General features: G+C 36.3%; 2 protein-coding genes across 2 annotated transcripts; both read left to right on the top strand.

The window, feature by feature from the left end:
* The first annotated feature begins 36255 nt into the window (after nt 1–36255).
* On the top strand, nt 36256–42546 carry LOC145662257 (uncharacterized). The gene is made up of 4 exons (XM_081727638.1): nt 36256–36831; nt 39931–40191; nt 40651–40847; nt 42423–42546. The coding sequence occupies exons 1-3, from the start codon at nt 36618–36620 to the stop codon at nt 40767–40769; spliced, it is 594 nt and encodes a 197-aa protein (XP_081583764.1). The 5' UTR covers nt 36256–36617; the 3' UTR covers nt 40770–40847; nt 42423–42546.
* On the top strand, nt 40894–47831 carry LOC145662889 (uncharacterized). The gene is made up of 4 exons (XM_081728859.1): nt 40894–41023; nt 42423–42634; nt 44802–44946; nt 47692–47831. The coding sequence occupies exons 1-4, from the start codon at nt 40894–40896 to the stop codon at nt 47811–47813; spliced, it is 609 nt and encodes a 202-aa protein (XP_081584985.1). The 3' UTR covers nt 47814–47831.
* Nucleotides 47832–72089: the final 24258 nt, after the last annotated feature.

Raw genomic sequence — 72089 nt, 5'->3', positions numbered from 1 at the left:
ACGCCACACGAATTCTTACATTTAACATTTTATCAATAAATAGTGGGAAATTTTAATATTATGTACAGGGTGGTCCGGAAGTGGGCGTACCTCTAATTGGTGTTTTCTGACAATTTTAGGTTTTACCCATATTTGTTTGGTAACATTGCTTGACATTGTCTGGTAATATTGCTTGGCACTGTTGTGATACAGCAGGATGGAGCACCAGTGCACTTCGCGATTCACGTGCGCAATTACCTGAAGGCGTTTCCTGGCCCCTGGATTGGAAGAGGTTGTGCATCTTCATCAACTCCTTTTGCCTGGCCTCCAAGAAGTCTCGATCTGACAACACCAGACAATGTTCTCTGGGGTTGTATAAAGCAACAAGTAAGAAACATTCAATATAACACAACAAAAGGAATTACGAGCAGCTGTGGAACAGGCCTTCGCCCTCGTGACCCCGGAGTATCTCCTCAAAACATCTGTGAGAACTTGGCGCAGAATTCAGCTGTGTTACGGCATGGATGGTGATTATACCGATGTTTATGACTCTTAAGACTTCAAGCTGTGTACAGACATTCTAGCATAACTAACACTATACTGTTGAAACTAAAGGTGGGTACGCCCACTTCCGGACCACCCTGTAAATTGCCCTTTTTTTTTAGCCCATTGGGTGCGGAGCTTTAAAAAATCGCTAAAATATGTGTTCCTTTATATTTTTAAAGGGTTGTTTATATGGAAAAAAATATATAAAATGAAATCTGTAAGTCTTACGTCCCACGATTATGCCGAATAGACTAAAGGAGACGGTGATGATCCGAAATGAATGAAATGGTGGAATGAAGAAAGTGGGAGGAAATGGAAGAACCCTGAGAAAATCCATGCACATGATTTATATTGCAAGTTTCATGGTACTAATTCAGAGGTTCCTGAGATTTCCTATTTTTGGCAAAAAGTTTAAACTACTTTTTACTCCCCATATTATAATACTACTACTACTACTACTACTAATAATAATAATAATAAATCTTATTAGTATGATTTTGGCTATGAGTGACTTACTTCTACACTTGCATGTAAGATTATACAATAGAGGGTGAACATCCTGTTTTATTGGATATAATGTATCTGTTTCCATTGATTTTTAGCTCCTTAGTTATACATACACGGTGTATTGTTTGTATTAACTAACGTGGTTCACGTTCGAGCTCTGTACGGGCTCGGGCTTACAAAGCATATGTAACTTTGAGTCCGGGCCGGGCTCAGGCCGTAAATTTTTAAATATATAATCATATTTCTCGGGAATTTTCGGGCCTAACTTTGTAAATACACTGTAAACGATATATATTGCACCATTTTTTCTGGAGAACTTTTAAAGCACAACTGCAAAATTAAACCTCTAATTGTTGTAAATAAAAGTACAATTTTGTGTCAATTATTAAGTTTTTATAATTCGGGCTTATTTCGGACTCATTTGATAATCACACGAGCTTGGGCCTAAATGTTAAAACAAATTTCGGACTAGGGTCAGGCATTATATTCGGACCGTGCTCGGACTAAAAATTCCGGCCCATGCAGATCTTTAGTTCACGTTATCATATAGGTGTTTTTTTTAAAAAAAATCATGTTGCTATTTGAAAAAAAAAACAAAAAAAAAAAAAAAAAAAACAGGATGTAGCATTTTGCTGGCCAGACTTGGACAATGTTCAATGTAGAAAGTAAAGGAGAGGGGAGCAAAAATACTTTAATTAATGAATTATATTAAAGTGATATCAAAATGAACATGATCAAATTCGAAACTTTTTCCTAAGACATAAGAGTTGTTTACAGATAAATTGTCGGCAGGAACAGTAGAACTCAATGACCAGGTTCAATATTAACGATGACTTTCTGAAACCACGTAATATATCGATCTTCAATTCAAATAACATTGATTTACACACATGCTGTTTTTAAAGTTACTTTTCTTACAGAAAGACCAAAAGGTCACAATGAAGTCTGAAACTCAAGTCGAAGACACTGTAAATGCACCATAAAGAAAAGTGAAGAAAATGAAAGAGAAATGGGATTGGAACGAAGAGAGTATAAATTGATGACAGAGAAAATGTGGGATGAAAGAAGGTGAGATTTTATCGCCATTTTTTTTATAAGCAATACACACGACACCTACACACACACACACACTCATCGTCGAAAGAAAAGTCAAAGGAGTCAACTGGAGTTAGCGTATTACGAGGTCACATATTTCCTCATTCAATTCCGGAGAATCCATTCCGAGCCTCATGAAAGGATAAAATGGTAGCGTTTTGGAAGGAGCGAAAGAGTCACCAAAGAAAAAAAAAAGAAAAAAGGGGACACAAAATGAATTCAGTCACCGCATTTGAAAAATCCTCCCATCAAGAAAGTCTTCGAACTAAATCAGAAATCGGTTCACCAGAAAATATGAATTTTTTATTCTCTAAAGACTACATTTGTATGTTGAAAGGTAGTTCTGTACGTTTTGTTATGTGCGCGTGTGTGCGGTTCGCTTTACTTAAACATTTCGTCTTAGTGTAGAACAGTAACCTATGAATTCTATTTTTTAAAAAAATATATTGTATTTCTTTATGTAAACGTAATAAAAAGAAGGATTGTCAATTTTATTAAAGTCATAATAAACTTTAGATTATATAAAAATGAAAATGAATGTTGCAATCTTTGATAGATAACTCCTCATTGACCTCTGCCTCGATGTTGATGATCTTTGGTGCATGAGGACCTAGACGTAACAGATTTCCAGGACATTAGCACAAGAATAACAGGCCGCGGTGGTTTAGTGGTCTGATGTCTGGGGTCCCTGCCATCGCACCAAGTGGACTTTTGTGTTGACAACACTTTGTCTGCGTTTTCTCGGGTTTATCCCGTTCCCTCCCACCACCATTTCACTCATTTCTCATCACTACCGTCTTCTTTAGGGCAGCCGGCATAACTGTGGGACGTAAAACCAAAAGATATCATTTAATTTAATTTCGGCAAGAACGAAAAATATGCTGAGAGGTGACATGCAAAACTAATGCAAAACGACCAACATTAGTATCCAGACTATAGTTTCGCAGTCGCTGAGATGAATAGTGACACTCTCGATGTCTTGTAAATCCAAATTCACCCTCTATTAACATGGTAGTGAGGGATTCGATGAGAAGGTGTTTATATATAAAATAATCAAAAATGTCCGATATTATAATCCAATTCACATTTTTCGGGGTCCTGAGATGAATAGTGATACTCCGAATGACTTTTAGGTTCAAATTTAACCTTCAGCCTGTACTTAACTGACGGTATTCGTATACTTTTGATAAATCTGTTCCTCCCGTGCGAAAAATGGGCTTCTCAACTAATCTTACTTTTACTTACAATGAAAAGTTTCCTTAAAACTTTCATCATATTATTTGAATTATTGCAAGGAAGCTTATTCACAACCAAAGTTCTAAATCAACTCATTGAAGATAATCAGAATGTAAGAGAAACCTCTTTAAATATCAATTAAAGGCCAGTCGTAAACAGGAAAAAATGAGAGCCGAATAAAAGACGATTTTTCTTCCGACTATGCCTATTTTACTTCTTAAGATAAAAAAAAATGTTTCCAGAAAATAATGAAATCAAATACGACCTTAATATTTCAAAATAGTTACTTGAAATATTTCCCACAAAACAAAACACTCCACATAACAAATGCATCCTAGTCATCTATCCATGCTTCAATTAAATTTCGACACGAATTCACAACACAACAAAAATTGTAGGAAAATCAAATGAATCAATAATGGATCAAAAGATTGCGAATTTGGCCAATAATTGGGTTTTGGATCAAGGGCCACAAAATTTTTGAACGGCCACTAAATGAAGTTTTCGTATTTTTTACGGAATAATCACATCATACTGAGTTAAGTGAGAGTTTTTTTTTAAGTTTTACATCCCACGATTATGCCAGTTAGGCTAAAGGAGACGGTGATGATGAACAATGAATGAAATGGTGGAATGAAGAAAGTGGGAGGAAACGGGAGACACCCCGAGAAAACCTACGCACACGGTGTTTGTCCACCACAAAGTTTACTTGACGGGAGCACGGACCCCATGCACCAAAGGTGAACGCTCTACCACTGAGCCACCGCGGCCCCAAAAGTGATAGTTTGTGTTTGGCTACACTATATGTAGTTCTTCAGATATAAGGCCTACAAGAAAATTTTTGATTAAAATAAATTGGATCCTTTGAACCAAAAATGGAGGTATGGAAATAATAATAATAATAATAATAATAATAATAATAATAATAATAATAATAATAATAATAATAATAATAATAATAATAATAATAATAATAATAATAAAATCACTATTTTTGAGAGATTCAGGGAAAAAATAAATCTAAATAAACGACACATACAAAAAGAAAAAAAATCACAATTTTTTGCAATCCAATTTAATCTCGTATAAAACCAAACCCCAGAGATAATCGTACCAAATAAAAGAAATGAATAATTTTGAAATGAATAGTAAATGAAGTAGGAAAGTGGAAATCCAATATTTCATATATATGAATGGCCGCCAATAAATAAGACAACCAAATTCCGTAATTAGCAAATTGATTTTCAGTATTGCGATACAGACAGGAAATGATTAATAAAAAAGCTAGTTTACCTTCCTATGTCGTTTTCACCAATTAATACGTAATCTCTTTTTTAAATCTTTTATTCGTTTTTCTGATTTGTACGATTGGTTTATATCAACTAGTAATATTCATTATCCGTCGTGTTCAGAGATTTATGGAACCAAAATAAAAACAAATATTTCGAAATCTAATTATATTGTGCTACAGATATGTAAATGGAATGTCTGAGTTAGGTTTAGGTATAAATTGTTGCTGGAGACTTACTCTATTTTCTGTGTCAAAAGTGTGCTGCAGAAATAGAAGTAATAATATCTTGAAATATAATCTCTAGTAATAGTTTAATCAGGGCGCAAAATTTCCGGTCGTCAGTGGCGACTAGAAATTTAGAGTTGGCGACTAGTATTGAGTAGAAATGTTTTTTGTCTAAACTCACCGGGCTGGGCAGTTTCTATTTTCGCACGAAAATAATCACCACACTGAGAAAAAAATGTAGGTGCGTACTTAAAAAGGTAGGTTACATGTGTAATTCCTGTAGTTTTTGGACTTAACGTACAGCAGACGTATAACTATAAACGCGTTTTATAATATTTTCCATATAAGTGTTCCATATATGCGTACTTTCTGTATGAAACAATATAGGCAGTCAGGATCTCACATACAAATGGACGTATATAACATATAACTTACGACTGTAACATAAGTATATGCATGTGATATACGGAAAACTGTTAGATGTCAGACATCCTGCAACGGCATGATGCAACATCTAAGAGCAGTACGTATGTAGCATATGAATAACGTATGCTCCATACTGATTTCTGTAGTAAGCAAGATGATTCCGTATATTTGTACAATATACCCCAGTCCAGAGAACGGATTTTTCTCAGTGCACTGAGTGAGAGAAAACACGGAATGTGAAGTCTTCATAACGTTGTTATTCGCTCCTCCTTTCCCACCTTCGATCGAAATGATTTGCCTGACTGGATGATTTGCTGACAATATCCATCAATGGCCCTTCACTTAAGAAACTTGATCCGAAAACTGCAATCGACAATTGATACTTCAGTTCAGAGAGAGAGAGCATTACACAAACGTGAAGTCTTAATGTAGGATATTTTGTAACATGTATATGCATTGTCCAATTCAAAGTTGATAATCCTGAATATAATTGTCTGATTTTGAAATGTTATGGCCCTGATGTAATCTCATTCTTTCTCAAACCAAAGACCGATAGGGGGGGAGACCTCATAATTTGTACGTGAGAGATACTGGTGACCATTATTTTTGAATTGGCGAGTGTGTCTGCCTTTGAAATTTTGGGCCCTGGTTTAATAGAAGGTGTCTCAAAAAGAACGCCGGATTTGAAGCTACTATAAATCAAATTTATTTGCTTGAAAGAAGCAAACGAAACATGTCATTCTCTTCAGGATACGCATTGAGAAAACAATCGTATGTGGCGTACGTAAAAACGTAGGTTACATGTGTAAATCCTGTACTTTTTTGAATTTAACGTATAGCAGACGTATAACTGAGAAAAGTATATTTTATACATAGTTTCAGTATAAATGTTCCGAATAAACGTACTTTCCGTACGAACGAAAGGATTATATATAGGCGATCAGGATCTCACATACAGATGGACGCATGTAATATATAGCTGACGTATGTAACACATATATGTATGTAATATACGGAAGACTGTTAGATGTCATATATCCTGCAACGGCATGATGTAACATCTAAGTGGGAAAAATATGTAGCATAAGGATAACATATGCTCCGTGCTGATTTCCATAGTGAACTTAAGGGTTCCATATATTTGTATATACAATATACCGCTGTCCGTATAACGGATTTTTCTTAATGTGTTGAGGTTTAAACGTGAGACACAATATCGGGCATATGAGCCCCCCAACTAACCTTACATGCGATCGCTCGGTCAATGAAATTAACTATCACCTAATCACTGTAACTGAATCACTCACCAAAACAACAATTGCCTCACTCCGGCCACTTCGCGGACGCACAGAACTTTCGATGTCTATTGTTGAAGCGGTTTGTTCAAATTTCTTGATCAACTTAGTTACAGTGGGTGCATTTGGTGCATTGAGCTCCGTCTTTACTAAGCGGTTAGAGTACGCGCCTTAGGCGTGCCCGGGTTCGATTCCCGACGGGAGTTCATGTAATTCAGATTTCACCTTAATCAGTAATTCCCGTCTCATATAACCTCGCTGCTGAGAGTTACGTTAAACTCAAAATCAACTCAACTCATTTGATGTATTATTGTGTAGATGAATCGTACTTAGTTTCCGTACAGTTTCCGTGAATTTTTCACCATTCTTGTAGTGAGTTTTTACAATCAACATTCGCTCTTCCGTACTGTATCTTTCCATGACGATACTCCACAGACACTGACCTAGAACACAAAAGCACAATATCGAAACAACCTCAATGATCACTGATAACTAGAGAAACCCAAAAATATAAAAAGCATAATAGCCATTTAGACATATGGTTAGCACCTTGAACATAGTTGTGGTTGTCTAAGGGTCGAGAAGAAACTAATTTTAAAAGCATAATAAAGCATAATTTGAGAAAATAAAGCATAATTTAAAATATATAGCACGATTCTTGGAAAATTCTGTATAACTGCAAGTTTAACATACTATATTAATATTTTTTAAAAACCAATATTTACAAAGCAAAATCATTGAAAACATAACAATGTAACAATGAAAAGGTAATTTTTATTTCTGTAAACTTTTTGGTGTAATCCTTTGATGTGGAGAAAAAAGAAGGAAATGACGAAAACTTTCCGCCAACAATGAATAATACACAACAACTCCACACTATATTGTTATGTGTACCTCTTGAACTTGAGCACTTTCTGTATTTTTTGGTAATATATTTTACTTTGCCTTTCTGTATATATGCACCTCTAAGGCGCACACAAGTGAAACAAAAACTGACTCGAGTAAAGCATATCGCTTTACAATGCATTAAGTAGAAATTTCATTAAATATGGAAGAAACTAGTTGCATAAAATATTAATAAATCGATCAAGATATTTAGAATATTTAATGTATAGTAAATATTTTACATTATACACAATTAATATAAAAACAATGACTGAAGTTAATAATAAAGCATAATTTGGAAAACGATAAAGCATAATTACACAAAAAATAAAGCATAATGTGGGTTGCTCTACTGATAACAAAACATGGAAAAAGATGTTTCCAACAACAATAGATAAAAAAATAACGGGTTTTTCAAATTTGGCGTTTTTTGAGATACTCTTCAGTATTTGAAATACAGTATGTCACTAAAGTAAGTAAACATTTTTATAAAAATGTTGAAATAATTAACTCGTCTTGTATATTGTTTGATAGTGTGTTGCCTACCATACCATATAAGCCTTTACTCTAACGTAAGAGGGCCCACTAGCTTGGTGCTAGATTATTCAGCTCTGGTGCGGGAGGAACCTGGTTCGAATCCAGCTCGCACCGAATGGGCTTTATGATGGAGAATCATATGAGTGGGTTTTCTCGACATTCTCCCGTTTCCTCTTATTTTGTTAATTACACCATTTCATCCATCTTTCATCATCCCCGTTTCCTTTAGCTACCCGGCATGATCGTGGGACGTAAAACTAAAATATTTCATTTCATTTTCTACGCAATATAATGGGTGTAAATGCGTTGACCATTCTGTCCAGAGTTTAGCATTTTCGCGTCCTGTCCACTGGTGAGAGAAACAACAGTCAAAGAAGCTATCGGCAATTGATGTTATATTTTCCTAACTGAATAATTGCGTTTTTGATTCGGGATTGTCACCAGGTTTGCGTACCACTCCTGGAGTTGAAAATTACCTAACTCATTTTGCTTAAAGTTGATTATCAGTCAGAAGGTTATTCGTTGTATTTTTAACAGGTCTTCCTCAATAGATCATGGTAGCTCGGTCATCTGAACTTACTCCACTATATATATATATATATATATATATATATATATATATATATATATATGTGTGTGTGTGTGTGTGTGTGTGTGTGTGTATGCCTCAGGATTTGTTAAAGGGTATATCTATAACAGTTTTTACACTGTTATCATGGAGAATTTCAAAATTCGAATTCATCATTGAGTTTGTCAAATTGCACCCACCTTCTGCAAAATATATTTCATATAACTGCGGATAGGTGAGAATTGTGCTGAGATATTGATGGAGCACATTTCGAATAAAACACGTGACGTCATTAGGCATGACAAAACTATCTAAATTATCTATATCTATCTAAAGATATCTATATCTAAATGTTTTTAATTATCATTAATTACTTTCAAATGTCATATGAAGGGTAAGGGGAAAAAACAAGGAATGTCCATACATGTGCTTTACCGGGTGCTTTGTCCTATCTGTTGGTGACTCTTGGTACTATTTGATTGTATATGCCATGCACGCGTAGATGTAGAAATATCCATGTAAAAAGGGACGAAAGATTTAATAACCCTATTCTTTGTACGTGATTTCCAATATTAAAATGCCGATTTCTCAAAAATGTAATTTTGTGACATTCCTTCTTTTTTCCCCTTACCCTTCATATTCATACGAGTAGATCAGTTATTTCAACATTTTTCTAAAAGTAGTATCTTGTTTTTTAACGTTTTCTAACATATACAGCTAACAACCTTCAACCATATTAGTCACATAACTTTAAGTTTTTGCAAATAGTAAAATACGTTTCTCGTGCATACTCAAGGAAAATATTATAGAATATTATGTATCTTCAACCAAAGGAATGAGGCAATATATGTACAAAAAGAAAAGTGTGAAGTAAATAAGTGGAAAATAAAGTTAGGTCTAATAAGAACTCTAGTTTAACGTCGCAGACACAAAACTATGTATCGATAAGTAGAGTAATAATCAACCGCTTAAAAAGAGTTTGTAAACAAAAAGATATATAATATATTGTAGGAAAAGAGGGATCACTTTTCAAAAAAACAAAATTTTGAATCAGTTTATGTCGAGTTGCGTTTTCCTATTTTAGAAGTTCTATTTTTCTTTTTCTTTTTTTTTGTATACACATGCTTTTGTATGTTAAACTGATATACAGGGTGTTACAAAAATGTGTTACAATATTTTAAGAACAGATTCCTCACACCAAAATAAGAAAAAAAGTTTATATGGACTTGTGCTCAAAAATGGATAGTTTCGGAGTTATAGGGTGCCGAAAACGTGAAATAAGGGAACTTTAAAACTTTATAGCTCCACTACTATGGGAACTATCGTAGTCGGATCTAGACACCACTGAGGAACTGGTATGTGAACTATAAAAATATTCATGTTTTGAGAATGCTCCAGTACTTGCACACCAAATTTTAGAGAGGTACACTCATGTCTAAAATTATTGTCGCACGTCTATAAATATGTTGTTGTAGGAATATAATTTGATGACGAATTCGCCTACTATTTCTTATTATGTTAGTATGTGTATAAACTGACGGAGACATGTATATGGTAAATTTCATGTCAAAAGAGCAGTAAATAAGAACAATAAAACGAAAATAAAACTTTCTTGTCCATTTAGCAATACTTTGTTTTACTCATTCTAATTTTCGTATTTATAATTCTTTTCCTATGACATTTACCACAAATATACATTTCCCGATTATACACATAGTATCAGCATTAAAATACCCTGCAAAATCATTATCAAATTATATTCTTACAAGAAGACAGTTATAAATATGCGACAATCATTTTGGACATGAGTGTACATGGAAAGTAATCAAGCGCTCCCAAACAGCCTCTCTAAAAATGATTGTACAAGTACCGGAGGTTCTCAAAGATGAATATTTGGATAGTTCACATACTAGTTCCTCAGTGATCCGACTACAATTGGTCCTATAATAGTGGAACTATAGACCTTCACGTTTTCGGCATCCTATAACTACTAAACTATGCACTTCCGACTACAGGTCCATATGAAGTTTCTTCTTATTTTGATTTGAGGAAATTATTCTCAAAATATTTTGACAGTCTACAGTGGGAGGGAATTACGTGTTAAGTAGTCTTTTGGAAACGAAAAAAGACTACTGGGTGTGGAACTTCATTAAAATTGTTTGAGATGATTTGATTTTGAGTTTAGCGTCCCTTTCAGCAGCGAGGCTATATGAGACGTGATCCAATGCTTACAGTGGGATTCGGACGACACGAGCTTTTGCCATGAATAGAGCCCGGATCTCCAACGCCAAAGGCCTGTATTCTTAACCGCCTAGTCACGAAGGAGCCCTTTGTTTTAAATAAGACACTATCATCTGAGTACTGTTTCCAAAGATAGTTTAATACCAAAAATAATATATTTGCTACTGCTTTCAGGCTGTTATTTTATTTTCTGCCTCCATTGGCGTTTGTCTTCCTTCAGCACTCTCTCCGGAACAAATTAATAGTCTTATAGCTGCCTTGTTTTCTGTCAGCTTCCTCTAGTAGAGTCCAATTTATAAAATATCAAGAGAAAGAGACAGGAGTGTTTAACAAATTTTAGAAAAAAATCTTCGACTAATATGCTAATTCAGAAAAAAAAAGAGTGAAAGGAATTTCAGAATTTTAGAAGAAATCTGAAAATATGGTGTAAACAGAAGTTTCTTATTTCTCCGTAAGAGGTTTTCTTCAAATGCTTACTTCGCCTGAATTAACAAAAACAAGACATTACACAGTAAAAACTTAAAGTAAACGATCCAACCTTATAAGTCATGGGAGAAGAAACGAGAAATAGAATACAGATTCTACTTTCATTTTACTATGTATATTACGGAAACTTCATAACGATGAACTACACAATTTACCAAGGTATATCGTTCACCAAACATTGTTAGGGTCATCAAGCCTAGGGGGCTCAGATGGGCAGGTCATGTAGCCAGAATGGAAGAAAGCAGAAAAGTTTTCAAAATTCTAATTGGAAATCGAATAGGAAAACGACCATAAAAAGGACCAAGGTGCAGATGGGAGGACAATATTAATATGGATCTAGCAGGAATAAGAATACAAAGTAGAAACTGGATCCAGTTGGCTAAGGATAGAGATCAATGGAAAGCTTTTGTGAACGCGGCATTGAACCTCCGGGTTCCATAGGTCATAGAGTTAGTTAGTTAGTTATGAACATTAGCAAGAATGATGAAAAACTATTGAAAGCTTTCGAAATGTGGGTGTGGATAAGAATGAAGAAAATTGACTAGGTTGAGCAGAAAACGAATGAGAGGGTCTTAGAAATGGTGGGGGAGAAAAGATTAATTTTAGATATTATTGAGAACAGACGCTGTTTCGAACATTGGCTAAGAAGGAACTGTATTAGGAGATCGTGCTAGAAAGTATGGTGGCAGGAAAGAGAGGGAGACGGCGAAGAAGCCTACAATTAATGAACGATATCAAAACAGAAAAATCATACGTAAAAACGAAGAGGTTAGCAGAAGACCGTGGAGTATGGAAGCTTCTCGGTTGCTTCAAGTGACTTGCCAATAATGGCAAAAAGCCTATAATAATAATAATAATAATAATAATAATAATAATAATAATAATAATAATAATAATAATAATAATAATAATAATAATAATAATAATAATAATACTTCTCAGTTGCTTGAAGTGACTTGCCAATAATGGCAAAAAGCCTATAATAATAATAATAGTTATATTTTAACTAACTGCCTATATTCCCTCAACAATTGTAAATATTTCAACCAATGGGAAGAAATAAAAACTGGAAGTATCTTATATAAGACAATTAAGATATTTGGCAAACTTTTAAATTCCCTTATTTACATTTTAAAAATAAACAAAAAATGTTTATATTGCTGTTTCGATTTCTTATTATGGAATAAGTTCAGGAAAGAGTTTTAAAATTTATGTTCGAAACAAAGATAAAAGAAACATACATTGAACGGATAAGTATTGTAAAACATGCATTATTACCCAATGTGTATCTTTATAATTTTAGAAGTGAAGAAACAATATAAAAAATTAAATAAAGAGTAGCTAAAAAGTCACATTAAGTACTGAGAATTTTTGGGGTTTAATTTTGGTTTTGTGAACAGAATCGAAATAATAAACCTATCTCTTAAGAACGAGTGCTTTCTGCCTGCTACTTGTAATGTTTTCCCCGCCCCAGGCTGTAGTGTTGGACAACACGGCTCCCGCATTAACTAGCAAAGGCCTTTTCTCTCGGATGATGACGACAGCGCGTAGCAAGCAATTGGCTTCAATCCAATTGGACTTTCTTTTGGTTTCCTCTTTTTTTGTAAAAGAAATACGCACGGATGGTCGAATAGGAGACGCGATGGAATAAAAAAAAATGTTACTTTAAATACAGAGAAATATGTATTCTTGCTGACATTGGAGTTTTTCTGTCTTCAGAGCTTTATTTGGTTTTCTAAAAGCAAAGACAAGAACTCAAGAAAAGTTACCAGAGTGAGAAACAGAAAAGAGAAATGAAGGCCAACTTTCTGTCAATTAAAAAAAAAGAATAAATGTTTCATTGTCAGAGAAATTTGCCAACAGTTGTTGAGCTTTCTTTTAAGGTTTGGTGACATTCCTTTTACGTATATACATTTAGAAACTAGCGAACTACATAATTCAGTAAATGTTCATTTGCATCAGAGTTTAATACTAGTAACCCAAAACTATAATTATATTATACAAATAAGTTTCGTTTAATGTAATTGTAAAATTACAGAAGATTTTTAAACAACTAAGGAAATTGAATACAGCAAACCAAATGTGATAGATTTACCATTTTCACTTTCCATAGAACGATAGGAGCAAAGTTGACAGATATTCTTGAGTTGGGGGTATGGTGGTACGATGGTCCAGCATTTACCTCTGGCGCGTAAAGACCCTGGTTCGATCCCCGACCAAGTAATTTTTTGGTAAACAACATCGTGTTCATGAGTTTTCTCGATGTTCTCCCGTTTTCTCGCACTTTCTCATTCCACCAAGTCTTTCATCATCATTCATTTGTTTTGAGAGGCCCCATCCCTGCGAAATTAAAATATCGCTAATTTTACAGTAATTATGTGATATCTTCAAATAGATAAAAAGATAATCGAAAACTGGAACAAGACCTCCCTAGACAATAATATTTTGCGTGAGATACCGTTATCATGACATTTATCTGCTTTCGATTTCCAGCCATTTAGGAAATCGGCATTTATTTTCGCGTTTCTAAATAACTGCAAACGGAAAGCTACTAGGTGACTCGTGATAATATACCTCATGCAAAATAACATCGTTTAGGGAGATCTTGATCCACTTTTCGATTATGTTTTATCTATTTGAAGATATCACATAATTACTGTAAATTTAGCGGTATTTTAATTTTGCAGTGATAGGGACTCTTAATCATGTCTCTCTTTGCCTAAACAGCATAATCGTGGGACGTTAAACTGAAAGATTCCATTTTTCATTTCATATTCTTAGGTTATAGAATCTAAATCACAAAATAATATTCTACCATCTATTACAGTTTCTTTTTACTCTGTTGAGATAAATATTAAAACTGAAACTGGTAGATTTGTACCACTTCCGGCTTCAACTACAGCTGGCAAGCTCCTTTGTGGCTAAGTGGTTAGCATACCCGCCTTTGGCGTGGGACACCCGCGTTCGATTCCCGGCGGGAGCTTTTGTGGTTAAGATTCCACGTTAATCAATAGGTCCCGTCTCACACAGCCTTGCTGCTGAAAGGGACGTTAAACTCAAAATCAACTCATTAAACTCAGTTACAGCTGGCAACTAGACGAGCAAAATGTGAAAAAAAATATGGCCTTTTCTTTTTAAAATTCACCTAAAAGTTACCAAAATATTTCTATGTCACGAGATGTCCCCCAAGGGTGTGATATAAGAACATTTATTATTAGACTGTATTATGTAATGACTTATGTATCTGTAAACGTTAATAAATGCTCTTCATGGTGTTCGTACGATCACTTCATCAATTTATAGTTTTTTCTTTTACTATGAATAATCTAAATTTAAACAGAGTTTGGGATTTTAAAACTTGGGTGAACTAGTGTTGCCCACAAGATTCGACAAAGGGTCTTTCCTAGTAACATAGTGAAATCGGCCGTTGATCCAAATTGGGTCATTATTGACTCAACATTGTTAGTTTTGACCTAAAACCACCCCAAAAATATATTTCGACCTCTTACCGACTTACCGTATCATAATGCTCAAAATTTAATGTTTTAAAATTTTGGTCGGCGTGGTCCAAGTAATTTGTAAATCTCACAGATTGTAGATAGACTACTATGTAGGTGTAAATGTGAATATTTCTTCAAAAAAAATCGATGCGTATTTTCTTGGTTTTTAGGTTGTCGAAAATTTCAAAAAATCGAAAAGATTTTTTCACGGGAACACATCACTGATTTTTTGTTCAAAATGTTGTCATACCCTTAGGTGCAGCATATATTTTTTGCGGGTCTGAAAGTGATAGCAACATTGTCAAAAAAAACTGACAAGAACGTGTTTCTTCACAGTTTCTTGACCATTTTAGAACCCTCAAATTCAAAACGTCAAATATTTCTTTGCCAGAGTTCACGATTTTCCTTTCTCTTTCGTCACTAATGTATTTAAAACTGGCTCTAATGTTGAAAATATTCAAATCAACGAAGATCATTATCATATTAGAAAATTTTTATGTGTATCTTATTGTTTTGTATGTAAAAATAAATGAATATGTATAATAAATAAATTTACTAAAACATATACAGGGGCAAGCCAAAAAAAATGTAAAAACACCATACAGGACACGTAAGTTTAGCCCTCCACTGTACAACACGTGTTCCGAATGCCGATCGTTTTTTGTTTTCATGTGGATATTTCTCTTCCGTCAGCAGTAACCAGTTCACCTGTGAGTGTCGTAAAATGGGCGACCTGACAAACTTCGAAAAAGGCATGGTCGTTGGTGCTCGTCTGGTTGGAGCTTCAGTGGCAACAGTGGCGAACATGTGGGGATATCGAAAGGCACTGTGTTCAATGTTACGAGGGCATACACAATTCATGGGCAAACGACGTCTGCAAAGCACAACAGTGGTCGATAGACAATCATGTCATAATAGGGACCGGAGGGCATTAAAACGGATTGTAGCAGCTAAAAAGAAGACCACTGCAATGAAAATTACGTCTGAACTCAATTCCGGCCTACAAAACCCGGTTTCATCGAAAACAGTGCGACGGGAATTTCATAAAATGAAAATTCATGGCATGGCCGCTACCGCCAAACCCCTGGTCAGAGCAGTAAATGCGAAGAGGAGTATCCAGTGATGCAAGGACCACAAGGCGTGGACTCATGAGCAGTGGAAACACGTAATGTGGTCCGATGAATCGACCTTCACCTTGTTTCCAACAACCGGTCTTGTTTACGTTTGGAGGACACCATCGCAGGCCTATGATATAGACAGTCTGCTCCCAACTGTAAAGCATGGGAGTGGTTCTGTTACAGTATGGGCAGTGATATCGTGGTTTTCTGCAGGTCCCATCATAGTCTTGCATGGAATGATGAATGCTAGGGCGTATGAGGCCATTTTGGGTACCAGGTTCTACCCATGTCCCAAATATTGTACTCTGATGATGATGGCATCTACCAAGATGATTTGGCACCCTGTCACGCTGCAAAAACGGTTAAATCATGGTTTGAGTAACATGACCAGGAGCTACCACACCTCCCCTGGGTTCCACAATCACCAGATCTGAACATCATTGAGCCATTGTGGTCTGAGTTAGAAAGGGGTGTTCGATCTCATTATCCTCCACCAGCATCCCTTAAGGAACTGGAGCATTTGTTGGAGAAACAATGGTACAACATTCCACACACCACGATTCAGGAGCTGTATACGTCCATTCGACGTCGGATCCAAGCTGGTTTGGACGCAAAATGAGGTCCCACACCATACTAGGTATGATTTTCACACTTTTGCAAACGTTTTAGATTTTTTTTGTCCAACTCCTGTATATGTAAAATAAAAACACATTGATATAGCTATAATCCAAATATTATTTTCTCTTAAATTATATGTGTTTTTGTTTTTGTTCTTAACTCTTAAACTTTATTTCCTTACATTAAAGCTTTAATTTCGTGATTCTTGAAGTTATAACATTCAATTGCATTCAAAATTGCGAATTGGAGAAACGCAACTGCAATTGTCTATAAAATAGATTTCAAATTGTTGTTTTGTAAAAGAAGCATTATAATGAAAAAAAAAAAAAAACAAGCAAACTTGGAACATTGCAAAATATAGTACCAAAAAATATGCTGCAAGGAGCATTTCAAAGTATTCTTTTTAAATGTTAAGTTGGATTCAAAGCTTTTACTTTAAGGGTTCTAAAATGATAAAAAAAAACTGTGAAAAATACGCTTTTTTAGTTTTAATATATTGACATAGTGCCATCACTTTCAAACCCTGAAAAAATATGTGCTGACCTAAGAGTATTACATTTTGAACAAAAACTTAGCGATGCGTTCCCCTAAATTTTTTTTACGATTTTTTTTTGAAATTTTCGAAAATAAAAAAAACTAAGGAAATACGCATCGATTTTTTTGAAGAAATGTTCACATGTACACCTACATAGTATGTACAATCTGTGAGATTTACAAATTATTTGGACCACTTTCACCATAACTTAAAAAAATATAAAATTTTGAGCATGTATGATACGATAATTCGGTAAGGGAATCGAAATTTTTAAGGTCAAAACTAACATATTGGGTGAATAACGACCCAATTTGGATCAACGGCCGATTTGACTGTCTTACTACACTGTAAATCAAAAAGGTGTAACTTTACACCAAAAAGGTGGCAGCATTTAAGTTCCACCTCAAGGTGTAAGTGAAGGGTGTAAAGTTTCCACCGGCTGATTTGTTACACCACAAAGGTGTACAGTATCGAGTTCGCACAACTACACCCACGAGGTGTAAGGTTGCACCCAAAAGTGTTAACTGACACTTATAAGGTGCTACCTAACACTTTATAAGTGTAACGAACCTGCAAATTTTGCCGCCAAACTATCACCCCTTGGGTGTAAACAAACACCTTTGAGGAGTAACTTCACTGCCTTCACTTACACCCTTAGGTGGAACCTAAATGCTGCCACCTTTGAGGTGTAATTGACAAGTTGGAAGGTGTAACTGAAAAGGAAGGTGTAACATTACACCTTAGGGTGAAACAATTTTTTCTTGTTTAACCCTAGTTACACCTTAGGGTTAGGGTGTAACATTTGAGTTACACCTTAGGGTATAAATGCTTCCACGCAAAGGGTGTAATGGAATATGCTCCCACCGAAGGTGTAAGAAATCACCTTTCAGGTGCTCCCTCTTCCTACAGGTGAATGCTGGTTGCATAACGTTACCTGCAATGTATTGTGTTGATCTGTATATTGCTTTACATGCAGTGCACATGATAAGGCGTGGAGGCCTGTAGTCTCTAAAAATTGGGTGCAATTGGCGGATTTAATCAAAAGTAGCATACGTGAAAGGTTATGCAACTTTTCAGGTGTAACTACTGACTACATCATTTCTCATGATGGGCTGTTCTCACTTTGTCTTTACTTGTTGGTGTGTTTTTCCTCAAACACGATGAAGAAAACAAAATTTGAAGCACTAGTCTATCATGCGAAATCATGTAGTCAGCAGGTACATATGAAAAGTTGCATAACCTTTCACGTATACTACTCTTGATTAAATCCGCCAATTGCACTCAATTTTTTAGAGACTACAGGCCTCCACGCCTTATCGTGTGCACTGCATGTAAAGCAATATACAAATCAACACAATACACTGCAGGTAACGTTATGCAAATAGCACATACCTGCGGAAAGGGGAAGCACCTGAAAGGTGATATCTTACACCTTCGGTGGGAGCATATTCCATTACACTTTGACAAAGTCTTGATTACATGTGAAAATACATACAATGGACGTACAACATTTACTATTCTACAAGTTGTACACTTTTAACAAAATCAAGAAAAAAAATTGTTATACGTAAAGTTATTTCGTTTATTTCACTTAAGTAAACATTACATTTACAAACATGGAATACAAACTATAGAAGAAATATATTAGTAATCTACCAGGAAATATGACAGGATTCCCACTGTGGCGACCGAAAATTTTCTACCTTTTTCTTGTCACAATTTACAAGTTTTGAGGTATATACAGGGTGTTAGATTAATACGTATACAAAAATTGAATGTTAGATACTGGATGTGAAAACAAGAAAAAAACTGTTCTTGAACTTTGAACAAAATCTACGTTTCAGAGATATATGCTTATAAAAGGGTGGAAAATGAATTTCAGAGGCCTATATTTCAAATATTATCCAACGTAGAAGGAAGTGCAGCTTAACAAATCACTTCGAAATCATAAATGTTTTATTTTAAAAATGCGTTTCAAAATTGTGCGATGCGTGCGCAAGGGATTCCCCAGAGCTATGATGAACCAATGAAATTTACTGTTGGTCCGTCAAGCTCTTTCCTTGGGCACGTACCGCACAATTTCGAAACATCCATTTCTTAAACAGAACAGGTTAAAATTCAGGTAAAATAGTACTTGCATTGCAAACAAATTGCCGAAGATATCGAGAAATTCTTTGAACTTTATAAATATAGACGGTGCACACAGAACGGAAAACAAAATGATGGTCATGGCGATCCCCCCCCCCCCAAAAAAGAACAGATATATATGCCTTCTTAAGTGATTTAATAAGCCACATTTTCTACGCTGGATAAATAGTACTTCAAATAAATAGTACTACTTCTCCGTGACCTTCCTGACATTTGGTAGAAAAGTCCCTAACTTTCATGACAAATGTTGGATGACGATAAATAAATAAAGAATAAGTAACGGTGAATATTTATATATGAAAACATTTAGAGACAAACAGTAATCAATTGCTCATACTTACATTCCACTTACCACCCATATAAATATGAGTAACGTTCCATACTGTGATCATTAATGGTTGCTAAGCTGAAATTGGCGTTAGCAACAATTAATGTTAGAAAAAATATGTTTTATATAATTTCCCTGACTTTCCCTGATTTTAAGTCATTTTCCCTGACTTCCCTGGCCACTAGGAACCCTGCATAAATATTAACTTATGGAGGTTTTTAACATTTTTATTATCTCTGACAATTTTAGATTTAGCATTTGTCGTTTTATTAACTACACAGGTTTAAATATATGCTGGAAAATCTTTGCTGAACCAGCTTAACACAGTAAAATTTTCCAGCATGTCTGTCGGCTTTGAAACCTGTTGCTGCATCAAGCATATTCAGCAAAACCCAGCAAGCTTCCATAATAATTCCAGCTTGAATTCTTGATGAAACCAGCAAGGTATTTTAACCTGGTATAGCTTCTATTTTTCCCCGAGGTTACGGAAAGCCGACACGGCTTCTTTTATTTCCAAAGAAAGCCTTACACCGCTGCAAATAGTTTGTTCAACCACCGCAATCAAAAGTGATTCCCTTATTTATTTGATGAACTAAATAAAAAAGACACTAAAAACTCAAACAGGGCTGCGGCCTTCGAGATTCGAAATATGCACCTCGTGGCCTCGTAGTCCTGAGAAGTTAGCCATCACAGGTTTAAACTGTTTTTAAATAGTTTATACCAAAAACTAGGGCAACAAATAGTGTAAACTTCAGGCTCACATTTCTCTATATCTGAAAGTCAATCCATCTACGTTGATTGTATCTAATTTTCGAATTTTAGTCAGAAGATTTTGGATTCGAAACCCTATGGGCTACAAAATTTCTAAGGTGAAAACCGGGATCAGATGGTATTTAAGCAGTAAGTTCCCTTTCCCCAACCCGCGGTCAAATAAGGGTGTTAAGCGTAAACAAACCAATCGATATCAAACTATATATATCTGCTTGCCTAAATGCTTATTATTTCAGAGAGAAGCCAAAGCTAACTGTGCTTAAATATACAGGGTGGGCATGAAGTCCGCTGCCATCCCGTAAAAGAGATGCCAAAATGAGAATATACGCATTTCTTCATTTCTATACCGTAAAACGTATCGAGGTAAGAAACTTTGTCCCAGAGTTCCGCGGATTGTCCCAGGCAAGGTTCAACTAAAGAATTTTCAAATGACAAGAGGAGCCATCGTTTGCAAGGTATTGTTAAAAGAAAGAAGATGGAACAATTCCCGGAATCTAAAATCAAACTTAATGCAATGTTATAGATTTTGAGGAAAAGCTGCGAAGACTACAGGATGAAAGAAAAAGCTACGGCGAAGGTAACTGCGGCTATTTTAAAATCAGAGGGAAAATCTCAGAACAACTAACTTGTTTTCAGTATCTAAATACCGCCTTGAGTCTCTACGCTAATGCTGTAGCCAACTGGTGGAAGATCAAAATCTCAACACAGTTTTCGTTAAAGTCTATGGCCAATCATCTAAATGCGAAACAGTGAAACGGATAGAAAAATAGAAACAAAGTGTATCATCATTAAAAAGGAAAATACAACGTATGGAGGTAAGAAGTTTTGCCCCAGCGTCCCCCGTAGGTTTCGAAACCATTTCAGATTTCTTGGAGTAGCCATATATTTTTTGAATTAAAACAGTGGTGATAGTTTTACCTAACTCCATTTTGCATAGAAATGAAATCTTTCAGTTTTACGTACCACGCTTATACCGGTTAGGCTAAAGGAGACGGTGATTATGAGAAATGAATGAAATGGTGGAGTAAAGAAAGTGGGAGGAAACGGGACAACTCCGAGAAAACCCACGAGCATGGTGTTTGTTCACCACAAAGTCTACATGGCGCGACCTGGGATCGAACCAGGGACTCCAAGTACCGGAAGTGAACGCATTACCACTGAGCCACCGCGAACTCATATATTTTGCATAAAGGATAACGTTGAGACTCGACTCTTATTTCTTCATTCTATTAGAGTATTTCAATAATAAAACCGCTTGCATAAGTATTTTAAAGTATCAAGCTTGAGAAGAACGAAGTTTGTCTTCCACTCTTACCTCAGTGCTCAAAGATACCGGTGATGAAAGAATTTGCCAAAAATCACGCGGACTCTTCTTACATCAATTCATGAAGAAGATGAGTGCCAATATTAGGTACCTAAATTCAAGATTAACAAAAAAAAAAAAAAAAAAAAAAAAAAAAAAGCCACCCAACCTTTTACAACCATACGAAGCACAGTTTAATACTTAGACTTAAAAAAATACAAGTCATTGATGACGATTACCTTTGTCTTTGAATTTCATATGTGGATAACAATACAGGAATTTTCAGGTAGAGGAGGGAGAGGGTCAGATTTCATTAGAGACGATCGTACATCTGATATGTTTGAACTATAGCCAAATTGTGCTTATGGGTTACACTCAATCCTCTGAAGTCAATCGACAAATTAATACGTATTACACACACAAAGATAACATTAGGTTCCCAAGTTTAAAAATTATATTGTATGTTAAAACAATAAAATTAATTCTTTCCATTGAGACACAGAATCTGAAAGAAATTGTAAATTTATAATGTTTTGAAGCAACTACACTTACCCTTACACTATCCACACTCTGATGTTTTATCAATACTTTTATTCCATATTTACCAAAATGCTGGATTTCAATAATAATCCTAAAAGAAAGATTACTATAATCAAGTTTCACTACTCAATCCCGAAAGACAAGCTATCCAATCCCATAGCCTTTTTTTAAAAAATAAAGGAAAATTTCTTCTTCACCTCCTTTTACCCCAAAGAATTCACATTCATAGAAAAAAATGAAATGAAAATTCGTTAGTTTAACTTCCCATGCTTATGCTCTTTATAATGGAGAAGACAGCTGTTTAGCAGGTAAAGGATTCTAAAATTAATTTTTGGTTCTCACTTGGAATTCAACCCAGAACCACGTACAGCAAAGGCACATGCGCTAGCCGATAGACCAACGGCGAGGACTTCCACAGTTCTCGAGTGGAAACGTATCTGAATTCTTCCCTGGCTAAAACAAGAGAAAATAATTTGTCAACCGATAAATGTATACTTAAAACAAACTCAAGCATAGTGAGCCTTAAATTGATTTAAACTTACAGTTACAAGATATTGTGTAAGTCTCTAAGTTATCCAACACTAAAGCAATCTTTTAGTCATTGATATCTTCAGTGCTGTGCTTTACGGGTTGCTCCTGTTTTATAATGAACTCGAATAAAACGAAATATTTTTTTACCCAATCTGCTTTAGATAATGGTGTAGTTTTGGCGCACCACATTTTGAGAGATTTACAGGTAAAATTTAATACTTTGTATGAAAAGATATATTTATAATGAACGTATTTCTGCAGGCGACAAAATCTTATGCAAAGTAATACAGCTGTATTTTAGGTTTACAAATGTAGGGGTAGTAGTGTACAATCATTACGAGGGCCTTAAGGTGGATAAAATAAGTGAGTGCATATGAAAGATTACTCCATTAAATGTTATTTTCCACTGGCGTTGTATTCTGCACAATGTACAGAAGCAGTATTTTATGTTTGCAAGTGGAACGTTATTAGTATGAAACCATAATAATTGCTGTTGAAATTCATATATTTGCCAAAATTCATTTCTTCTTGCCAAAATACACACCAGCACTGACGCGCCTGCTCCCTTCGTACACACCCGGGCAGGCTCACCAGCTTCGCCCTACCCTGACTCGGTTACATAGCATTCGTGCTTTTTAGTGACCGCCTATCACAGGTTGGTTTATGCTTTTGCACTGTAGTTCTTGTGCCATACATCCGGAAACTGTATTTATAAGCAAATCGAAAAAGAATTGTAATCTTTCAACAATTATTTATGGTGGCCTCCTTGAATTTTATCTGCGCAAATTGAGATATTTTCATGTCGCCCAGCACAAATCTTTTAGGAAACAATAGGAAGGAAATTGGTGAAAGAATCATAATTTTTCAACAATTATTTCGATTGGTGCGTCAAACGTAAACCCGCAAGGTGCTTAATACAAGGTAGTATCTCACTTACGTAAGTTTTACGTTGTTCTTAAACTGGTAATTTCCACGCATATGTCATCATACACAATAGTTCTGCATTACTACAGGAATGATGAACCATTCCTCCATTTAATAACAACTATATAATTTATGGCGTTCTTTATTAAAAGCAAACAGATTGTTCTACTTATAACACGTAGACCTAAACTGCAACCTTTAAAAATAGTTAGATACACTACAGAGTGAAACTCTTCCCTCCCGGTATTTAGTTTCGTCACCACTGTTTTTATCGACGCAGAAATTCACAGAAAATGATAGAAAAATACGCATTTCTTGCTATACACTAACATACAACTGGTTGCCGAGCGAGCGTCAGCGAGTGAAGGCGGGTTAGAGCCCCGCAGGATACGTTATTTTCTGTCTTTATTACAACTCAGTGGAAAGGGGGACCTGTGTTCTAGAACCTTGGCTACTAAATTTGCATTCTGAAATAATAAGCCTACCTGTGGCAATGTTCTACCCAGTGTTACGGAGGGGGCCGCGGTGGCTCAGTGGTAGAGCGTTCACCTCTGGTGCTAGGGGTCCCGGGTTCGATCCCAGCCCCCGCCAAGTGAACTTTGTGGTGGACAAACACCGTGTGCGTGGGTTTTCTCGGGGTTCTCCCGTTTCCTCCCACTTTCTTCATTCCACCATTTCATTCATTACTCATCATCACCGTCTCCTTTAGCCTAACCGGCATAACCGTGGGACGTAAAACTCAAAGATTTCATTTTTTTCATTTCCAGTGTTACGGATATGTTATTTGGCAGTAATGCCAAGCGAAGTCATGTATGGAAGATGTTGGTTTAACAGCAATATAGAACCATCCCATTGTAGTCGTTGTGCTCAAGGTTCAAAGTTGTAGCAGAGAAAAGTGCATCTCGTGTTCCAAACTTTGCAAATTAAATATAACAACGTCTATTCCAGCTTTGAATGCACCATGCAAGAGTTGTTTCAATATAACGTTCTTAAACATTTCTTAACTGGTTACAATCTTAAATAATAAAAATGTTAATCACAATGGTACTAACATTATGAAATGCTATACTTTACCTGTAATGTTGTATTTCTTTCCCAAAAGCGCGTATGATACACGCAAAAAATATGTAATTCAAGTCAGTTTCCGGCACTACGTGAGTCAACCTGTCATACTAATTTCTTACACCACACCCTATTATTTACACTTGTCGTATATTTCGTTTGAAGACCAACGTTAAAAATATTTATATTTGAAAATAATACTATATTTGCATACCTGACTATAATATATACTTACCAGAGTAATAAAACGACTAATGTGAACTTCCTGATTGAGCAGTTTACACCTCTGCGTAATCGTTTACACCCTAGCCTACTAACTTTACACCCTTTTCAAAGGGTGTAAAGTAAAACCTTATGGTTGCCTTACACCTGTATGTGGAACTTGAACACCGAAAGGGTGTATACGTGACACCTAAGGGAGTTTTATTCACAAAAACACCTCATAGGTGCTACATCACACCTAAAAAGGGTACTTTGGGGTGTTTCATTACACCATACGATTTACAGTGTAGGAAATACTTTCTCGCCTCGTCGTGAATTTTAAAATGTACTCCAGACAAGAAATTTTTTGTCTTGTGGGTAATACTAACGTGAAAAGAAAGGCGAAAGCGGCGATGGGATGTGCTTGGGGGGCTGAAGGGCATATTCATGGGACGATTAACTGAACGATTTTATTTTATTTTATTTTATTTTATTTTATTTTATTTTATTTAATTAATTTATTTATTTATTTATTTATTTTTGCTTTATGGGTGCTGATAACAATGGAACTATTTTCTAATATACAACGTATATTGGTAATCCATTGAATTCACCATCCTCAAGTTAGTATAAAAAACACAATTAGAATTTTATCTAGATATAAGTGTGGGTACATTTTACTAGCGGCATGATCACTAGTTGTTTAACAAAGATTGAATTAACTAGTAATACTAAGTTTTCTAGATTGGCAACACTGAAATTAATTCCTTTTTTGCCTTCACCACGCAAAAGGGTAACAGAAGCGTCTCCATCGAAATCGGTATGAAGAGTATGGTTCTAAGTGATAACCGTTAATAGCTTACAATCTTATGTCCTAACATCTTAATATTATTATTTTTCTTATGACAGTAGATTGCAAAGATGAACTTGAACAAATACACTTAAATATTGAGTGGATACAAATAAACAACTTTAAAAGATTAAACTCCTTTCAGAGCATATTTTGTAAATAACCATCACAAACTACGACCACATATCAGCTATATTTCTGCGACGAACAAAACAGTTTACTTGCATGGCTTCTGTTTTGGTATTCTCAGAATTTTTATTTGCACGAGAAAGGAAGGAAATGAAAGTTTCAATACAGCAGAAAGTTTATATAAACCTAAGCTGTTATGTATTTCTCAGAATCACTTTTCTCTTCACAATTTCCTGCTAAACCTTGTGGTAAACAGCTTTTTGATCGTTTTTCCAATGAAGCCGCACAAATTACGTTTTGATCAAACTCAATTTACAAGAAGTGTTTCACTGAAATACTTGACAGCGACTACAATTTCGGACTGCTAGCTATGGTGTATTAGGGCAAACTTCGTGCTACGTCCTGGAATAGCAGAAATTCAGTGTGTAATAAACTAGGCGATGATAGTATTAAAAAAATAGGAGAACTTTCTGATTTCCAAGAATACATCTTCGCTTAAGTGACCCTATCACGGTGAAATTAAAGTACCGCTAATTTTACAGTAATTGCGTGATATCTTCAAATAGATAAAATATAAACGAAAAGTGGAACAACAGCTCGCTAGATAATATTATTTTACATGAGATACCGTTATCATGACTCACTTATCTGCTTTCGATTTCCAGCCATTTTAAAAATCGGCATTTATTTTCGCGTTTCTAAATGGCTACAAACAGAAAGCTACTAGGTGACTCGTGATAACGGTATCTCATGCAAAATAATATTGTCTAGGGCGCTCTTGTTTCATATTTCGACTATGTTTTATCTATTTGATGATATCACATAATTACTGAAAAATTAGCGGTATTTTAATTTCGCAGTGTAGCTCAGCAATACACTTTAAAACGTTTACTGTATGCTTTTTCACTGTTATTCCTCTCTTTTTTAATTCATTTACTAAATTCTTTGTCTGGCAGCCATGAATCCTGCAAATTTTTATTTTAACTCTACTAACTCGTTTTGTTAATATGAACAACACAGTTACACATTAAACTTGCGATATTCACGTTTACACAGCTCCGTATAGTTATTAAAACTAGCCATTAACTGAGCCCATTATTATTTTTAACGCGCTACCCTAGCCCACTCTTTTAAGGTGGTGGGGGCGCGTTGGCTCAGTGGTAGAGCGTTCACCTCCGGTGCGTGGGGACTCTGGTTCGATCCCAGCTCGCGCTGTGTGGACTTTTTGGTTGACAAACACCGTGCTCGTGGGTTTTCTCGGGGCTCTCCCGTTTCCTCCCACTTTCTTCATTCTACCATTTCACCTATCTCTCATCATCACCGTCTCCTGTAGCCTCACCGGCATAATCATGGGACGTAAAACTTAAAGATTTCATTTCATTTTTTTCTTTTAAGTTGGTCACAAGGTAGCGAGAGAGGATAGATTTACATCAAAGTTGCACCAGCCAAGTGTGACGTAAAATGAAATGAAATGAAATCTTTAAGTTTTACGTCCCACGGTTATGCCGGTTAGGCTAAAGGAGACGGTGATGATGAGTGATGAATGAAATGGTGGAATGAAGAAAGTGGGAGGAAACGGGAGAACCCCGAGAAAACCCACGCACACGGTGTTTGTCCACTACAAAGTTCACTTGGCGGGGGCTGGGATCGAACCCGGGACCCCAAGCACCAGAGGTGAAGTGTGACGTAATGCCACGTGATGTTATTATCACTGTCAAGGTGAAACAAAACGAGTCCTGCGGGGCTTCTAACCCCTTCGCTCGCTAATACTCTTTTAGCTCTTTCATAACATAAATAAATCACTATTTATACATTATATGTTACGTACAAGAGCAAATGATTATTATTTTTATTTTATTTTAATGATAAAAGTTTTATTAAAATTAAAAAGCTTTCCTGCGGCTAGGTTTGAGTCCATGCCTAAAGCGATTTTCATTACAAGCTCGTGCGTTGGCATGCACGGTCACGAGGACTAACAGTAGCTGGCGTTTGATTTGTGCTACGTATTGTACGTGGCGACAAATGGCTAACTTCAACCAATCAGAACGGTGGAGTTCCGGAACCGAAATTGGGTAGCAGCTTTCAGAACCAAGAATTAGCTGCTCGGCTCTAGAACCAAGAACCAGTTACCCGAATTCATGTCCGAGAATGGGATACCCGAAACCCAGAAATAGAAAAATCGAACGGTGTCCAAACTTTAAAGAAGCAAAGAAATTTTCATTTTACTATTATTTTACAACAGGGGCGTCTGAAGAAAATTTTCTAGGGGGACATCTCCATGGTTGCTGTATTACGTCTGGTATATCTGGTATTTAATTTACGTGGTTTGCTACATTACGTATACATTTTCGTGAACCAGGCGGACCCCCTGTTCCCCTTCGGGTGCCCATTTTTTACAAATATGGCTGAGGTTAAAATTTCCAATATTTACATGTCCACTAACGTCTTTTGTGCGTGCAGAGGCGAAGCTATCCCTTGCCCCCCCCCCAGATTTTTGAGTGACAAAAATAATTGAAACTATTAGACTATTTATATATTTTTGAAAGTTTATAGTGAACTCATGATATACCCATCATAGTCTAGGTTTTAATTGCCCCCCCCCCCAATCCGTGTTTTTACCTTGTAAATCTGCCTCTGTGCATGGCCTTATGTGCATATATATACAGATAATGACACTTATTTTTGAGCAAGATCTTTCTTTCTGCACGTTTTGGTCTGTGAGAAACATTTCTGGATTCCTCTTCATTCCTTTGAGAATTGAAACATTCTCTGTCGAGTGAAGAAAACGAACTTTTTCTGTTGTGAGAGATGAGGGGAAAATATGTTGAAAAAGGAAGACAAAAGGAGGAGAAATGTACATGGAAGGGGAAGATGAGACTCTGGAAAGACCAAAAGATTCTCAGGGAAGAGTTTGTGTCGCAGGAATCCCCTCTGGACTACCAAGTAGGCAGACACAAGATTGTGGAAGACACTTTTGTCTTCCTTTCCAACGGACTGTTACTTTAGTTAGAAAGTTGCTCGCTAGGTGGCGGGGAAGAGGGAGAGACAGAAAGGGATCTAGGATTGACCAGAAAATTTCGTTCCATTACAACAAATTCTTCTCCACAACGATTTAACGGATAAAAAGATAATGACAGGAAAGTGTCCAAGAAGAAAATTGAAAGTTTTCGCTTTGGATTTATATCTTTTCTTTGAGTTTCCACGTTATTGATCTTTCGAAAGAAAATGGACCATGTAAGAAAATAATAATACTACTTTTATCACAGGAAACTTAATGTACCACACACCATAGTTAGATTATTTATATGTTAATATGCTAGGTTTATATGTTTCTCTCCAATCCTTTTGACAATGAGATTTCGAAAACCACAAGTGCTAGAAACGTGCCGTTTTCACTGGTCGATTCCAAATTTTGAGTAGATTGTCGAGTTCTAATTGAGTATTTAAAAAAATATGGCCGCTATTTCTTTATTACATGTTTTAGGGTACATTGGAAATGTTGAAATTAAAAAAGTCATATCCTATGAGTTATACATTCCAACAACACATAATTGTAAATGGGACTAGTATATCTCTCAGGTGTTTTTTCATGCCCAAATGTTAATGAAAAACGAAGGACAACCATATCTCCAGTCTAAGATGAATCTTTACTGTTTAAAGTGTTTTGCCCAATGAACGCCATGTGTCACTGATATTATAATTAATTGTGTGTGTAATATATTTGTTTATTACTAGAGACCGGATGTTTAGGCACTAAAAACCTGCAAAATAGGCAGGCAAATAGGCACTTAAAATTTAAAAAATAGGCAGTAAAATAGGCACTAAAATGTAACTCGAAATAATGAAGATAAATACTCAATACCATTAAAAAATAGATTCAAGTCATAGATAATGTTCAAAGAATATAGAAACATATTTGTTTGTTAAAGAATATCTTCTTTTACTGTATATATAAAAACGAGGCATGTTATGCATTCTACATACTGGGTGAATCTGAAAGATGTGCATATACTTCGGGAGGTGATTCGTGACATGAAAAGAAGACAAAAAGTTCTGTTGCATGTTGTCGAATTCTGTGTCATGTTCGAGTGACAGGAGTACCAACTTGGAATCGAAAATCGAATCTTGACAATTGGAACGGGAAATAAAGTTGCGCACATACTTCAGGAGATGATTCGTGACATTCAAGAGGACTTTTATCTTCTTTTCATGTCATGAATCACCTCCCGAAGTATGTGAACATCTTTGAAGTTCATCCTGTATATATATTGTAACGTACGACGAGCTTGTGTTTACAAACACATAATATAAGTAAATATGTGTGCATTATATTACATAAATTATATATTTTCCCAATGAAGGCTTATTTTGAAGAAAATGCATAGAATAAGCAATATTAGGCACTAAAGCAATTATTTAGGCAGTAAAGGTCGAAATAGGCAAAATAGGCAAAATAAAATTCGCTTAAATCGAAACTATAACGCCCCATATAAACTTTAAAACGTTGTTTTTGATCATATCTTTAATATTAAAGAATAGGCATTTTGCCTAACATCCGGTCTCTATTTATTACACATTGCATGCAAGAAGAAAGAAAACACCGATCATACATGAATTAGAAACTCCAACCAGAAGTAGACTCAAATCTTGCAAATGGTGCGAAATATTGAAAAAATCTCCCCTTTATGGTATCCCTTTCCGATTTTTATGAAGACATTTTTCACTTGTGTCTGTAAGGAGACATGTACAGATGATGTGAGGAATGACAAGGAGATTCATGCTCATATGTGAATGAAGCGCTGTGTAGAGAGCGCGGGTTCAGCTAGTATAAAACTTGAGTACAAAATATAAAGTATTTATTATTGATGAGACAATGTGACCTTGTTGGCGTGAGCTTCTTTATATCAGGGGCGACTTTATACTATACTCACAAAGTCACGTGCCTTCTCAATTATAATAATACGAAAAGATTATTTAAAACTAAACGAAAAATGGACATTTTTGCATGTATACTAATCCAGTACGTCCGAACACCAATTTTAGTGCGTGGTCTTCTGATTGCTGTCCATCAGTAAGAATAAAGTGTAAGTTATGATGCTTGATGTTACCCTCTGTCCATGTGCTCTTGCTTATATCTTTCTAGCGTTCGCCTTCAGTGTAAGTGCAAACAAAACATTCAAGTACCTGCCTTTTAAATTCGTAATAACCTGACATAGTGCCATTTTAAAAAAGGGTTTTATATTGAGTTGGTAACACTGTTAATCTGATAGTATTGCAGAGTGTGTCAAACAATTCCCCTTACTGATATTTTCTTCGAATAAAATCTAATGTTTTTCTTTTAAATTTATAGTAGGGTTTGCCCTACGAGAGACTATGGTTATATCTGAAGAGTAATTTATTACATAACATGCTACAGAATACGTGAAGTGCATTTAATGTGTAACACGATATTACAGATAAACGTAATTTATATTGGCACACTGATCTCAGTGCATAGGAAGAGAGTGGATGACTTCATGTTGGAAACTCCTGGGTAGCTGACGAATTCATTGTCCCACAGTGTTTTGGAATTCCTTGTCACAGATGAACTTTTAAGCTTTTACTGACTTTTTAAAGAAGCCGAAGACAAGAGTCATACAAAGATATGAGGAGATATGAAAGCTGTGACGAGAATGTTTAAGTCTTTCCATCGAAATGTTTTCAGTAGACTGAGAATCTTCTTGGCTACCTGTGGCGTAGCATTGTCCTGGAGCAGCAACATCCCGTTTGGGAGCTTTTCTCTGTTTCGCTTTTGATGTTCTGTTTAAGACTTCGCGGCGAGTTGCAGTACCGTTCAGCGTTAAGTGTTTCACCCCAACTTGTGCTGATCTGGAGGAATCCATCATACCCCATGGCGCTAAATAACGTTTCCCAAACTGAAGAAGCAGAAGGCGGCGCCATTTGCTACAAGTTCAAACTGAAAAATAACATCGCAACGTTTAAGGAAAAATATTTCCTCAGTTCGGTTAGATGAGGCACTGCAGATGATACAACGCTGCTACAGCCAAGTCTGGTTTTCATTTAGTCGATTCTTAAATACTGACTAGTTAAAGTATGACTACCCGCTACATTTTGAACGAAATCGTTGGACTACGAAAGAGGTACAGGGCACAACAAAACCTCTCCCTAATCGGTGACAGGAATCTTACTCGATCAGTTAGTATGGCTGATGCTTGTACGGGGGGAAGACTGATGATACCCAGAGTTTGCTAGGGTCCAAATTATGATGGCCAGACGGTTGGAAAGAGTATTTCGGAATCAGTGCAACTTGATGGCTGTTCGCGAACTGTCGTGGTTATTGTCTTCTAAAGGTGGAAGAAAGACGGAAAATTCAGCATCAAACAGCAAGTCATGGTATAACCACATCTCATTAAAGATGTCGGACGTCGTTAACTGTTGAGATAGAATAGGGTAAGCTGCAAACTGTATAACAATAAACAACAGAGTTTAAAGATTTTAATCGTGAATAAGGCACGAGTTTATCTGAGCACACACTTCACCATAATGGGCCTCTGCAGCCCATGTCACACACGTATACCAATGTTAACCGCATTGCATCAGCCATAAATACTGGGATTCTAACGTGCGTATTGTCATTGGATCGCCGCAGACGAATTGCACATCGTTGCATGGTTCAATGATTTATGATACTGCCTTCATTATGTCGATGGCAGGGTTAGATCTTCAAGGCGAATATGTGCTCGAGATGTTCATAGCAAGACGACGACAGGCCACAGGTAGCCCCATTATGACTTTGAAAGCCTTCACATGGTTACCCATGGCCTTAGTAGTGCATGTGGAGGGTACCATGACGACTCCAAGCTATTGGCAGTTCATTATTGATGATGTACAGCCATTAATGTGTGCCACATTTCCAGATAGAAATGACATCTTTTAGCAGAATAACAGATCCTTATTACAAAGTCAGAGTTACGATGCAGTGGTTCGGGAAACACCGAGACTAGACGAGATGTAAAGCTGCAGCTTAACATGAGCTTTCACCAAGAATTTCATCGCCGAATGGGACAAGGTTTAATCTTTAAACACCAAGGCTATGCGATACATGGACCTACAGTTTAAGGTAGATTCCAAACTATCGTATTGCTTTCAAAGGTTCTCCTACCAGGAATCGAATTATCAACACCATGCACCAAAGGCGCGTGTACTAGCCACGAGATCAGCTGGGAGAGGTAGCTAATTCTAATCTCATACGCAATGATAAGTGTTTCTATGCAATGTTCTCATGTAACGTAGTTGTATATTTTACTGAATTTAGTCTCAACCGTACCAAATCCCTAACAATTCGCCTAGTGGGCAGTATTCGTACCTCTACATTACGAGGTTCTGGGTTCAATTTTCGGTGGCAGACCATCGAATGGAGCTTCAATTGTTCAGTTTCCTTACCTGTACCATAACTAACTGTTAATTTGTTCAGGGGAGTCAATCTACCTTAAAAATCCATGGTGCACCCTTACAGAGAAATTATTTAAAAAAGAGTAAAAGTAACTCAATTGTTCTTTCTAGTACACCCAACCAACCACCATTTAATCAGTCCATTTATTTTTGTAAGCAAAATTCCTCGGAAATACTAAGAATAGACATCATTGAACCTTTCTCAAGTATTTTGTAGCATCCAATTTAGCATTTGATGAATATGAAACTTCGTGACTCCCTGAATGTTTGTAACGCTGTTTCGAACAAAACATACCTATATATTTTGTAATCAGCACCATTTGAATAAAAATAAATTTGCAAAATAAAACTAATAGTCCATTTCTTATGATATTCCGAAAAGTGATTAGCACTTGTGGATAACGTGTATAATACGCACTATGAGATTCTCATTATTTGTGCACGTTTCGAGGTATTTTTAATATCCAAAAATTCATGATTGGTTTCGTGTACACTACCAATATATATGTCGCGTCATATTTATTTATTAGTATTAGCAGCAACAACGTTGGGAAAAGTAAAACCTTTAAAGGTCTATCCATATTTTAGATTATCTAAGCGCAATCTGTAGTTGGTAATCAGAACATTACCATTACCATTACAGATTTATCCAAAAATCATATATATTTAATTACCATTACAGATTTATCCATTACTGTAATGGTAAATCTGTAATGGATAAATCTGTAATGGTTGGATAAATTTGTAATGGTAATGGATAAATCTGTAATGGTTGGATAAATCTGTAATGGTTGGATAAATCTGTAATGGTAATGGATAAATCTGTAATGGTTGAATAAATCTGTAATGGTAATGGATAAATCTATAATGGTTGGATAAATCTGTAATGGTAATGGATTAATCTGTAATGGTTGGATAAATCTGTAATGGTAATTGATAAATCTGTAATGGTAATTGATAAATCTGTAATGGTAACTGATAAATCTGTAATGGCTGGATAATGATGTAACTGATTACCATTACAGATTTATCCAAAAATCATATATATTTAATTACCATTACAGATTTATCCATTACTGTAATGGTAATACCAAACCAAGAAGTTTCGTAGCAAAGAAGAGACAAAAATTGTTCATGGTGTGTCCCCAAAAAAAAAAAGGTAAAACGATATGTGTTATTGGTTGCTTCAATCCTGCCGGAAACTTTGCCTGCTAATTGTGATATTTTGTGCAAGTGGAGTTGTTCAAAACTTCATGTCTTTCTTCTCTGTGAGTGTGCAGAATCCAGCACTTTTGATTGTGGACTGTCATGACACATTGTGCAAACGTTGATATGTTATGTTTTGCAAAACAGCATGGACTTGCTTTAGTTTTTTTACTGTCTCATACAACGCATTATTTACAACCCACTGACTGCTCGTTCTTTAACCCTTTAACCCTGGAACTCCAGACATATTTTTATACCTTTGTGTACCAGTCGGGTCCAATGGACCCACAGTAATATATTGAAACCATCTAGACATATACACCGTGTAATTAAATTTTGGGGAGAAAATGGACAACGAAATACTAAAGAATGTCATTTTTGCAATGTATTTATGACAAATTAATAAAATACACTTCCTAGTTATCGTAGTTATACCGTACACTAGAAATATGCTAACTTAGCAGTATTACTATTTCTTTGTATGAGCTCAAATAGAAGTTCTAATTTTTAGGCATAATGAAATTTTCAACCTTTTACATACACATAATACCAGCATTTGATTACAAGTAACAAATATTTGATTTAAAAAAACTGGAAATTACGATCCCTTTGCCTTTTCTTTTGCATTTGTTAAGGATAGTGTACGAAACATTTTTCACAAACAACTCTACTGTGCTCAGAACACACATTTGTCTTGCATTTGGTACAGAAGGTTCTTGTTTTGCGGTCCCGTTTTGATGGGAACATTCCGCATCGAGCTTTCTTTTTGGATGACTGTTTTTTCGTGAGATGATCAGCTTTTGTGTGGCTTCTCTTCTGTGGAAAGTCTTCTCCAATATGGACGAATTTTTTGACGAGGGAAATCATGAAGTTACGGCGTTTCAATCTCTGCCTGTCTTCGTGCTGTAGTGACGAGAATATAATATAAGCGTTGAGTGCGCTTATATCAATCATGTTGAAGAATACTACCAGAGGCCATCTCCTTGTCATTCGCTTTGTGCTGTAACAGCTGGTCATCTGGTCCATAGTGTTCACGCCAGACTTTGTTTTGTTATAGTAAATGAATACTTCTGTTTTTTTCTCTGCTGTAGAAGTGTCAACTTCAGGCTGGTTATGCATTGTTCTCAGAAGAGTAACAGTTTTGTACTTCTTTGGAAGGTACGAAACTATCATGACATCCTGTTGGAATCCAAAGAAACTGCTTCCTACAGCCCTACTTTTATCCGCTTTGGTAAATGAAGTTGGGAGTTCTGGCTTACTCTTCCGTATAGTTCGGACGTAGGTGAGTTTTCGTTCCTTCAATTTACATCCAAGAGAAAGACTTGTAAAGAAGTTATCCCCAGTAATATTTCTACCACTTCCAGTAATTTCGTCTGTCAGTTGAAAAGCGACTCTTTCCCCTTGATTGACTTCTCTTCCCTGTTCTGGACTTTTTCCGCTATATATTTGCATCTTCCACACACAGCTTGTGGTGCTATCACAAATAACCCAGAACTTTATTCCATATTTACCCGGTTTACTTGGTATGTATTGCCGAAAGGGACAACGTCCACGCAAAGCCACAAGCTGTTCGTCCACCGTCATGTTATCTCCGAGAATATAAGCGCCCTGTAGAGTTTAAACCCAGTCTTCAAACACTACACGAATTGGAGATAGTTTATCATCAGGTCTTCTCTGGCGCCTGAGCTCTGCATCATCAAAACGCCCAGGTAACACAAACCAGACCATGAACGTCTTTCTATAGTACCAATATCTTGGAAGACGTCTTTCTAGATATTTAGGCCACCAAAAAACGTACCACTAATGGCATGGTGATGACGACTTTTATTGCCGATGGAGGTACGAATCTGGAACATTCCATAATAGTCAATATGAATGACGACATTTTTCAATACGAACCATGAACGTCGTTGCTTGGACAGTGTGGATCACGTAACCTCTAATGTTCGAAACAGGAAGTACCATGTACGTCTACAAGGTACCATGTCTGTGTCGTGCGCTGTGTGCATGATAACCGCGCATGCGCTGGCTTCGCAGTTTTCGTAGGCGGCAAGGTGGAAGATTACCGTATATGTAGTTGCACCATGTCTTTTCTCGTAGTGGAAGAAAACTCTTGTAGTGATGGTATTCCCATTGTCATCATCCACAAATCGTGGCTCACGCCACGCAAGAAACAAGCTTTCTGGCCGACAAAAGCAAAAGTAAGAAGAAATTTTGAGGCTATACTACTCAAGGGGGAAGAACCAAATGAAGAAGATTGGACTTTGTTCGAAATAAGGAAAATCAAATATGAAACAGGTTAGTATATTTTAATTCAATAATTTGCATATTGTTTTGCGTAAGTTAGGATAAGGTGTTAGTTTATCTTTAAAGAAGTTTTTTTTAGTCATGTTACCGGTCATTCTTAAGATGACAGTCTCGCCACTCGTGCTTGATCATCCCTACCAACAAATGCTACTTCTGCATGTACAGACACACAATCATAGTCAATGTCTTGCGAATAAAATCAGAAAAATAAACACACTGCTGAACAAGACTGCACTTATTTAATATAAAAACACGTGTAAATGTGTTTTTATATTAAATAAGTGCAGTCTTGTTCAGCAGTGTGTTTATTTTTCTGCATGTACAGATGATGAAACCGAAGAAAAATGTTGCGGAAAACAGATTCTTCCATATGCATAATCTCTGATGAACATAGACAGAATCAGTTTCCTCCGCTTGTTTCCCTCGCTTGTATCACCTGTAAAACAGAAAAAGTAACATATGCGGGTAGAGATAAAGCAGAAAACATCATTAGTACCTTGCTCACATACACCACTAAACATTAGTACAAGGGAAGAATATGGCAAAAGTTTGCTTTAAGCAGAACACTGATAGGCTCACATATAGGCCTACTTGAATCTATTTTTCTTAAGTCCAAGGGTAAAAATATTACTAAATACCATTCCTTTCATCATCATTAAAGAGAACTAACCAGACCCAAAAGAAGGAAAGTTCTAGAACGCTGGCCCCCTGTTACAAGAACACTGCCTTAAACAAGGTTTTCGTTAAAAAAAAAAAAATCCAAAATAATGTTAATTTAAATTTGATTAGAGGTTGGGGTTAAGTGCTGTATCGCCGGACCAATTTTAGGAAATTTACCGGGTCAATTGGAGAATTTATTTAAGTTTGTGAAGAGGAATGAGTGAATAAGATAAGTAAAATAGTAAAACTGAATAAAGTTGCCGTTTTTATTGGTTGTGTTTGATGTAAGCGGCACTGTATTTGGAGGCGGAAGGACTATTTCGCGGAGAGGTGCATTTCTTATGATATAGTAGCACGAAAGGCATGGCGTTGGGGAAGGAATAAGAGAACGTCGAGGGCTATTTAGCGGAGTATTTATTTAAGGAAAAGAAACTCCAGGAAATTGTTGTACACGATTTTTTTTCCTGAAATTGGAAAAGTTTACAAGCCTCAGTTTTGAAGGTAAGTGACTCCTAACTGAACGGGAATGAATTTCTGCAGAATGTACAGAAGCTGTATTGTATGTTAACAAGTGAAGTGTTGTTAGTATGGAACGATGACAAGTGTTATTTAAATTTTTCTGACCGTCAAAACCCACATGTTGTCACTGCCCTCGCTTACGCGTATACCCACCTTCGCCGACACGCCTGCTTCCTTCGGACGAGCCCCCTTGCTCCGCTCGGGCTCTCCTGCTGCGCTTTTGCCCTGACTCGGTTAGATAGAATTCGTGCTTTTAGTGGCCACCTAGTACAGGTTGAGTTGTTTCTTTGGACTGTAGTTTATATGCCCCTAACGTAAAGTAACGTCTTCTAACGTAACTTGATGTAATCCAACAGAATATAGCCGAATGCAGTATATTTTGGTGCATTTTTTCAGTTTTCAAAGTAGTCCGACGATACGGCACTAATACAGGAGGTTGAATATGTTAGGTAGGTTAGGTCAGGCCAGTTAGTTAAGTTCGGTTAGTACCCCTTGTACAGGTAGGCGGGCCAGTGTTCTAGAAACCTTCCTCTAAAGACAGTAATAGGATTCGTTGTGCTCAAAGTAAACTCTTACCGAAATTAACAAAATAACACCATTCAGCGTCAAAATACAAGTTTCAAAATAGGGTTATTCCGCAACAGCACATGAATATGTGACCATAACAAGAGCAGGTAATTTCCAAATCCCTTTTGGAATTTGAGAGGCATTTTATATTTCTCACTCAGACGTTTCGAGTGGTCTGAGGTTTTACTTTCTAGACTACGTCATGAGTTTTTTTTCACAGGTACATGGATGTAGGCAGTTGTAGAAACGTCAACAACATACTCTCTGAAAAAGATAATTTGTCAAATTTTTATTACTATTATTATTCCTGACAATCTCGGTACTATTTAAGCGATTCAACGACTTGTTTGTACCTTTCAGTTCCAAACGGAACGTCAGACGTATACTGGATAGATGCAGTCTCTGACTAAAAGAAACTGTAGTACAATCTACGCGAATTTTAAATTTCACATGAGGATTATAAGTTTATCGCGGGAGTTTCCCGATTTGTATATAATTCTGTACAAATTTTTTACTTGTGTAACTGTTTATCTTTTTGTCCTTCTGATATGACTCTTGACAATTACATTAACAACCAGGGCTATGTAAAGATCAGTACAACGTATCTTTATAAAGAGTCCTTCGTGAGTGAGTCGGCAATCGCATTTATGACCAATTAGTCCCTGTTTCGTGTCCAATTGGACAATTTCTCTTGGATGTAAGCCGAGAAGCGGTTTGGATTCCGCTTTAAGCTTATGTGACCCCTTCCAGCATAACCTTATTGTTGCATAATAACGCCAAGGCGAAACAAACTAATTTCTGTCCATATTTAATATAAATACTAGAGTAAATTATTTAAACAAAAAAAAACTGGTTTAAACTAAAAAACCGGGTTTAAACCAAAAAACCTAGTTTTTTGTTTTTTCAATAAAAACCATGGTTTTTGCCAACTCTGATAAATAGTGAGTGGGTGTATCTAGCAACACTGGCCAGATTAGCTCCTCCTCTCATACAGCGTTGCGAACGGTGTAAATCAATGTTTGCGCCAACTAGTAAAGTTTACAATCGTAAACACGAAGTACAACCATGTTCAAATGCGGTCACATCATTCCTTGATTTTGCAGGATATTGAGAGTTTTAGCCATCCGGAAAGGCAGTAACGATACTAGTTAAAGTGCATTGCATTTGATACAAGAACCAACTGTCGAGCTTAAAATACATAAGAGATTCGGCTTCATGTTTATGCATATGTACCTGCTTTTAAAACACCCAAGAGAATTCATTTACCATATACTTGACATTTTGCTCACTGTTTCACTCTTTTCCAGGGGCAATCATTAATATTTTTTCCCTTTCTGTTTTCAGATGATATAGAGAAGGCAAGGTCATATGCAAAGAGATTGGAAGATTGTAGTGGCAGTGACATCACAGAGTCAGATGCTGAAGATCGTGTTGGAAACAACAAACGACCTCAGAGGAAATTAAAACCCGTGAACCTTTTTCAACCAAGCAGTATACCTCCCTTACTCTCAGCTGGCACTAGTGTGCCAGAGAAGAAAGCTACAAAAAGGAAGCTTTTTGACATTCAGGGAACGCCGATATTTGAGAACTTGGCTGATGAGGCGGGTAAGAGATATTTTAAAATTATTCTAAGCTGGATATACTTTTTGGCCGTATTGTTAACAGGTTTTAGAAAGCAAGAAATTATGACAGATTTTGAACAGTTTTAGTGAAGCATAAAATTGAAAGATGACTTTCTGAAAGTTTATATATGTTCAAGTTAAATAAAAAAGACAACTCAAGTACAAAATCTGTTAACTTTGCTTCTTTACCATGAAACCAAATAATAATTATCGGAAATATTCATTCATTATTAACATACCTTCCAATAGTGGGGTCCTGGGTTCAACTTCTTGCGGGGGCACACATGAATCTGAACCAGCGTTAAACTTTAGAAGCTCCACAGCTCGTTTAGGACTGAAGGGGAGACTATTACTCATTTTTTTTTAAAATATTATCTATTGTTGCTATGAGTTGTCCTGTTATTGTCAACCTCGTAAGTAAGTTTGCTTTCTTTCTTTACAGCTCCTACAGCTGAACACTCATCATCTGTTTTCGTCGTGAGGGAAGAGGAGAGGATTGCGTCTGGAGACAGAGCAGTGAGTCGAGTAGATCCCCCACTGGTGACGTGTCTATTCTTGTAGCAGAAGTAAACTCATCGCCTTTCAGTTCGTTGTCTTCACGAACTTACAGCAGGCCAGAGGAAGATAACGCTGGCTTAGGTAAGTTGATGATCTAAGGTTCACAACTGATATTTAATTATGCCCAATGACGTTAGAACTTCTATGCATTGTTCCTCTTTACACTGAACTTGAATTTGATTTAACGTTTTTGAGCATCTGTGACAGGCTGGGAAAGAGGATGTGGGAAGTTTGTCGACCAGGGCCAATTTTGGAAGGTACCATTCCGGCATTTGCCTAGTGTGATTGAGGGAATGTCTGGAAAAACCTCAATCAGGATGGGCGTCCTCTGGGATCTATCCTAGGACCTTCCGAATGGTAAGCTTACACTTTACCAAATGACCAAATGAGATATGACACATTGGTGCTACTTATTGTTTTCCTGTACCTATGCTTGCTTCTGTTGGTCAAAAAAAAAAAAAACTTTGAATATTTTTTTTAACATATTGATTGTTTTCGCGTAACTATTGTTTAATTTTCTGCTGTCTCATGGAAATTGTGCATAGATGTTTAACTGTATGTGTTTCTTTGCATATAAATACTGTAACTAAACAATAATTCTTCTGTCTTCATATTTTGTCGCTATACTTTTCTTTTCCAATTTCATTATCCACTTATATACTTCACTCATCGCACATAAGCCTCCACTTCCTTGTACTTTTCTTGAAAAAAATCCTTTTTTCTAAAGTACTCTGTTTAATATTCTAGTGAAAACAGTTTTTTTTTTAACTTTGAGCAAATTTTTACTAAATCAGTTTTCAAAATTATGAAACTAATGACTTAATTATTTGAAGTGTGGAAAATTGACATAAGCACCACTGTTATAATATCTGTAGAAATATTTAATGTTGAGTATTGTTATTGATCTAAAATAAAATACCATGTTTATGATCTAAAGAAAAGGATATTCATGAGATATGATAACTTTGCCAATTTCAAATATTAAATTTGTACTAACTTGCCGTAATTAACACATCCTACTGTATTGTTTTAATCGAGGGGCCATAGCTCAGTTGGTAGAACACTGGCTTCGCATTCGGAAGACCGAGGGTTTGCGCCCACCGGCCAGTCATCGTGACTCAGGATTTTCCAGTGTTTTCTCTCAGTCGCACCAGTTAAATAGCAGGATGGTACCCACAAAACTAGGCCCTGGCCGACAACCTTCCCATGTTCTCCCCTTCCCCATCCCGACCTGTGACGAAGATGCTTAAAAACATTAAATCGAATTTCAATTTAATCTATTGGTTTTAATTTTCTTTTACTACAACACATGTCTGTTTTCCTGAAGATTTCGCCAAGTTTTAGAAACTAATATTCAGTATGTATTCCACCGTTATTAAATTTCCGATGTGCACATTGTATGTTTTCACTTATCATACTTTCTTTTTCGTACGAAAGTACATCTTCAACATCTTTATCTCAAGTCAACTTTTGCATTGTACTTGATCACTTCAGTTAGCCATTTACATTAGCGAGTGCCATCTATACTGGTCTAGGATGTATTGTTCTGTTAAAGCCCAATAGTTGGTAAGCAATTCTGTATAGCAATTTGATTTGTATTACAGAGATCTTTTCTATCTGACACTGAAGTCTTTTCCTCCTGACTTTCCATTTCAGATCTACAAAAGAAGCTCCTGTCTTACCTCATAGAAGTTAGACAGCAGAATGTTCAGATTTACAGCTTACTGGAGAAAGTGAACAGTAAGCTTTCCTCAGACATCCAGCGTATACCAATTTGCAACCTACCAGTGGATTTCCCTTTGAAAACACAAGGAGATGTGGAAAAGTTGGAAGAGTTCCTGAAAGACGACCAACATTTCTCAGACGTGGTAAGCTTGCATTCTCACTTCTACGTACCTGTGTTTCATACGTCTTCATAGGTGAAAGTTAAAGAATTCAAAAGCAGCGGAATTAAGGATAGTAGGTAAAAAGAAAAGTCATGGGTAGTTAAGAGAAAGTGATGCAGTATATAGCTGTTAAATGATTTTGTTTCCACACTTCGTCATTGTTTACAGTGAAATTTCTTGTTCATTTTTCCTGCTAGTAAAATAAATTATGGCATGAAATATTGGAGAAAGTCTGTTGTCGAATGGTAGGAGACCAGTTAAATAGCGAGTAATTTCACATACAAGTTACATTCCTACAGGTACAGCAAGATTTTCAACCTAAATCCATACCACTGCGAGCGCGCGGCTTCGAAGACTCAACAGCTGATGTGAAAGACAAAAATTCGGGAATTTTTCCGATCTAAATCCCGTGTTTGTTTCAATTTTGCACAGCTTATAACATTTCTCAACTGCTTTTTTTTTTTTCTCAAGAAAATTGTACGAGAAGGCTCAAATCACTTGAAGGTTATCATTTTAAGTACATTTTTGGAGGTGGATTTTTTTGGTTTTATTGTGGAATTTAACCGAAGAAACGCACTTTTTCTGGGGGGAGGGGACTATGGACTGTTGATGTTCATGCAACATATACGAGTGTCTTTATTATACTGGGTTCCCTGTTCTGCGTTCATGTCTGTCTGGTTTCTCTAGATGTCGCCTTGGACGCTTCGTCAGGTGACCTTCGGTAGAACGCGGCGAGTGTCCAGCATAACATACACTGTAATACCACATTAGCTAAAGGAACAGTTTACGGTGCATACAGTTACTGACATAACCATATCATGTTTAGTATGGACCACTGTGATGGGAATATTGCAATCTCGTAGTTTACAGTGTAATTGTCGATGGCACATTCGCTGCGCATTTTTGTCATGTACATGTAAACCTCTTACAAGCAAACCAAACCTTTGTTGCAATAGCGATCGCAACTTGCGCTGATTCCCTTGTCAACTTAAGAACGCTACGGTGTGGAAAAACAACAAGAACTGCGTTGTGCTAGCTACTTGTCACTTTTTTCTTCGTGGTATCATGTATGTTTCGTAACGGCAAATGTAAAAATATTCAATCTCCATGATGCAAAGGAAGTAGTTGAAAGAAAAGGCAGACTTTGTGTGTAGATCGCCACTACTACAGCGTTGTTCGCACTCACTTGAAATAGCAAATCCAGCCTGGTACTAAAAATTCCTAGAAAAGTCAGGGAATTTGATAGTTTGTTTAGAATTCATTTAGCAGGTATTTCTTATGTAATGAAAAATGTTTCAAAGAGGTGAACAGCTATTACTACTGATGTCAGCAGTTCAATATTTCCACTTTTAAGAAAGCATAGCAGGGCATTCCTGGCATAATGCATGAAGTTGCTTGACTTCTGCATTTCTAATTTTCTTCTATAGTTTATTTTTTAGGAATGACAGAAAAAATTAGAAAGGTTTTAGACTTTTTTCTTACAGAATTCTTTTTTTTTTTGGGGGGGGGGGTTTGATTTCAGTGTTAGTTTCATAGTGATGTATAATTCTTGAAAATAGATCATCCCTGCCCTGTTGCTAAATGAATATACTTGCTTTTGTTGTTACGTTAGCCTCTAGAGATGAGACGATTCAGATTCCCGGAACGAAAGTTAACATTAGACAGTTTTTTTCTTGTTTCCATCAGTAACCCCTTTATTTTTCAATTATTATTATTTTCTAAAAGTTTAAAGAACAATCTATTTACATTCTCCACATATGAAAAGAGACAATATTTTTTTCTTTAAAATAATCAAATACAACATGAGTAGTTCGTTTCAAATATATGAGTACGTAGTGTTGCATTTGATGTCATTTTTCTTTCGCACTTCTTGTTTTAACAAGTTACGAAATATATTATAAAGAAAATAAAATTGAACAAAGTGAGAAGGAAAATCGCATTATGTGGAGAATCGTCAAGTTACATGTGCAACCAGCATTACGAAATTGAAGGAAAATAGTTTTCCCTCTAATCAGGCCTGAGGGAGTTACGAAGGATCTAGTTCACTTTTTTGACTTCTACTCTGAACGACTGTCCAGGTTTATAAGTACTATAACATTTTTTTACAACTATTTCCATCTTCTATATATCTCCTGCTTCTTCCTTTCAGTGTTCCTACTTTGCTTCCCTGGGGTCTGGAGTGTGTGGCATTCTACGCCACGTAATGAGCAATGAAGTCGCCATGACCTACAATTTTCGCGGAAAAAAGGAGAAGAAAGCTTTCTGCAACCTGACATTGAAGGCAGCTGTGGTTCGTAAGTGGATTTCCTTCAAGATATTACAAATTACTCCTTAATTACCTAAGTGACAGTTTGATTTTGGATGCATCTATAAAGCATTCGAGCATTTGTTCAGACGATATATAGGTATAACCTAATTTCTTTCTAGAACACAGTTGACGGTTTATGGTAGTTTTTGTCTGTGTATTTATTTGTTTATTGAAAGTACACAAGAAAGGGATCGGGGCTCTAAATGCTAGATCACATTGGCCCTTTAAGTCAGGATTTAAGAAGGAAGGGATCCTGGCCTGTTTAGAGAAGGTACTATCCCGACATTCGCCTGGTGATACTGAGGGAAACCAGGGAAAACCTGTTAGGATGCTGCTATGAGCAGGGTTCGAACCCGCGCTTGACTTGGTCAGTGCCGTGTGGCAGGTGGACGCTGTTATCCTATACCACCGCTTTGATATAAGTAATTTGAGTACAGCATTGAATTTTATGTGCATCAGGCAGGGAAAGGGGGAGGTTGAGAAAATGAAACTGACGATCATAGTTTGCGGCACTGCAGGAAAGTTGTACCGGTATATAAATATTATCTTCGCAAAATTTCAGAACCTGGAGATGATCTGTTATGGCACGGAGTCTGAAATTTCGAAAATTTTATAAATTAATAAATAAATGAAAATAAAATTTTATGGTTCTTAAAAAATTGACAATGCCTTCGCAGTAGTAAGTTATATCTAAGTATTCCCTTTACAAAATTTCATAACCCTGGAATAATATCTTTTGATAAGATCTGAGGTTTTGAAAAAAGATTTAAAAAAATGTAATTTGAAAACTATATCACATTAATGACAGTATCTCTTTTGGTAGAGATGAGAAATTGCATTCACAGATAGTTAATTTCTGTTGAAAAGTTGAGAAACACAGAACCTATTTTCTGTTCTGACAGTGGTCTGAAATTTAATAAAATACCAAAAGTACGGCTTTACAACATCGAAGGGATTAAGTTTGAAATGTTCAATTTATATACTAGGGTCTAAAAAAATTGTAGTTTTTATGTTAACAAACTGAAACGTAGGCCTATTATACTAGTATGTTAAATTTACAGTAAATCGGTTTCGAAAATTGGTAAATGTGTAATTTTAACATCCGGCAATTGTGCCAACGATAGGGCTAAGGGAGACGATGAAGGATGATAAAGGTGAAGGATGAATGAAATGGTGGAATGAGAAAGTGGGATGAAACGGGAGTACCCCGAGAAAACCCACGAGCACGGTATCGTCCACCACGAATTCACATGGTGGGGCCGGGAATCGAACCCGGGACCGGTAGAACCAGAGATGAGCGTTCTACCACTTTTTTTTTTTATTTTAAAGTTAACTGAGCCACCGAACGTGACTCAGCAACTTACTTGACCTAACTACACTGGACTTGCTTTACGTGCTTTACTCGGTTAACTGGCTTACCTAGGAACGACAGGGACACGAACACAGAAACATCGAGGACAATTAAAATCACAAAGGCTCTCCCACCGGGAATCGAACCCGGGACCTCGTACACCAAAGGCGCACGTGCTAGCCACTAGACCAGCGGGGAGGGCTACCACTGAGCTATCGTGCCCCCTATCGGTTTCGAGTTGTAGGACCTTCGCTTGTAATATCGTTCCCCTCCAAAATTCAAATGAAATTTACAAATACAACAATATTACGACAAAGATTTGGGTACAAGTCAAACCACTGTTGCAGTAGCATGAAGCATTTTGTAAGACGTAATAATCAGTGCATTGGAAACATTGTTTGCGGTTTACAAGAGCAAGGTAGCTTCAGATAGGCTGTGCACCTGTATCTGAGAATCTGCAAATCGAAATGCGGTTTGCCTATGTGCATTACGGCTTACGGATTTGCCCCAGTAGATTTTATTTGCTTCTCCTGAAAAAAATTATCTGGTCCATTAGCGCGTTTTGATCCGGAGGTCCTTATTTGATCTTAACATTAACAGCAGACTTGTCAAAACATTGTCAAGAAGAAAAAAAATCACGGAGGGAAGTAACGACCGGAGAGCAATAATAGAAGATTAATCTCTCTTGAACGACCCCTATTAGCTCTATGTAGGTGGTGTGGCACCTAACTCGATCCAGTCAGGTCATTTCGGAAAATATAATTCTCTCACAACCAAGGTGCTCGTTTGAGTAGGGATCAAAAGTATTTGGTGGATGTGGTTTTTCTTATTCTGTCAAAATTTATCCTACAGATCTGGCTATATGCAATCGCTGAGTGAAAACGCGGAACGTGTTCGAGAGTTTGTTTACACAACGAGACCTTTACACAGCCATATTGGAATTAATTCATTATGAGAGTGGATACTATATTCAGGTTCCCCATTGAAGTGCAACACTCAATTATAAGGATCCAGCTCGACACATTCACCAGTTCATTATGACCTTTAGGTGCTTGGATAAAATTCATGTCTTCTTCTTTCTCACCACAACCATAGTTTTGTGGACAACATGGAAAATTTTACAACTTTTCTCTTACTTGGCAGAGATGTTCTATAATTTGGTATGGTTTTTTCTTTGTAAGCGCATCAAAATATTCTATCCTGATCTTCCTTTTGCTGGTTTCCCTTCCGCCTTTCCCTCTATCAAGTTGAGTTACATTAACATAATTTATCTAAATATTTCTTACACATTTAAAAAAATATTTGAAGCATATATTTAAATGATATACAAATAATGATTTTCTCTCTTTTTCTACTTACCATTATATCTTTTCTTTTTAGGAGCAGCACGAAAACATGACCCAAACTCTACCGAACGAACTTTAGAGGACACAATTAAGACGTGGCTGAAGCATGCCCCACAACGGTTCTCGAAACAAATGGTTCAGAGAAGTAGTCAGTGAAGTTTTTGTTCATAAACTGCTTTTTGTTGGAAAGTGCTTTCACATTTATACTTGTTTGTACATTAGTTACATTTACATTTAATGTGCTTTCATATTTGTACTTGTTTTTACATTAGTTGTTTTTACATTGTAACATGTTTAGAGTAGTTTCATACAGGCAGCTAAGAAGAAGAATTGCCAGGGAATTGAATGAGGCAGTCAGTGAAATTCTTGGCTCTGGCAATTCCTCTTCTAAGCAGCCTGGTGAAGATTGTCCCAACGCGATAAATAGTTCATCTTCACAGGATGAAATATTTTGGGGTGAATGCCAGGAAGCTGACCCAGAAAGGAGTACAGAAGAGACTTCAGGCCAAATTCCAAATACTGTCTGCACGCCCATAAATTCTGACGAGGAATTGAAATCCTTCTTGTGCACCTGGTCTCTGAAATACAGAATTAGTCACGAGGCCTTAAGTTCATTGCTGAGAGGACTTCATACATTGCACGCGTCTTTACCAACAGATGCTAGAACTTTATTAAGAACCCCAAGGGGAAAAATACACAAGAAGATTCTTGAAAATGGAGAGTATCTCCATATTGGACTTGAAAGCTGCCTGCAGCAGCTTGTGAAGCAAAATGAGGGTGCTCTTAAAAATGATTCGAAACTCCAGCTTATTTTAAATATAGACGGGATACCTTTATTTGAAGCTTCCAGCGTCTCCTTTTGGCCAATCTTGGGACTTGTTTATGGTTTGGAGATTCCTCCGTTTGTCATTGGGTTATTCTGTGGAAGGAGAAACCAAAACCCTTGGAAATTTTTCTGGAGGACTTCATTAATGAAATGAATGTTCTCAGGCGAAATGGACTCACTGTCAACAGCAAAACATACGCAGTTAATGTCCATAGTTTTGTATGTGATATGCCTGCCAGGGCTTACTTAAAATGTGTTAAATCACATGGGGGTTACTCCTCATGTGATAAATGTGTATGTTATGGCACATATACTGAAAGACGTGTGGTTCTTGACGACTTGAATTGTCGACTGAGAGATGATAAGATGTTAGAAAACCAGGAGGATGAGGAGCACAGTTTGAGAGTTTCACCCTTGTTGAGATTGGGTATCGGTCTTGTTTCCCAGTTCCCGGTGGAACCCATGCATGCAGTGGATTTAGGTGTAATGAGAAAGTTACTTCACACGTGGGTAAATGGACCTGGAAATGTCAGAGCAGAAGATCGACACTTACAAAGTGGGGCAAAGTTTAGTGGCCAAACAATTCAGTTGGTTTCAGACGAAATAATAGCTTTTCAGAATCATTTTCCTCTGGAATTTAACAGAAGACCTAGGGGTTTTAAGGATTTGGAGCATTGGAAGGGCACTGAATACCGCACTTTCCTCCTGTATCTTGGACCAGTAATTCTCAAGAAACACATGGAAAGAAATGTATATAATCATTTCCTTCTTTTCCATGTTGGAATAACAATACTGAGGAACTCTAAACTTTTACCCTTGTACTCGCAATATGCTCAGATTGTGTTAAAGTTATTTGTTGAGGAATGTAAGAATGTGTATGGACTTTCTTATTTAGTGTACAATGTGCATTCCCTAATTCACTTGGCCAACGATGCAGAACATTTTGGGCCATTAGATTCTTACTCTGCCTACTGCTTTGAGAACTTTCTAGGGCAGTTGAAGCAAGAACTGAGGTCCCCAAGCCAGGCTCTGTCACAGATACACAATAGGATAGCAGAGAGGAATATCGTTCCTGTCGAGGAACTAGTCCGGCAACAAAGACCTAAAAACCTTTTGGAGCACAAAGATGGGCCAACACCTTATGGGTTTACTGGTACGCAATATAAGAAAGTAGTGTTTATGAAATTTGTGCTTGTCGCATGTAGTGAGACCGACAGTTTCCTTCTCACGAAGAGTCGACAGGTAGCTTTACAACGTACTTCAACCACGCAACAGTAACTCCTTGCAGCTTGTTGTCAAGAAATTCAAAAATTACGAAAATTTATATACTAGGCCATGTGAATCAAAGAAACTTGACGTTTTTGTGGTGTCTCGATTGTCTGACAATCTTTCAGTTTTGTGTGTGAATGAAGTGGCTGCAAAGTGTGTACTGTTGCCATTGAAAGAAAAGTTTGTTTCATTTCCTTTAATTCATTGTTTTTAATTTTCTAAAGAAAGCGACTTAAATCTGTCAAGGAGAAGGTATAGTTTTGCCTCAGTTTTTTAAATTGCACTCTAGGTAAACTGGAAAATAATTTTCATGCATTAATGTGCATTTCTTATTTCAATAATCAGTACATTTTTTAAAAAAAACAAATGCTACTGGTAGATTCAGGATTGTGTGCGGACACTTTCAGGACATTGCTTTATCCAAAAAGTGTCTACAATCATGTATTAAGTCATTAATAGCATTTTGTTTAAAACTAATTGTACTCATTATTGAAGCACAAAACGAGCCAAAATTACTTACTGTTTTGCTGCCCTGATATTTAAATAATAGACGTAACCCGAAAATGGAGCGAAAGCCTAGTGATATTCAGCCATAAGGCTACTCATTGAGTGGTGTTTAGAAACGGGTGAAAAAGGTTTCCCTCTGAAATTGGTAAAATTAATATTCATTTTTGTACTTACTTGTTACTTTTCCTTCTAAATTCTATATCAGTTTTCTTTCTAAGCTAAAATTATAAAGGTAAGGAAACCTAAGTATTGAACACGCTGCGTGGATAACATAATTTATACTTACGGCAGGATCCACGCTGATTAAAAACACTTTTCGAAAAATAGTAAAGAAAAAAACGAGCAGCTGCCCTTCTGGCATTAGCATTGGTCTACTCTCTTAGTCCAGACCAATGGTAGCAGCCATATGCCATTGGTCTGGACTAAAAGCAGATGCTAGTGTTTTTTTTTTTTCTTTCTTCATATTTTAATCATTAATCGCCTACATTTCCACCACCTGAGGACGATTTTAGGAGAAAATCGAAAAGCTTTGTGGACTTTACATTTTAAAAGTGTTTTTAACCAGCGTGGATCCTGCCGTAAGGAAGGAAACCTGTTCTATTTATAAGTTAAAAGAGCTTGCAGTGGACAGCTTTGACCAACATGTGCTCCTCATTCTTTATGTTATTATTATTATTATTTAGTGAACATTATGGTTGAGCAACCACATAGTATTTGACGTTTTCTTTATATAAAGAGTGTAATATCTTTTGGTGATCAGTGTGTGAGGTCAAAAATCGAGAGAGCTTTGTTTTCATGATTCCCTCCACTCCCTAAAAGCAAACATCATGTATAAAGAATATGTAAGTTTGAAGCTGCTCTTATGTGTTTCGCAAAAGCACTTGCAAATTAATATTTGTATGCACGTATATTGATTTTTCTTTTGTTTGTTTCCTGAATGTTAGGGTATCTCTGTAACTTTAACAAACACACATGTGTATGAGTTTCATACAGTAAAACCACTTGTAATATTGTAGTATGTGTATTTAGTGAACATTATGGTTGAACAACCCCATAGTATTGTGATGTTTTCTTTATATTGCAATTAATATTTGTATATTATATTATATTATATGCACGTATATTGATTTTTTTTTGTTTCCTGAACGTTAGGGTATCTCTGTAACTTTAACAAACACACATGTGTATGAGTTTCATACAGTAAAACCACTTGCAATATTGTAGTATGTGTTCCAAAATTAAATCAGTGCATAAAAATAGTAAGTTTTTTTATTTTGTACAAAGATATTGACCAACAGAACCCATAGTTATCTCAATCAACTCACAATTCCTATTTTTGTACCAGAAGACCTGAAACCTCCTTTCATCTAACATTGATTGGGATTGCGGTTGACGTAACTTTCATCGACCTTAGAAGTTCCTTCGTTAGTACTCTCAAATGAAAATGAAATGAAATCTTTGAGTTTTACGTCCCACGGTTATGCCGGTTAGGCTAAAGGAGACGGTGATGATGAATAATGAATGAAATGGTGGAATGAAGAAAGTGGGAGGAAACGGGAGAACCCCGAGAAAACCCACGCACAAGGTGTTTGTCCACCACAAAGTTCACTTGGCGGGGGCTGGGATCGAACCCGAGACCCCAAGCACCAGAGGTGAACGCTCTACCACTGAGCCACCGCGGCCCCCAGTACTCTCAAATAAATGAGTAGTTTCGGACAGAGTCGATCCATTTGTTGTGGGTCAAATTAGGTGGCTGGGAATAGTTTATGCTGATACTTCATTGCATGGGTAGACGAGCCATGGAAAGTTCAATTCTGACCCAAAATCCATGCAATGAAGCACGAAAATAAATTGACCCTACCTACCCATTTTGACTCATAACCCATTAGTCGAATCCGTTCCAAATCCACCCATATATTTGAGAGAGCACTTTTCAAGGTACCTCCAAGGTCACCAGACGACTTAAAACGTACGAAGCAGTGGGTACCAGGATAACCAAAAGGGTACCTCAAGTAAGTACCAGGATGACGTGATTGAGGTTAAAAAGATGACGTACCATGATGGTACCATATAAGTCATCAGTAGACGTCTACGGACGACGAAATCGAGGTGAAAGAAATGACGGTGCACAAATCGTCCTCTGTAGACGTCTACTGCACCTTACAGAAGACGTCGCAGATCACGTGATATTTGATGACATTATCACCAAAAAAATGACGTAATGTGATACCCTTTAAAAAACGTCTTCTGTTCCAATTTGTGTTACCTGGGGTAGAGCGGAATTGATTTGTTGAAAACGATTCGTACTAATAATGGAATTGAAGATAGGTCAACCGTTTTCCTTACTCCAGAGCTGCCTAGTTTCCTCATTCTTTGATTTGTATACCCTGATAAGTATTAGCACGTCGATATATTTCTGAAGTTCATCAACACTAACAAGTTTCCACTCACAAGGAAATTTTATCCTACCTTCCTTGTTAGTCCACTTGCAAATTGTTTTCAAAATGTTCCTACGAAAAAATAGACAAAAAGCAGATTTCTCATCAACTTCCCTGTTAGCATACCATGTAGGACCACGGCCCTTTCTATTTACATTGGCAGCACCAGCACGCCCGCGACTGGTAGTAAAGGGTACTAAATTCCAATGTTCTAAGCCATTTCTAGAGCGGAAAACTGCTTCATCTTGCACGTCGCTGTCACCAACATCAGAAAAATCACTCTCACTTGCAGATAACTAATAATTCACAGTCCACTTCTCCATCATCTGTCGAATCACCAGAAAAATCCTTCTCTTCTGGCAACAGACATTGGCGTATATCGTTATCGGAAAGTCCGCCACGTGCCATTATTCTCACACTAAATCCAATGACTAAAGTGAAACGTGCACTGGCTGATTTAGAATATATTATAGATAGAAATTTATAATATGCCCCTGAGAAGTGGTGTGAGGAAGAAAATATCATAAACCAGTAGACATTTCGTACAAAAGGAATAATTAGTTAGGAAAACTTACGGAGTATGTTTAGTACAAGGGGTCCAGAAGCACGTAAAAAACACAAAATTTACAGGAGAAATGAGTGATGCAAGTACTTAGACGTAACATAACGTAACCAAATCTTAGCTAACCTAACATAAACTAACGTAAGCTAACCTGAACTAACCTAAACTAACGTAATATTAGTAGAAATAAGCGAAATTCTATCATTTTTTGGAAAATTATGCGGGACTCCTACACTAATATAACATAAACTAAACTAACCTAACGTAACCTAAACTAGCCTAACCTAACTTAAACTAACCAACTCTATCCTAAACTAACCGAATGTGAGCAGAAATTACCAAAATAGTAACATTTTTTAGAGAAAAAAACTGGACCCCTTCTGCTAAACATAGGCCTGGTTTACTAACACTGTGTTAAACTCCTTTATAAGTAAACATTTTTAAACATAATACTGATAATAAGAATAAAGAACACACTGACGTTAATTCTGCCATCTATGATCCAAAACGTAAATCACAACCAAAGTTGAACCAGTATTCCTATTTAAAGTATATAGTGGGTCCGCTGGACCCATCTGGTACACAATGCTATAATTTTTATATATACCACCTGATTTAAAGGAACAAAGTATTTCTGACATAACATGGGAGAGGAGCCCCATAACGAAAAAGTCACAAAATATTAGCAAGTATTCAAGAAAACTTACTCTGCAATTAATAAACGAAAAGTCATATGGGTCCAATGGACCCGTTTGGGACTCCTAGGGTTAAAAGAAAAGTATTACAAATATGTGTGAGCTTTGTGCGTAGACTTATTAGACCTGCAATGACAAAGTTAGAATTTTGTACGTTGTTCAATGCTGCATGGAAGGATTGTAATTCAACATCCATTACAGTAAATGGTTTCCGCAGGTCATTAATATGGACTCTTAATCGAAATGCCATTCCGGTATACGTGCTCATAGCTGATATTACTAAGAATAGTCCAGTACATAAGTCACAAGAAAACCCACATGTATGTCTTCTAAAAGTGGTAAGATTCTTAGACAATCAGATACTCCAGAAAATTCTATCATATATAGTACAGCGCTCTTAACTGAAAGTACAAAGAGTATTTCTTGTATTTCAGACTTAAAAGAAAATGATCAAGAAGTCTTTGTTTTTGAAAAGTCTCATTTATGAAATGAAGATTTCCTAATTGTGTCTGATTGCAAGAATTCTCCTATTCCCGGAACGTCTAGTCAACATCATGAACTTGCTACTATGCTGTGGAGACCTGCACGGGCCGGGCTTCGGTAGATCGACACTGATTTCTCTTCAGGTCGGGCCGGGCTGGGGCCGATTAATTGCAATTCTTTGATAACTATTGACTTTCGTTAAACGATAATTGGAATAAAGACAAACGTTGAAGAAATGTGCCCGTGAAAAATGTTACAAAGAAAGCAATAGCTATTTACAGATTGTGTTGCTTAGTGGCTCCACTTTCACTACAGAGTTTTGCAGGCATTGCACGGTAAATTAAGCTCTGGCCTTGACTTTCACTGAACCCAAAATATGACAAGAAGCGGTGGGAAAGTTTTGCTTGTCGCTAAACAATATTGCCATCTTCACTTTATGCTAAAAATCAATTAAGTTAGATTTTTGTTACAAGAAATGGAGTTTTTGTTCTCTGGATGACAGGCAAAGTTCTAGTAGGCAATGGTACCATTCGGGAGGCAAGCATCAGGTTGTGAACAAGAGTTTAGAAAATGTTTCTGAGGGTTAAGTCAAGTTTAATACTAAATTTTCAGAAATATTGGGGCTAGAGCTAAATTTTTTAAAAAATTATCGGGCCCGGGTTGTGCCAAAAACTTTTAAAATTTATCGGGCCCTGGCCGGGCTTGAGCCAAGAATTTTAAAAAACTTATCGGGCCGGCCTGGGCTCGGGCCGAAAATCTCCAAAAGTTTTCGGGCGCGGGCTGGGCCGAGCCTAGGTACATTCGGGTTGGATTGGGCTTGGGCCAAAAAAATTGGCCCATGCAGGTCTCTACTATGCTGGATCCGCTGAATTCATTTCCAAGTCCTTCGACAGGTCCACAAAAATTACGTCGAAACATAAAATCATAAAGGAAAGGGTTTTGATCACTTTCTCCCTTCCTCACTGTTCAAAACACGTCATTCTCTCGCGGAGGAGAAAAAAGAGGCTTCGCAAGAGATCTTACATCATCAAAACATGTCTTCGGTTGCAAAGGAAAAATTAAAAGAAGAAATAATAAAGCTTCTGAAAATACTTCAGTTCAATGTGAAAATAAACTTTCTAGCTCACTTCAACAGGAGAGACAATGACCTTCGTGCATGGAATGGTTCCACGAGGATAACCAGAGAGACTTGGATATGTTGTCAAGTTTGTTGTGATTGGTATCACACAGACAATGTTGGAATCGACAATGAAGAAACATTTGTTTAACCCGATTGTAAGTAAAACATCTTACGTATATTACAGTTGCTTAACCCTAAGAAGGGCTCATTCTTAGACTCTTCAATTTATGCAAAATTTTCTCTATAAAGACAGCTACTAATCAGATTTCTTTTTTCAAGATGACTTTTCTTGCGTTATTTATCTAAGAATAGAACTGTTCTGTTTCTAGAAAGAGGATTCAGTACAGTTTCCTTTAAAAGATTATGACTAATGTTCTATGGTTTTGATGAAGAACAAGTTACACTGCTTTTTCTTATTATATTTCTCTGTAAAAAAAGTAATTGACACTTATGTAAGCCTTGCATTAGTTACGAAAATATGTTACTTGCTTCATCATGGTTTATTGAACGGTTTTATAACATGTATTTTGCACAACCTATATAAGTTCTATTCAATAGATTTAAAAATTACGAGTTCCCTGTATTTGCCCATGTTTCTCGTTTTATTGCCCATTTTGCTCTCATCGCTCGGGGTAATATGGGAAATTGCATGTCTCTGTATTACGTTTACGTATTGTACTCCTTTACTGTTTTACGAAAGTCTACCAAACATTACTTTACATAATTATGCTAGGAGATCCTTTCATATAGTCTTTTTTTTTTTTGAACTGAGTGTTATCTTTAAGCTATAGAGCCACTTTTATCACTTTGGTGCCCACATTCTCCTGAGTTACCTTATAATTTAGTTCAGTGAAATTATAGATTAAACTGCTTTTACATTTTGTATTGTGGTTCTCTTCGTTGCGATCAGGGCATCAGGTCGATCGTCCACACTTTCAGATTCTATTGATGTACATTAAGAAAAATGTATATTTGAATTATCATTTCGTGAATTTCTCTCCTAAAATTCCGAAGTTCCATACTGCTTTTGATGAGTTTGTTAAGATATATTTTTAGTTACACATAAACACTCGAAATTTTAAGACATTATAACCCATCCACTCGTTCTCCTCAGAATAAATACTTGACAATTTATTACACTCCAAATTTCAAAAAACTATAATACATCAACTTGTGGTCCGCACACGCAAGCGACAAATACAGAAGCGAAGGCAAATGACACTGCATGGGAGGGGAAGGCTTTATAATGTCATAAATACGTTATACATAATATACCATCCAGCACTTATTCATCAAGCCTCATATATGCAGTTTTCCCAAGACATTTGTCTATGAAGCTGACTACACGTATTTGGAACGATAAGTTATCAACTCCGCATTCAGCCTCGGCCGAGCAATAACCAAGACCATATGACTAAAAACAAAACAAAAATCAGTTTTGATGTCAAAATTGATTTTAGTCTCTTTGCTTCACTCAGTTGGTTGGCAGAAAAGGATTTTCCTTTTTGCTGCAGTAAAAAAATATCTCTTTTTAAAGTTAAAACCTAAATTCATGTTGCAAGAGCCCGTAGAGGGCCATGGCCTACCAGCTGCATGTGGCACTCATCATTTAGGGTCAACTCCCATCGCTAATAATGCTAGATTATAGACTTCGATCCATTAATTTTCACTGTTTTAGTTAACTCCTTAATTATCCTCATGACGCTGGTGGACATCACAATGCCAACACCATGTGCTGGAGACAAACGGTCACCCATCGTTCCTGTGACCTGATCCGGCACTCCTTGACTCCACCAATCTCTCGAGAAGCGGTATCCCAGCGCGGCTAGGCTGTTGTCATCGGCAATTAAATGTTCAATTAACTGTTTGTGTTCCAGTGACATCCATGTAGATGTTATAAAACACTTCGTTGCCAAATACCAGTGACATTCCATGTGGATATCATAAAACACTTCGTTGCAAAATACCAGTGATATTCCATGTGGATGTCATAAAATAATCCGTTGCAAAATACCAGTGACATCCGTGTGGATGTCATAAAATACTCCGTTGCAAAATACCAGTGACATTCCATGTGGATGTCATAAAATACTCCGTTGCAAAATACCAGTGACATTCCATGTGGATGTCATAAAATACTCCGTTGCAAAATACCAGTGACATGCATGTGGATGTCATAAAATACTCCGTTCCAAAATACCAGTGACATTCCATGTGGATGTCATAAAATACTCCGTTCCAAAATACCAGTGACATCCGTGTGGATGTCATAAAATACTCCGTTCCAAAATACCAGTGGCATCCATGAGGATGTCATAAAAAATATACTTTATTAAGGGTTGTCTTAATCCTAGAGATGATTAATTTTTTTAGTGGATGCAAGGCACGAGGTAGTTCTACTATTTCTCCTTACATGGCAGCACCTACTGGCAGAAAATAAAATAAATCTTTTGTCTCAGTACATAGCAGGCCTAATGGAGCATTTAATTACGACACACATGTATTTGTTATGACGATAAACAATGTAAACTTCGAGATCAGAGAAAAGAAAAAAACTTTACCTTTGATCTCCGGTCAGTGTTGCCAACCTGAAGCAGCATAAAATCCCTTGAGAACATCAAAATTTCCCTTTATTCTGTCAGAATGTTCCACAAGCAAATATTTTTTTTTATTAGTAATGTGAATGTTCTCATCGCGTGTGCACAATAACTATGCCCTATATAACGGTTTAAACAGTCTTTTAACAGTAAATGAAACGTAGTATTACAGCACGCACATAGAAAAAGGTCACCTGGAACAAAAGGGGTTAACAGTGATCATCTATGGTTTGATAAGCCACAAAGAAATGTTATTTGTGAGATAAACAATTTAAATATTATTTGAAAATACGATTACCTGATATATATATTAATCATATCACCTAGATATACAGATTAATCACATAAACGAATATTTTGCAGTGATCTAGAAATTCGCGATAAAGTTCAGGAACCGTGATTATAACCTATACTTATAATAAAAACCTGATTTTAAAATACAGTAGACTACTTGAAGTTAGGATTCTGGAACAATTCTACGTATTATACTGTACTATGAAGACTATATTCTTCGTCGAGGAACCTCAACTTGAGAGGAAAGAGATAGCAAAAGGAATACATGGGAGTCACGCAGGGAAGTAAAAAATACATGTAAAAAATATACTTTTAGAGATTTATTTTGAATTTTTAATTTTGATTAGATATATTTTTATTTCCTTCTTTATTGTCAAAATGTTCCTGTTCTTATACAGGTGTTTCAAAACAACACCGACAACGTTTGGGAGGTGGTTTCTGACACCAAGATAAGACCGAAAGTATAGACCAACCTGAATGCTCAAATGCATCCCTTCGGAGTTATAGGCTGCCGGAAACATGAAAACAATTGAACTTTAAAGGTCCATAGCTTCAAAACTATGGGACCTACCGTAGTCGGGTCAAGACTTCACTTAGGAACTAATATGAACGCTATTCAAAAAATACATGTTTCAGAATCCCGCGCTACCGATACTTCCGCAACATTTTTTATAGAGATTGTTGGTGAGTACTTCAAATTATATCCCTGTAACCAAACTCCTATAAAAATTGTTACTTAACTACTTTAGGATTCTGAAACTTGGATATTTGGATAGGGCATATACTACTTCCTTAGTGAAGTCTTGACCCGCCTACGGCAGATCCCATAGTATTGGAGCTATGGACCTTTAAAGTTCATGTTTTCGGCAGCCTATAACTCCGAAAGGAAGCATTTGTGTACCCAGGTTAATGTATACTTTTTGTTTTATCTTGGTGTCAGGATTCACCTCCCAAACGTTGTCGGTGTCGTTTTCAAACACCCTGTAGAGCTATAAATGATATGCAACAATAATCAAAAAGCTGATTACAAACGGGAAATAGCTTTTATGGAGGTCTCTGTCAAGATGATATGATAATGGGGCCGTGATATGAAATAATTTGAGAACAGGGACATCATTTGTAGGGGGTATTGACAATTGCCCCTCTGAGTTTGCATACTAATAAAAAATGTGAGACTCTTATATCGGTGGAAGATCTTATCTCCCCTACCCCAAAGGAATCTGAATAGATGCTGCTGATTGTAAACGCATGATTTATGTCATGTATGTAGATCATAAGAGAATAAATAGCATGCGAGTAAGCAAGTCTAGCCCGCCGAACTTTTAAACAAAGTCCAAAGTTAGATGCAACGGCAGAAGTTGAGTAACTACATAAAATACGTAACATATAGAAAAGGACATTGGGCCATGTTACTACAGGCTCAGAACATTCGATAACCCCCAGCCATCACTTCTTCACTTTCTCACTAGAGGACCCACTATTTTCTTCCATGAAAATACTTTTATATTCTATTGGTACTACTCAGAATCACACTCAAAAGTTAAACAGAAACAGTTTCTTTGTAATTTCTTTTAAATTATTAGGTTATGTCTGTCTGTGTCTTTTTCTTTTTCTAGATTTTTAAGTAAGTTTCTTTAATACTCCTAAGCAACTCTTTAAAATTTATCTTTGAATACGGTTTGCAATCTAATTATAGTATCTGGTCATAAATATGTTTTCTGCTTATCGGCTAAACAGAAGTTTTATGAGAAACTACAAGCCTTGGAACACCGTACTTTGTGCATTGCTTATTTCTTACCTACCACTACGGATGCCAAACACAAGAGATCTAACCTCGCACATCTGTACAGTCTTCGCTATCGTTACATTTAACGCCACATGGCAGATGCTCATCCGATTCTCTATGATCTCTTAGACCAGACTTCAGCTCTACTACATTACGCATATTCACCATTAGATCACCTTCTTGCTATCCATGAGAATGAGCAGGACACAGCTTTGAGTGGCTCATGCTCAGAGCAGAAGATTAAGGCCCTCATCGCAACTAATATAATATATTCTGTGTTCTGTTACCTGCACTTCATTTCATCATATATTGTATATTACATACCACGCTCAGGCTACCTTCCTCTGTATCCCTAACCAGATAAATATATCAATAAATAAATAAATCCTGATACCAATCTCACTAAGAAACTACCAATAAATGAATGCTCATGACTCCAGAGAAGACGCTACCTTCTACAACCCGCCCATTTCTGGATACAAACGAAATTGCACTTTAAAAAAATAATAAGACAGAATTTCGAACTATCTGTTTACATGTAAAATATATAACGACTTATCAAAAGATAGTCGTAAACCTGGTTCGTTTGCTGGGATAAAAATCCGAAGTGGTAATAATTCTTTGTCATAAAAATATTAGTTGCGATACTTAAATACCATTAATCTCACCTTTTTTATACAACTGACAACGTCTATAAACGATGTTAAACTGGTTTATTATTTGATATAACTTATAATATCCTTTTCTTAAAACTGTTAAGTACACAAACTCACTGACTAGGTAACCATAAAACATGTCCATATCATAAACTATCCCATAATAATCACTTACATATATTAAAAACATTCTTCTTTTGTTAATATGAAAGGAACATTCTACTAAGTATAGTGCATATATATGAGTACTTTCTGCCCAAGGTACAGGTAAATATTACACAACCCAAAGTATTTTGTTGTATAAAAATGTCGCTCGACAAAGGGACTGAATATAAAAGTCATGAGTAGGCTTGGCTTTTATCTTCAAGAACCACTGGTCCGTTTACATTAGTGTTCTTATATTAGATATGTCCATCATATTTTGATCGCACCTTGTATATCTATTCATTATATTTCACATATACATATATATATATAAATACATTCATAACAATTCTTTCATTTTATCAATATTTATCTTTAATTACATTAATTATATTTATTTTATTATTATCCACTATATTATTAATATATTTCCTTATTAAAATATCGTCGCTTATTTAATTAATCGTCGACGGGTGCGATTTCGAAAAATGTAAAGGACAAACGTGGGTTACAAATAATATTAATCCTTACGGGCGCATTAAATAACAAATAAGTCGGATGTGGCATTGAAAGGTATACACAGTAACAGTAAGATGTTATAATAAAGAAGAATTTCTTTCAAGGTAGTCGTTGGATAATTGATTTTATAGAATAGAGCTTCTTTTTAATATAATCTTTGATAATTAAGTTTTCAACACAAATCAATCTAATATAATTAATCTTTGCTTTTAATTAATTATAAATCGAATTATAATTCCTCATATTAACAAGAAAGAATAACAAAATCATTTGAAAATTAATTTTCCAGTCTACCTAAAACTCTATTTAAGCATTGCAAGTATTTTTAAGAATCGTTTTCATTATTGATATTAACATATAAACTTAAAATGAAAATTTACAGAAATCTACAACTAACATGAATTTAACCTAATTTCAGTAACGGTAATCAGGTTACATTCGAACTTGCATACGGTTCTAATAAAGTACACTGTACTGCGCTATCATGATTAGATTCTACATTGTGTTGTACATGTCTTTCATCGTGATTCTGACTTTGGTATGAAGTCCCATCTCTTGATCTCCAATTACGTCTATCCACGTAGTTCACTGCATTTCTGGAATTTCGCTCAGTACTTCGATTATTTTTATATCTACTGCTGTTGAGTGGTCTGACATCATAATTACCATGATTAGTTAGGTTAAGCGGATTCCCTACATAACCTTGTCTATTTTGCTCATTTGGATTGCTAGAGTATACTCGGCTTAGGTTAGGTCCGGTATTATTCACACTCCGAATATTTAAATTCCGAACAGGTACCAAATGATCTGAATTATTCTTATTTTTACCCATTCCTGATTGTGGGTTCATGGCATGGTATTGAGTTTCGTAGCATTGGACAAGCATCAATAAATGGCTGAAACTCATACACTGTGTGGAAAATAAGATCTGTTGCAGTTTAAATGGAAGTAAATTTCGAATCGATGCTATTATTCTCGATTCCGATTGCAAAGGATTAACGACCTTTAAGTCGTTGTAGACATTTACAACAAACTCTACAAGAGATTTGTGCAATCGAGGATTGAAGTGTTGATTTCTAAGGGTGGCATCTCTATTTGCCAGCAAAAAGTCATTTTCATAATTTGCGATCAATGCCGCTTTGAATTCCTCATAGGTACTAATGTGATCACATATTGCTTTAAACCATAAGGAACAAGGTGGGAGTAATACATGGGGTATTAATTTCATATATTGTGATCGATCGATAGACATTATATTACATTCGTCTTGGAATTTCTCTAAGAAAGAAGTAGCATTCTCATTACACTTACCACTGAATTTGCTCATAGCTCTAATTTCACTCATTTTAACACTTAATTTTACCTTCTTTTTCTCATTCCTTGTTCTTGTTGAGTGATTGTTCCTATCCGTGACGTGCTGTGTCATGACACCATCTATGTTTCGCTCATCAGTGCTCTTTGGACAACTTTCTTCTAGTATAATATCCTCATCAGATCCGGGCGAAGGCGAGCTCATCTCTGGTGAGTGGGGCAACTCAAAGCGATCACTACTCAAGTTATTACGGAAAATGTTGTCTTTAGCCTGTAACGTTCTAATCTCTTCCTGAATAGTAGCTAACAACTGTGTATTTACACGTATGTTATTAGAGTTGTTGCTGACCTGGATCTTTTGCTGTTTAATGGATGATTCTATTACTTCTAAATCTTTTTTTACAGCACTAATTTCTTGGTTTTGTTGATTGTGCTTTTCTTGACAATCATCGGATATCCTTTTTAACTTTTCCTCGAACTGTGAGGAAATGTCGTTCACCACCTGGATAATTGTCTGTTTCGTTTCGTCGGATTTCTGTTCTATCCGTCTACTTAATTCTTCATATTGCTTGTTAGCTTCGTCAAACTTCAGTTCTATCTTATGTTCCATGGTCTTGTTAGATTCATTGAATTTCTGTTCCATGGTCTGCTTTAATTCTTCATTTTGTTTGTTAGCTTCGTTGAACTTCTGTTCCATGGTCTGGTTAGATTCATTGAATTTCTGTTCCATGGTCTGCTTTATCTCGGTAGACATCTGCATTATTTGTCGCTGTAAAGCTAACAAGATATCTTCCGATGCCAATCCTGGTGTTACACTAGTCTCACCGCTGTCACTAGTATTTGATTCCTGCTGCCTTGTTTCGTTGTCCATTTTTCTCATGATTACTTTACCACTTCGCAATATTGTTAAGTTCGTATTCATTAACTGTAATATGAAAGTAAATTCAGCCTTACTCTTCTTCGGGAATGAATTTACAAAGTTCCCGGGTGAGGTAAACCAAATTTTTATAACGACTTATCAAAAGATAGTCGTAAACCTGGTTCGTTTGCTGGGATAAAAATCCGAAGTGGTAATAATTCTTTGTCATAAAAATATTAGTTGCGATACTTAAATACCATTAATCTCACCTTTTTTATACAACTGACAACGTCTATAAACGATGTTAAACTGGTTTATTATTTGATATAACTTACAATATCCTTTTCTTAAAACTGTTAAGTACACAAACTCACTGACTAGGTAACCATAAAACATGTCCATATCATAAACTATCCCATAATAATCACTTACATATATTAAAAACATTCTTCTTTTGTTAATATGAAAGGAACATTCTACTAAGTATAGTGCATATATATGAGTACTTTCTGCCCAAGGTACAGGTAAATATTACACAACCCAAAGTATTTTGTTGTAAATATCCTAATTGCAATTTAGATAATAAATTAGTTTATAGCTGCTCGTTCAGTTTGGCATATTCGCCTACAATAATCCTTACAGAAACATTTTCATATCAAACTGTAAAATGAAATTACACCTTAACCCAGACATCCAACATAACAAAACGAAAATTCCTGGAATATGAAGTACTAATTATGATGTACTGGTGAAAAAATCTCCCAATATCCTGTTCCGGGTATTCAAACTATGACATCATTATATGGTTGCCGTCAAAATTCATAGTGAAATCTTTAAATTAAGAATAACTTTTCACATAATGAAGCTATTACGTTCGGTTTTGTGACAAAATGAAAAGAAATAGTTGAAAATTTTGTAGAATGAACTATAGTCGAACGTTTCCTTTGAAATATTTTAATGTAAACTGGAAAAAATAACTTTTTTGAATACATGTCTTAATGTTTATACGAAATTATCTCTCTGACTATAGATTACTAGTACATGTTCTTGCATAATAATAATAATAATAATAATAATAATAATAATAATAATAATAATAATAATAATAATAATAATAATAATAATAATATATAAATTAGCGCAGATAAGGTAATACTCGAAATATAAAGAATAAATACATACAAGCAAGGATGCCGATTCCTCTGTAAATTTGGCGGGGCCCATTCAGATGCAGAAGGCATATATGAGGATCTTATGACAAATTGCATTCAAATTATGCCAAATATTGTATATTCTTAAATACAATAAAGGGGCCCACATGAGCTTTGGGGGGTTCCGGGCCCCCTCGGTTCCCTCGGCGCCCTTGCATACAACTTCTATTGTTTCACATTTTGTTCAAACGCTTATTTTGCGCTGGTGCAGAATTTAGCTCACTGCTGGACTCATTGTACTGAATTCAGAGTGTTCGTCTCGACATACATTCTTCAATCGTCATTTGGCTATTACTACAACCATAACAGAGCCGCGCTGGCTCAATAGTAGAACGTTAATCTCTGGCGCGTGGGGTTCCTGGTTCGATCTCAGTCTGCGCCAAGTGAACTTTGTGGTGGACAAACACCGTGTGGGTTTTCTCGGAGTTCTCTCGTTCCCTCCCACTTTATTCAGTCTACCATTCAATTCATCTCTCATCAGCACCGTTTCCTTTAGCCTAGCCGGCATAAGCGTGGGACGTAAAACTCAAAGATGTCATTTCATTTTTTCCCATTACGTATTTCGACAATCTGTGTGATTTGTGTTCACTGATAGTATTTGGCGAGTTGAAGATAAATGTGCTTCGTGTTTTAATACTTTGTGTTGAAGTTTGCGTACAGTAGTAGTTTTATGTTATCAGATAGCGAAGGAAAGTCCTTGTCGACGATTCAAAGTTGCTCGTTATCAGAGTCTGAAATGCTATCTCGGCGATGACTTTTCGAATGTTTACTGTTGACTGAAGAGCGTAAGCTTTCCGGACTTTTGTCGGTACGATGCGAGTCGCGGAGCCTACGCCGTGCATCTACCTCCACAGGGGGTACGGTAGGACCAGATATGACTATAGGACGTGCTGTCCCCCAGTCGCCATATTGTATCTAACCAGTGATAAGCTCCAGGCCCATTGGTTGAAGTGAGAAATCAAGATGATCAACAATGAAATGTGAAGTGATTTGTAGTTAGAGCAACCCGTTTGGATAGTTGCCCAGGCAGGGAAACCCTCGTATTCATATTTGTCGGTACCACTGCCCTTGGCTACATGAGTCTGATTTGGTTTTCGAGATAAAGACACATGAGAAACTCAGGAGGAGGAACCGGAAGGTAAACTACTCAATAATCGTCACCGTCTAGCAGACGACGCTTCAGAGCGAAGCTCTGGTAAATTATGTCAATATATAATTTGTTTTCTCGAGCTAGCCAGAAGGAATAGCCACCTTTAAGAAGGTTATGCCATCTGTGAGGAATGAGGTGCAGTAATATAATAGGCAAAGGTTACTGTGGTTGGGCTAAGTGCTTGTTAAATATATATTAACTTCAAATTTGACCAAGATGTCAAAGAAATGACTTAGGAACTTTTGATCCTTAACACTGAGTGACGTGAAAAAGATAATTACACAAAATTACATGAGGATTAGAAATAGTTGAAACCGTGTATTGAGAAAAAAAGCACATAAAACATATTAGCATTTAACAGTAAAAGTAATAATAATGTCTCAATGGACGTGAAAGATGAGGCGATACAGAAGACAACCCTTTGATTAGACTAATGAGACACATGAACATATCTTCAGCTTAGAGTCTGCTCTAGACACTGATGAGAACATAGGGAACCAAATCAACAAAGTTAATCATTGTGTTGGAAAAGATGATGGATGAGAGAAAGATGTTCGTGAGCAACATATTCTGATATGAACTGTAAATTTGAGTCCGGTGGTTGTACTTTGTAGTAGTACAACGTAAACAATAAAGAAAGTGGTGGAAAGTAGTAGGTGTAAGTGATAGGATGGAGTACAAAATGGATGCATTGTATCTTGGAGCAATTGGTGGCGAGTTTGAAAGCGTCCGGTAATACTATTCCGTGTAATCTTTAAAGATAAAATTTTAGAGCTGGAAAAGTAATATTGCGATATAGTTCCTGTAAAGGACTAAGAAATTTAATACAATTTATAATACAAATTCCATTCAAGAAAGTCTCGATACATAACAAATGAGCACGTTAACAAATACAAATGACACTAAAATCGTCTGTGTGTGTCGTTTGTTTTTAGAACACTATTAATGTTTTGTACAATTAATTCTTTTAATCTTATAAGCTTTATGTTTGCACATTTGTACCAAATAAAATCCGATATAAACATCACTAAAACACAAAAGAAACGTTAAGAAAAAACAACTTTACAAATCCTTTATTCTGCGGCGCTATCTATTTTTCTATGACACTCTACACTACTTGTCCTATAAATGGATATTCCATGCTTGCGTTTGTTGGTTTGGACTTGTTTGATATGTTGAGACATGTTTGTCGTAACAAACCACAATCCTAGTGCTATTCTAATTTTTTAACAACCAGCCCTAACTCTCTCTCTCTCTCTCTCTCTCTCAATATATATATATATACAGTGTGTTTGAAAAAGAACTTCCTAGTTTTAATGTGTCCTAGAATCTGTACAAAGTGACATACACTATTCTAGTTTGTGGTGTTTGATTCATCAACTCTTCAAGTTTGGAATCCCTGCAGTTGGCAGGTCTGCTTGACCTTGAGACGGCATAAGTGCTGTTTTTTCTTCTGTTTCCTCAGTTCAGTCCCGGCATTCGTGCAGTGCAGAGCAACTCAGCAACAATGTGCACTCCGCAACAGAAAGCGCAGTGTCTTATGTTATGTGTTATGTTATGTTATCCTCCCACTTTCTTCATTCCACCATTTCATTCATTACTCATCATCACCGAATCATTGAGCCTCACCGGCATAACCGTGGGACGTAAAAGTCAAAGATTTCATTTCATTTCCAGAGCCTATGGTTCCCGAGAACTTACTGTCGAAAATAGTGGCCAAAAATATATAAACGATCACAAACATACAGTATAAACTTAGTATTTTGATATATAGATATTAATAATACTAATATACTAATAAAAAACGTGAAACTCTCATGTCGGTGGGAAACCTTGCTCCCTCCCCCCAAGTAAAATATTAAGTTACGACACTGCATCGAAACGTTAGAGAAAGTGGAGGGGGAAGACAGTGGACGGATGGGAGGGGAGATAAATGTAAGTTACGTTCTCATATTTGTGCTCGGGGCAGGTTTTGAAATGTACAAACGTCAAACTGGAATTAGTTAAATCCAATTATGTGTAAATTTAGTTTAATTACATTGCATTAACTCTGTCAATCACAGTGATACGGCAGGAGTCATGTTCAGCGCCATTTGGCTCGATATGCCAATATGATATTAATAAAATAAGTCAGGAGATAATTTAGTAAATAAATGTTGCATTGAATTCACTGGATGTTAATACTATCCATTTGCTTTCATCATTGGTTAACCATGATATTTCATTTTCGCTCCATTTACCTTTTTTCTCTCGCATTAAGAGACACTACATTTCATGAAATACCACAGAGATACATTTTAGTTAGTTTTTCATTGCTAAAACTAATGTTTGTGATCTGGTTTTATTTATTTATTTTTCCCAGAAGGATAAATGGTTGCGTGTAACCAGAAACTAAGTAAAAAATAAAATGTAATTTTAGAAATATAATCAATAAACCAAATTAATTTAAGCCTATGTTTGTTTTCTCTCCTAAATTTCGGGATGAAATTATGATCTCTGTAATCACTCAAAGTTAAGAGTATATATATATATATATATATATATATATATATATATATATATATATATATATATATATATATATATATATACACAGAGCAAAATTTAGGGGGTGCAAAGGATCACGTGCACCCCCTCTTCGTTCTAAGTATACACTATCTAAAATGAGAAGCTACCAGTGAAATTACCAATACTTTCCGAAACTTTTTGCCATCATGTTTCCGTTTAGGGCTTTAAAGAAAGCAGAGCTTTGTAAAAAAGCAATAGTTTAAGTCGATTTTCTAAAGGTTGGAAGGAAAAGGATTCACCAAGCAAAAGAATATAACATTTGTCAAGTAGGGAAGAAACAGAAGCCAGGAGAAGAAAAGAACATTTTTTTCCTGCATAACACTTGCTACCCTCTTTAAAATACGCTCCCCGTTCTATGCATCAGTGTTGTCAGGGGTAAAGAATATGGTCACATCTTACTTTGAAGAGTTTGAGTGTGATTGGTTACTTTGGTAGATATTGGTGCACCCCCTCAGACACTCCTGGATCCGTCCCTGTATCTCTATATATCGGGTGATTATAAATGATTTATCGGGTTTGAAAGTACTGAATTAAAAATTGTATAACACATTCAATAACGAATGATATAGGAAAAGACAAAAAACTGTTCAATTTTCAAATATACTGTTACAAATGCTAGATGTGGATTCCCTTTGCACACATCTAAGGATAGTTTAGTTCTACTCATACGTGCTCTCGCATATTCCTACTAATGGTTGTAAATGCTGCTGTAATTTGATCCTGGAGTTCACATAAATTTGTTGCTTATAGAGGCATATACACTGTGTCTTTCATCTGCTCCAAATGAGAAAAATCCAATCTGTCAGATCGGGAGTCTTAGGAGGCCACGGGTAAAGCGCTAAATCATCTTCAGTGCGTCGCCCAATCCAACAGCATGGGAGTTCTTCGTCAGGTAGCTTTTACCGTTACATATTCACAAAGTTCAAATTCAAATAATTTATAGCATACACAAGGTTGCTAGGAACTATTATATGCTAGTGTCCTTACAGTATGGATGGTGTGGTAATCTGGTGTGGTGTCCGAATGGTGCGATAATCTGGTGATACTCTTAAAAGCTGTCTACCGAATGCATACTGTATGGAGACAATGGAAAAACACTTCTGATGTTTTGAAACACAAAATGCTTTCTGCTGCATAGACACCATTTTGGAAACTAGGTTTGTGCTGCCATCTATCTGATTCTGAAAAGAATTGCATAGGGATCAGAAAATTAACAAAAGCAGAAGATATTATTGTCACAAGCAAAGCGTCAAATTGGAAAACTCTATGAAAATAGGATTTCTTTGCTCGATAGTAAGAAACAAGTGACATAGGGAACATTCTCAGAGAAGATTGCCTGAGGAAATGAAAAAGTACTGCCGAGAAGTATTGAAAACAATTGAATCGTTGAGTTCGAAAACCGGTCATCTCCATCGAAACTAATTTGAGAGGAGTGACAAACAAAACTAAATTACTCAATATGCATCTGACATATAGGGTTATTTTCATTTTTGGAAATTAGAAAAAATGTCAGTTCTACGGTCCGAAAAAGAAAACAGCCCTATGTCACATGCATATTGAGTAATTTAGTTTTATTTGTCACTCCTCTCAAATTAGTTTCGATGGAGATAACCGGTTTTCGAACTCAACGATTTAATTGAAATATATATTTGTGGAGAAGACTTTAGTCCAGCATAGGAATAACATAAACTGTTTATATGTAGGGAAATTCGAAAGGATGGACATACTCTTGTAAATTACTACAGAAATTGGGATGAAATCTTTGCTATAGCTATTGAATGGAAAAGGGCGACCAATAAATTTGGTAAAGTATGATAATCAGATTCGTGTTTTTGATCCTGGTTTATAACCTCGAACAATGTAAATATGACAAACATTTCATTATAATCATTTCTTTTCAAGTAGAGTCTCACGCTGAATTGCAAAAAGCACACGTTTAATTCCAATACCTCCTCTCCAGTCATTTTCCACTTATAAGGATATATATATATATATATATATATATATATATATATATATATATATATATATAATCAACAATTATATATTAATCTAGGGTTGCAAATAACCACTCGCCCGGTGCGAGTGGTTCATCGGTGCGGGCTAGTATTTAATATCATATCGAAAGTAAGTAAATAATTTCAATATTGTGGGATGTATGCTAGTAGCTTTTTTCTTGCGAGAGTAAAATTTTGTTGCTTATTTGCATCTCTATATTAATCCAAGTATGAGCTGTGGTAGTGTAGCCGATGATGCGGTTATCCGTTAATTTGGTGGACTGGGATCGACTCCTGGCAGGAGTGGGAGTTCTTTCTTGTTGTATCCTCAATTTCGATACAGATTTGAGGTACACTCAGCCTCTTTGAAATGGGTATCTTAGGCAATTTGGGGAAATAAAGATGACTATAGAGATTGCGATGAGACGTGAAGCTGACCTAGATTTACCAATTTCATCGCCAAACAGAACGCCAGGGTGTGTCCCAGCCTTCAACCCCCAGTTATGAAATTTTACCAGTATAGAATAATTGTTATTGTTTGCGTTATACTTCTTTAAGTGTTTCTTCGATCGTTTGTCATGTGTTCTAAGTGTGCCAACGTTGTTGGGGCACTTCTGCCGTTTCACTTTTTCTCAAATGTGCGTTCGGAAGGCAGCTCTACGAATCGTACCGAATTCTCCCGATGTATCACGCGTGAGGGAAAGTAATTCTATCATTCGTGTAAAGCCCAAGCTTCACGAGTCGTCATGATCACTATAAATCGTGGTGAGCCTTCGGTTCCTCCACGCGCTGAAGTTGCATGAAGATGCAGAGCTATGTTCATGTAACTGATAGACATAATTGGCCTGCCCCACCATCTCTTTTCATATCCCGTCCACTAGTCCGTATATATTACACATACGTCCACTCAATTCAAAATCATCCTGAAAGAGACATAAAATGTTCAGATTTTACAAAAAAAAAGAAAAAAGAAAAGAAAAAGAAAAAGAAAGAAACAAAAGAAATTAACAGGAGTTAACTCTTGTGAATAAACTTTCAGAACTGTTCGTTGTACATTTCAGCTCATGAACCTATCGTCTGGTTTGACGCCAGCTTTCCCGTGTTGCCCATTCTGAGAACTTTATTTTCCTATATTTTGTCTACGTTCATCTTGTATTAATTGTTCCGTGTGCTTGAATCGCAGTCTTTCTTTGGACATTATTCCTCCTTCAACACCCTCGACAGCCAATACTCTTGATTCCGCCATGTTTCATAATGTAGCAAATGATCATATCTCATTTTCTTAGAAACATTCTTTAGTATACTTCTCTTTTTTTTACTATCATTTCCATCACTTTTTTGCAGTGGCGGATCCAGCCCAGGACCGGGGTGTCTAGGCTCCCCAGTTTTTTGAGTGATAAAAATAATTTAAGCTGTTATTTATATATTTTTGAAAGTTTA

This window comes from Thermobia domestica, chromosome 10 (assembly GCF_964235325.1).
Source record: "Thermobia domestica chromosome 10, izTheDome1.hap1.1, whole genome shotgun sequence".
NCBI classification, from domain to species: domain Eukaryota; kingdom Metazoa; phylum Arthropoda; class Insecta; order Zygentoma; family Lepismatidae; genus Thermobia; species Thermobia domestica.
This window is presented reverse-complemented; position numbering and strand designations above follow the sequence as displayed.

What these genes read in the sequence shown, in the direction of transcription:
- LOC145662257 (XM_081727638.1), top strand. Translation starts at nt 36,618, where the DNA reads ATGTCTTTTCTCGTAGTGGAAGAAAACTCTTGTAGTGATGGTATTCCC. An exon ending in GAAAATCAAATATGAAACAG is followed by an intron (nt 36,832 to 39,930) that starts GTTAGTATATTT and finishes TTCTGTTTTCAG; the next exon opens with ATGATATAGAGAAGGCAAGG. An exon ending in GAACTTGGCTGATGAGGCGG is followed by an intron (nt 40,192 to 40,650) that starts GTAAGAGATATT and finishes CTTTCTTTACAG; the next exon opens with CTCCTACAGCTGAACACTCA.
- LOC145662889 (XM_081728859.1), top strand. Translation starts at nt 40,894, where the DNA reads ATGACGTTAGAACTTCTATGCATTGTTCCTCTTTACACTGAACTTGAA. An exon ending in ACCAACATTTCTCAGACGTG is followed by an intron (nt 42,635 to 44,801) that starts GTAAGCTTGCAT and finishes TCTTCCTTTCAG; the next exon opens with TGTTCCTACTTTGCTTCCCT. An exon ending in ATTGAAGGCAGCTGTGGTTC is followed by an intron (nt 44,947 to 47,691) that starts GTAAGTGGATTT and finishes TTTTCTTTTTAG; the next exon opens with GAGCAGCACGAAAACATGAC.